Source organism: Vanessa atalanta, chromosome 27, assembly GCF_905147765.1.
Source record: "Vanessa atalanta chromosome 27, ilVanAtal1.2, whole genome shotgun sequence".
In the NCBI taxonomy this organism is placed as follows: domain Eukaryota; kingdom Metazoa; phylum Arthropoda; class Insecta; order Lepidoptera; family Nymphalidae; genus Vanessa; species Vanessa atalanta.
This window is the reverse complement of record NC_061897.1, coordinates 4,192,033-4,253,794: the sequence shown is the minus strand read 5'-3', so window position 1 is coordinate 4,253,794 and position 61,762 is coordinate 4,192,033. Positions and strand designations below refer to the sequence as shown.

The 61,762-nt window shown below is 33.3% G+C and overlaps 3 protein-coding genes across 4 annotated transcripts; 2 read left to right on the top strand and 1 right to left on the bottom strand.

Annotated features, from left to right (window-relative positions):
- The first annotated feature begins 12,001 nt into the window (after positions 1–12,001).
- Positions 12,002–17,103, top strand: LOC125074127 (serine proteinase stubble). Its single transcript, XM_047685355.1, has 8 exons — positions 12,002–12,218; positions 13,382–13,574; positions 13,985–14,108; positions 14,371–14,500; positions 14,636–14,756; positions 15,111–15,358; positions 16,182–16,289; positions 16,883–17,103. The coding sequence occupies exons 1-8, from the start codon at positions 12,002–12,004 to the stop codon at positions 17,059–17,061; spliced, it is 1,320 nt and encodes a 439-aa protein (XP_047541311.1). The 3' UTR covers positions 17,062–17,103.
- Positions 17,104–21,334: 4,231 nt separating this feature from the next.
- LOC125074394 (probable chitinase 2) lies at positions 21,335–38,194 on the top strand. The gene is made up of 9 exons (XM_047685714.1): positions 21,335–21,502; positions 28,314–28,478; positions 30,409–30,604; positions 33,095–33,191; positions 33,624–33,839; positions 34,094–34,288; positions 34,672–34,805; positions 35,534–35,709; positions 36,136–38,194. The coding sequence occupies exons 1-9, from the start codon at positions 21,427–21,429 to the stop codon at positions 36,420–36,422; spliced, it is 1,542 nt and encodes a 513-aa protein (XP_047541670.1). The 5' UTR covers positions 21,335–21,426; the 3' UTR covers positions 36,423–38,194.
- On the bottom strand, positions 26,508–60,875 carry LOC125074397 (probable chitinase 2). Of its 2 annotated transcripts, none has more exons than XR_007120102.1 (10): positions 60,721–60,875; positions 49,487–49,651; positions 48,288–48,483; positions 46,712–46,808; positions 43,155–43,370; positions 42,283–42,477; positions 41,530–41,663; positions 40,495–40,664; positions 39,780–40,113; positions 26,508–26,553 (listed from the first exon to the last, which is right to left on the bottom strand). XR_007120102.1 is itself a non-coding variant. In XM_047685720.1 (10 exons), the coding sequence occupies exons 1-9, from the start codon at positions 60,794–60,796 to the stop codon at positions 39,872–39,874; spliced, it is 1,491 nt and encodes a 496-aa protein (XP_047541676.1). In that variant the 5' UTR covers positions 60,797–60,875; the 3' UTR covers positions 39,034–39,125; positions 39,851–39,871. The 2 variants fall into 2 exon arrangements, 1 of the variants encoding a protein (XP_047541676.1); XM_047685720.1 differs by lacking the exon at positions 26,508–26,553 and adding an exon at positions 39,034–39,125 and having other exon boundaries at positions 39,851–40,113.
- Between the last annotated feature and the right edge of the window lie 887 nt (positions 60,876–61,762).

The window sequence follows — 61,762 nt, the reverse complement described above, 5'->3', positions numbered from 1 at the left end:
TTAATTTATGTTCGAAACAATTTCCTCGTTGCGCTTCAGGGCTTTCCGAAAACGTAGAATGTGCTGATATTTTACTAAAATATCACACAATGCTAAATTATGCAAACATTATGAATTAAGATATTATTTAGAGTTATGTCAAATCGCGGTTACTTCAAAGAAAAAAATGTTCTGGTATTTTAAAACTTTATTCACGCAATGTAGAATAAAAATACTTATGTAAAACGAGTTTTACGTCCGCGCTTTGCCGCGGTTTTGTAGATTTAATTTAAAATTTGAAGTACTTGCATATATTATGTCCCCAAGTTTACCCCAAATTAAGTAAAGGCAATAAAAGCCCATGAATTGAATGAAATAGGATTTAAACTTGCTTCATAGAAAATTTCATCAAAAAAGATCGTATTCTTTATTCGCAAAAGCGTTTATAAATGTATGTTATGAATTTAAAATTTTAGAATGAGCGCCTCGGTGTTCCCTCAGTGCTATATATATGTTCTTCTTTAAACGAGGCTTTGAAGAGTATTTTCTGCAAAGCAAAGGTTTGGTTATCTCTGGCATTGGTGACGCTCATGGGCGACGATGACCACTTACTGTCATGTGTCCCGTTTGCTCGTCTGCCCTGATAGGCAATAAAATGGTCCTTGCTTCGTGCAAAATATGTTAAATAGGAAATTTTATTGCAACCTCTTTATTTCTCGCTTTAATCACGAACATAAATGAAAGTGGGGTGATTTAGTTTTCACGAATTTTAAAATTTCCATTTTTAAATTTGCCTCTGTAATATTCTTAACAGACGCCATCTATTATCGTTATCGTTAAAAGATCTTCATCAAAGCCTATCTAACTTCGCTTGGAAAGCTATTGGCAGTGATGTCTGGTATGTATAAGAGATGGCGCTGTATGCTACAAATTATTGTTAGTTGGAAAGATTTCAACGGGATCTCATCTCGTTATTATTTTCGAAATGAATGTCTTAATTTATTAAGTCTATTAATAGTCTGAACTCGACCGATTGAATATTTATAGGGATATTTATTTAAATTAAATGCAGAATGCATCTGTGAGTCTATATTATATTAAAGACCGAAATCGTTGTATTATTAATAAACGTCGAGATGTAGACCAATTAAAAATAAAAAAAATTGTTTACAACAATTTATTAGATATACTTTTATCAAAATAAATATTTATTAATTAATATTGTAATTAAGAAACTTTTAATTTATATAAATTATTGGAATGTTATACTAATTAGCGGTTTTTATATTGAAATAAGGTTTCGAATACGAATAAATAAATTGCATTATAATTGGTTGCTTAAAATATATTAGATGATATCTATGGTTAAAAGCATAAATGCGGAAATAACTCTATCTGTTCTCCTTCTCGCTTAACTCGCTGATTTGATTTAAATGAAATTTTGCATGGAGATAGTTTGAGTCATAGGGAAGAACATAGGCTATATTTTTTAATTCACCTCGCTGTAAAATGGGAGGGTGGTGACTTTGTGTGCTATACGTCAAGTGTAATAAATTTAGCGAGGGTAAAGTCGCAGGTTCAGTTAGTATACAATAATGATATAATGCCTGCGATATCGTTAGCATTTAATAAATTAATTTGGTTTTGCCCGGAATTGAACGCAGTATCTTTGATTAAGATACGATGAGATACGTACTGACTACCGGGCTATCTTGATTACGGATATACCTTCAAAAGTAATTTAATTTATTTATGAACAGCGTCATAATTACAAGTAACTTCCCACGAAAGCTTACAAATTAACAGAAACGAGCTTTTAAAAGTCGAACTTCTGGCGCCATGTTACACAACGCAATGGCGCCCGAAAGTGTGCCGTCAAAGTGAAAACAGAACTGTCAGACGAATTTGTCATATCCGTTAATTTTTGCAATTTGAATATGAAAACATGGGAGTTTTTTTACCATTTCTGATAAGAAACAAAAAAAAAACTTTAACTAATATTATAAATTTATAAGTGATTTTGTTTCATACGAACAATACAATGATTTTTAATTCTGGCATTTACATTGTCCGGGGCACTGAAATGGATCAATAGGATATTCACACGCAGATGAAACCACAGGTGAAAACTAGTGATGAAATAAGAGAAAATCTAGATTACCATCTACAATGAATTAAACATTAACAATTAATTCAATAGTGTTAGGCCTTTGTGCAATTATATTATTGTTGGGTTTCAGTTTGAAGTGTGAGTGAGTCAGTGTAACTACAGGAACAGGGGACATAACATCTTAGCTCCCAAGGTTGGTGTCATACTGGCGATGTAAGGACATTGGTAACCGCTTGCTATTACAGGCCATATTATATATATTCTCAGTAAAATATGTTTTTCAAAGAGAGACGTGCTTTTCACTGACGTCGGAAATACATTTTTGGTGAATTCCTTAAGATTGATTATATTAAAATATATTCAAAGTAGATGCGACACCATTAAACTTAAGATATGCGTGATGCAGTTTACTGTCGTCTTTTAGATTTACGATTTTGATTAGAACGCATTAACCTTGAGTTTAATTAATTTATTAAAATTCATTCATCATTTTGTTGACCTTAAAATACCTCGTTTTATTATTTTAACAAATAAATAACTTGTTTTTACTTTATTAATGTTATTCGTAGTAACAGGCTAAGACAGAAAATGTAGATCATATATATAAATCAAAGGTTTTGTTTTGAGTGTTTATTTATCTCTTGAAAGTTTTTAACTTTTAATGTATGTTAGGTAGCTTAAAGTTGTTTTAATTTATTTTATTATCAATGGATTTAAAGAGAGAAAACTCAACTAGTATCCGTCAATGGAATAAAGTCTTCTGGCTGTACTGAAACTGGGCGTTCCACAAGGGTCAATGCTAAGTCCATTTTTATTTTTTATACTTATAAATGATAATTTTTATATTGAAGATATTTATGATATTAAATTGTTTGTTGACGATATTTTAAAATTTTATAGCAATACATTGTCAATCATAATAAAGTTGTCTTACAACGAATCATTTGGTTTTAAACGCTAAATTTATAACTGTATTTACTCTAGCTACCGTATATGTAAAACAACGGCATTTTAAGTTGAGATTCTTATTGTATACTCTAAAATATAATATTTTTATTGGAAAAATATCAATTTCATAATAAATTAATAAAAACGAAGAGCATTAAAAGAGTTTTCCTATTATTTCGACCAGCAACAAAAGTTTTTTTTTGCTATATATAGGCTGAATTAAATCGCTGTTGTTAAAACAGTAAGTATAAACATGCACATAAATACTTAACTCCAAGAAATTAATTAATAAAATACATGAAATTCCATTAGATTTTTGTGAGACTACTATTTAATTCGAAATTTTGCCGTAACTAATGAGCAAAGGAACAGTAAAATAATTTAATAATAAAATCAAAAATACAAATCAAAACCTGTAATTTATAATATTTGCTTGGTGATAGGGCTTTGTGCAAACCCGTCTGGGTAGGTACCACTCACTCATCAGATATTCTGCCACTAAGCAGCCATACTTGGTATCGTTGTGTTTCGGTTTGAAGGGTGAGTGAGCCAGAGTAACTACAGGCACAAGGGACATAACATATTAGTTCCGTTTAGTAAGGGATGGTTAAAATTTCTAACAGCGTTAATGTCTATAGGCGGTGGTGACCACTTAACATAAGGGCTACCATTTACCGGTCCGCCTACCTTTTTTTTCATTAGCAGCCTGTAAATTTTTCCCACTGCTGGGCTAAAGGGATCCTCTCCCTTTGAGGAGAAGGTTTGGAGCATATTCCACCACGCTGCTCCAATGCGGGTTGGCGGAATACACATGTGACAGAATTTCGTTGAAATTAGACACATGCAGGTTTCCTCACGATGTTTTCCTTCACAGCCGAGCACGAGATGAATTATAAACACAAATTAAGTACATGAAAATTCAGTGGTGCCTGCCTGGGTTTGAACCCGAAATCATCGGTTAAGATGCACGCGTTCTAACCACTGGGCCATCTCGGCTCTTCGGCCTGTCCGCCTACCTATTACATAAAAAAAATGAAAATTTGGAGGTTATTTTTTACGAATTGTCTGAAAAAAAGCAGTTATAAAGCATCCTTTACCCTTTTCTCTGCCTGATAATGAATATAATTTAATTACCAATGGTTGAGCTAGTTCACATATAACATTAGTTAGGATTTCGCTTAAAAGGTATGCTGCTTTAGTTCCTAAACCCTTTCTAAAGTTAAACTGGCTAGTTGAAATACCTTTGCTCTTGATAAACCACTTTTAGCGTTTGCTATTTGCACAAGTATCGGATTCGACGTCAAATGGAGTTTAGAGTACAAACAGCTGTGAATAATTGTAATAAGAGTAAATTTTAATTCTAGAACAATGAATAATTATAAATATCAATAAAAAAAAATAACCGCCAAAAAGAAAGTTACGTATCGAAATCTATTTACAAATGAAATCGCATCAGAACTTTAAAAGGCAATCAATAAAAGCTTATCATTAAATTTTTCCTCAAATACATACTTTCCGATACGCTAAGCCATGAAAACATTAAACCATTTTACCAGAGCTATAATAATCGTGACAGCGAATCGTGAAACCTGACTTACGACCAGTTTTGAGAAAACGAGCGACAGTCCACCTCAGAACACCACCGGGCACTGACGGTCTGACGCGAAAATTTATATTTATATATTAAAAATATTCCCGGCAAAATTGAAATTCGAACGTAAATTCGAACGCTAGGTTCTTTATAGTGCACATTTTATGCTTGGAGGTTTTTTATGATATACGTGTTTTTTTAATTTGATTATTTAAAATTTATTAATTGATGTGTTTTATTTAGTTTTGTTAAGTGAAAGTGTTTTTAGATCTAAAAGTGAAAGGCGCTTCGAGTGAGTACAGTCCTCAAAGCCAGTTCTTGCTTTTAATCGGGTTAGATGTTTGTGTGAAGATGACTTTACTGACCTAGTTATTAATTCTGCTGTCTTAAAATTATTTGCACAGTAGCGGAACTTTTATAAAAAAAACTGTTCGTTTTTCTACAAGTCATTTTATATGAAATTTTTTACGGATTATTTTGAACATTGATTTTTTAAAAGTAAACTAAATTTTTATTTCATTTTTTTTTACCCTTTTGGGTAAAAAAGTGATATTTTGTAAAATTTTGCATCATTTATAACTATGACATAAAATAAGCAATTAAAAACCTGAGATTATGTGGAATATTTCGGAAACCTTTACTTAAAAGGGAAACCTTGATTCGTAAACTATTTAAATCAATACATACTTTATTTAAATTTTTCAAGCACTTTTGAATTGTCATTTTACAATAAATTATTGAGTGGTAAAATTATGTATCAGTCGTAAGTAAGTGATTTATAAAATACTACTAACCCGCCTAACTTTCATCATCATCATCAGCCCATTCGTCCACTGCTGGACATAGGCCTCTCCAAATGCACGCCACTGTGGCCTTTCTTCGCCTGACTTTGCAAGAATGTTTTTTTTAACAAAGAATATAATATATATAATTAATACCCTATAGCACTCAGGAATAATGTTGCTTTCTACCAGAGATAAGAAATTAGAATTCAATCATTAGTTACGGAGATATTCCTCGACATAAAGACAAACAAATTTTACCTCTTTACAATTTTAATATAGATATATCATCTAGTGATTCAGTTAAACAATTGCGAGGAATATAATTATATGTACGTATATATACGGAATGCTAGCATAAATATACCATAACTCGAATGGTTGTTAGTTGATTTAAAAAGTAATAAAATTCATAATGTTTATGGTCTTTCTATCGTGAACGGAGTAATGGGTGTACTTTCTTATAGAGAATAAAAAACAGACTAGATAATGACTCACTTAAACCCCCGACTTTCAGATATTAATAAGGCTGGTGTATGCGAAAGTAACTATGTTTGTCTATTTGTTACATCTTTGTGTTTAAACTAAGTCAATGGTAATTAAATTTGACGTACAAGTGTCCTGGGACCTGGGGCCTTGACTGCCTTGGTCTAGTAGACCGTTGGTCTAGTTCCTTGATATAAGGCCACCGATCCCTGTTCTGGGTTCGAACATATATTGGAGCAAATGGGCCACCTGATCGTAAGTGGTTACAACCGCCCATAGACAATGGCGCTGTAAGAAATATTAACCATTCTTTACATCACCTATGCGCCATCAACCTTGGGAACTAAGATGGTATATCCCTTGTGCCTGTTATTACACTGGCTCACTCACCCTTCAAACCGGAACACAACAATACTGAGTACTGCAGTTTAGCATTAGAATATTTGATGAGTTTGTGGTACCTACTCAGACAGGCTTGCACCAAACCCTACCACCATACCACCAAGTAAATGTCAGCTACTCATTTCCAGATAAAGTTTCAACCTCCATATCGTGCTGAGCAGTCGTGGTGGTGGCCAATCTGTTGCCTCAAATTGCCCTGTAACGGTAAATTACAGTTTTAAAAATAATTACGTGCCTTATATTTGTTAAAAATGTATGTTCTTTTATGTTCTTCTTCTTACTTAATTTTTAATCTGTTTTTTATAGTTTATAGTGTAACGTTAAATAAGGCTTAATTTAATTTCATATGAGAGTGATTATGCATCGTTAGGATTTTATAATATACTAGCTAAACCTGCGGCTTTATCTGCGAAATTTCCTCAACTTTATCTATTGCACAAATTGTCTATCCCTAATTTAATAAAAATCGCCTATGTCCTTCTCCAGGACTTAATCTATCTCCTACCTTTAAAATCAATAGGTTTAACATAATAATAAATATGTTAGCAAAACTTTGCAACGTCGTTGACGTTTAAATCTATTCTACCAATATCAACTAGTGTGCGTGCGTGCACGTGCATCTATATGGGCGTGTGTGTAAATTTCTAAGTTTAGCGCGTTATTTTGACGTTTATATATAGTCCCCGTTTTGGATTAAGTAATTTTCGTTTGAGATGAAGGTTTAGCTTATTACACCATATTCCTCAGATCGTTTACTTGGTAGGGCTTTGTGCAAGCCCGTCTGGCTAGGTACCACCCACTCATCAGATATTCTACCGCCAAACAGAAGTACTCAGTATTATTGTGTTCCGGTGTGAGCCAGTGTAACTGGCACAAGGGACATAATATCTTAGTTCCCGAGGTTGGTGGCGCATCAGCGATGTACGGAATGTTAATGTTTGATTAATGTTGCTTACAGCGCCGTTGTCTATGGGCGGTAGTGACCACTTACCGTCAGGTGACCTACCAATTTGCTCGTCCGACTACAGATATCATTAAATAAAAACCGTCTTCTTTAAATCCTATCAAATGTGGATCCACATTTGATAGGATTTAATTGAAATTAATATTATTGTTAATATTTCTTACAGCGCCTTTGTGTATAGGCGGTGGTGACCACTTACCATCAGGTGGCCCATATGCTCGTCCGCCAACCAATGCCATAAAAAAAAATTGAAATTCACGATGTTTTCCTTCATAGTCTACCACAAGATGCAAATAAGACAGAGTAACTACTGAGTTTCTTGCCGGTTGTTTTCGTTAGAATCTACTTTCTGAATCGGCGATGAGTATCGGTAAAGATTTATTTATTTATTTATTTATTTATTTATCCTTTATTGCACCCAAACTTAAAACTAAAAATTACATTATTGCTACACAAAGTTGCATGAGGTGTTGATTAATAAAGCTTTTATTTTAATTATTTATTTATTGTAACAAGAAGACGCGTTCATACTCAATGAAATTTTTCATCGCTTTTGATTTAAATGTCCACCCTCTTTTTTGTTTTATATATGTAAAACTACTTTTAAAGCAACTAGAAAGCATAGGTTAATATAGGCTGGGCTAGTACAAAGGTTATTTCAAGTAAGTACGAGTTAGTTTTTAAAACAAAAGAAGAGAAATCATTTGTGCAACAATACAAAAAAAAAAACTTTCTACTCATTAGCGTTATAGGAACTTTTTTAACGAACCTCCTTTTATGTTCCATATTTAAATTCAATAGATACATTCCATTACTTACTTACAATGATATTTATTATCTGTGTTGTCGGAACGTACTTCATTCTCGCTCGCTACACTCCAGAAACAAGTTTTAATCGCTTAATAAGTATTATAATTAATAATTAAAATTATTTTTTTTATATTAATTAATTTTATCTAATATTGTAAATGGGAAAGTGAGTTTGTTTGTTACGATTTAACGTGTTAACAGTTAAACTGATGATCTTGAATTCATGAAATTTAACATACAAAAAAGATATACATATAACCTCACATCTGTCCTCCCCTCTACCCTTAAACGTGGACGAATCCTATGTTGGAAACTAGAAATTTATGATCGTAAATGTATATTTATAGCTTTATATCAGTGGAGGAGACGTTGACCGTTGCTAGCGGTGCCCAACGGACGAACCAAGTTGCTCACATAGACGCCACTGACGCGCACGTTACGTACCCTCAACGTCATAGCCCACATGGTGGATTTGATGTGCAGCCTGAGTGAACTCCCAACTATAGTCACTTGGACTATATCATATATAACGTAAAGATTTATTTTAATATCGAATTATGTATACAGTTTTGTATTATTTTATTTTATTTTATTTTGTTTGGTACAGTAACAGATAACAGATTAAAACATTTAGATACATGAGATAGTACTTAACATATTTAACAATAAATCTGCTTTCCAATTACAACTTTACACAGCACTTCAGTGTTTAAGAGATGTAAACACAACTAGACGCAATCAACAAAAGGGAAAAAAATAAATAAAAATGACTTAAATTACTACAAAAGGATAAAAAAAATAAAAAAATAAGATCTAACAACTTAATTCTAATTTATACAAAGACAATTTAAAAGAAATATATATATAATATTATATAAATAAATAAACTTAAAAAGTATGTATTAATAACTATTCTATTACTATAATTACCTTTATTTAATTATTTTCTAACGTTGTTAATGTAATTTAACGTAAATATTATTAAATGCATATAATTATTACCTGAAAATACTCGTCAAGAAACTCAATAAGTACTTTCTTTCTCAATTTAAATGTCAATGTAAGTTAGGCTTAATTTCTAACAGCGCCATTGTTTATGGGCCACCTGCCTATATCATAAAAAAAATAAACATTGACATTTAACTGTCGCGATATCATTGGTCTAAGGCCTCCTCTCCTTTTGAGGAAAGAATTTGGAACATATTCCAACACGCTGCTCCAATGCAGGTTGGCGGATACACATGAGGCAGAATTCCGTTGAAATTAGACACACGAGGAAACCCTCACGATGTTTTTCTTTACCGCCGCGCACGAGATGAATTACAGACTCAAATTAAGCACTTGAAAATTCAGTGGTGCTTGCTTGGGTTTGAACCCGCAATCATCGGTTAAGATGCACGCGTTCTAAGCACTGGACCATCACGGCTCTTAATTATTTAACCGTTCACAATTAAATTAAATGTATCTATGCGTAGTACGTGTCAAGGGCACAAAAAACGAAATAGAACTAACACCCAAACTCAACTCTCACACGCAAACGAAACCGCTGACGGAACTAGTATGTTATATGCTAAAAATAAATCTCTCTTAATCTCAATTCCTATATTTTTAACAATAATTTCCACAATTTTTTTTACAATTTTTTCTCGAAGACGTCACGCCCTAAAAGATCATCGATGCGTGATACGCTTTCGCTCGTATTAATTGTGCGAAGCCTTAAGTAGGCTTTATGTTAAGATCAGATTACATTTAACTTGTTCCTTACAACTTATATACAGCCTTCTTTGAGCACATGCAATTAAATATCTCTTTTTATACGTATAATAAAGCTAGCGTCCATGACAATTTCGTACCGTTAAAATTCATTTAAAGTTACTTCTCCCACTTCCCATGGGTAGGGGATAATTTCCATAACTAATGGCCCAATTCTAAATTAATTTTCATTGGTGGAAAGCTGCACTATTCCTGAGCACTATAGGGTATTATTTATTAATACTATATTAATAGTAACAGCCTGTAAATTTCCCACTGCTGGGCTATGGCCTCCTCTCCCTTTGAGGAGACGGTTACGATAGGAGGACCACGCTACTCCAATGCGGGTTGGTGGATTCACATGTGACAGAATTTCGTTGAATTTAGAAACATGCAGGTTTCCTCACGATGTTTTCCTTCAACGCCGAGCTCGAGATGACTTATAAACACTAATTAAACACATGAAAATTCACTGGTACTAGCCTGGGTTGGAACCCTCAATCATCGGTTAAGATCCACGCGTTATAACTACTGGGCCATCTCAGCTCCAATTATTGGTATCATTGATTTTATCAGTAATTAATGAATTGTAGCATTTGAGTTTAAATCCATATAATAATCTCAATCAAGCATCTATAGTCTATTCCAATCAAAGAAGGAATAAAGATAAACAAATCTTAGATATTAATGCCACACGATATTCTAATAGCTTAGCTATATTCGACACTACTAACAGTTCTTGACTAATCACTTTATTATAAACTATTAAAATACTTATATCACAGATTTTTCGATATCAGATTTTGTTTATTTGCTTTCTGTAATCTTGTGCTTGGATTAAACTATAGGAACATTATTGTATTTAAATTTTTATTCAATACTGATTGCATCGTTATGCGTATATATAAAACTAGCAGTTGCCCGCGGCTTTGCTCGCGTAGAATATGTATATATTTACAAAATAAATTAAAACATTACGTTGATGTAAGATGTCTTTATATACCACATTGGTGTGTATTTCTTCCCTTAGGGAAGAATATCCAGAAACGATTTAATACGTATCTACTCATTTTAATCAGTAGTCCAAAAATATAGTTTCATGCTTCTAACATCAAAAATTACGGTCTTCCAAACTATCCTATATACGAAATTTCTTCCCCCTTTTTCAACCCTTTACAACACTTTCTAATTAAAAAGCCTATGCCCTTTCTCAGGCTCTAGACTATTTGTGTACTAAATTTCATTTAAATCGGTCCATTAGTTTTAGTGTGAAAGCGAGACAGACAGACAAAGTTACTTTCGCGTCTATAATATTAGTATGGAAGTATGGATAATTATTATTCGTTGTTATACATCAATGAAACTTATTATTATGTAATTTAATTCATGAATATTAGTTACTTATGATTTGAATTAAGTAATTAACATTCCTAACCGTTGGAAATATTAAATATATTTTAATATATTTAATGAAAATTCAAAAGTGTTTGTAAATCCTAACTTATACAGAACATTTTGATTTGGTTTGAGTACAGAGAGACACGGTGACGTTGCCACTAAGATAGACATACTTTAGGTAGAAAAACAACAACAAAATACCTACTTAATTTATCTGCCAACAGTACCATAAGTGAGCAAAGTAATTATTAAAATAAAATATAAATTCACTGTGATTTTTAAGGAATTTCATTCTTATAAATTTACAAATCTCGAATATATAATGTTATTTAAACATTATTTATAAAAGTCAACGTGAAAACAAAAATATTTTTACCGTGTTTTCAAAACGTAGATCTCTATTGTTATAATGAATGCTTAAAGTAACTTATTATAGATAAATATAATTTTCTTTCCATTTTTTTGTTATTATAATAGTCTGGCAATTGGGCTACCTGATGGTAAGTGGTCACCACCGCTCATAGACGTTGCCATTGCAAATATTAACCATTGCTTTGCACCAATACCCGTGAGAACTAAGATGTCACTCGTACCTGTAGTTACACTGAGTTTCTTACCCATCAAACCGGAACGATATAATACTAAGTATTGTTGCTTTACGGTAGAATGTCTGATTAGTCCTAGCACCGATTAAGTAGTTTTTTTTTTCAGAAACCATTTCATTCCGACCGGCCAGTTACAATTCACGCTATGTCCGAACACCATAAAGAACCTTCAGTATGTCGACGGTGAACCACGATGAGACACAGATATATTTTCTAAACTATGGAAATGATAGAACTAGCAATAGAAACTCCCATACAGATAAAGTGTTAAAGAAAAGAAAAAATGTTTTTTATATCACAAAATGGCGGCCTAAAACAAGATGGCGGGTGACTGGAAGGATGTTAATATCGTTTATGATTTTGAACGTGATTGGGGTGACTCATGGAGAAAGTAAGATTATTGTTCTTAATATTATGTTCATGAGTATTCGGTTTATTTTTTTCAATTTCTTTTTTTTAATTGAACAATGTAAAGGATTAACTTTATACGGTTCGAAATATATAATACAAATTTGGGAGTTACAGCGACTCAGAAAAGCTCAAAAAAGCTGTGTTTAATGATTATAGTGTTTTGTTTTATCTGTGTTTAAAATTTATTATGTATTAAACGTTCTTTTTGTTAACTAATGTCTTCCTGGCCGATTTCGACAATTTTTGATGTAGAATAGCCAACTGAGCAGGAGATTCTCCGCTTTACCTGGAGAAGTTTTCCCGCCAGGTTTCACAACTAAATTTTCCACAGGAGATACCTTAGAGCTCAACTGTGTACGCTGACACAGTTATAATCCCTCTTTGCTTACTCTTGTAATAGCATATAAGCATAAGCAGCCCATAAATGTCCCACTGCTGGGATAAAGGCCTCCTCTCCCTTTGAGGAGAAGGTTTGGAGCATATTCCACCACGCTGCTCCAATGCGTATTGGCGGAATACACATGTGGCAGAATTTCGTTGAAATTAGACACATGCAGGTTTCCTCACGATGTTTTCCTTCACCGCCGAGCACGAGATGAATTATAAACACAAATTAAGCACATGAAATTTCAGTGGTGCCATGATTTCGTCAATCATCGCTTAAGATGCACGCGTTCTAGCCACTGGGCCATCTCGACTCATTTACGATTGTAATCTAACAAGAGAACTAATTGAGAAGATCGGAGAGAGTGTAGTCACGGAACTACCTATTGAAAGCAAAACATCGAGTTACTTCTGAATAATTATGGACAGTAAAACTCAATAACGTCGTATTAGTTCTCAATGAGTCTCTGTGATTTTTACAGACGCTAAATCGAAATCGGTTAGATTTTTTATAATTAGGTTTAGGAATGAGCTGATTCTAAGTGTCACAGTCTATAAGCTTTGGTACTGTAAATATTTACTATCCTTTACGACGCATAACCGCCATCAACCTTAAGAATATAAATGTTATGTATCTTGTACCTGTAATTACACCGGCGTCACCCTTCAAACCGGAGCAAAAGAGGTTTACCTTCTAAAACTTGGTCAAAATATTTATTTTTACAAAAAAAAAAAAATAGTTTGTGATGTATTTTCCAGGTCTTACGAGTCGCGTTTTGGCTACCTTCCTTGGTTACCCCAGCTCGTGCAACATCGGCACGGAAGTAAGACCTTGCACCTTGTCACTCACTTGCTGGCTTCGAGGTGGAATCAGGGCGAAGGGGTGTGGTAGCGGCTGGCTGTTCTCTTGCTGTGTAGCAGCGGAACCTTTGAGGAATGACTTTGATAATACGTATGTATGCTTTGACAAGTACTTATAATTAGGTTTACCTTTAAGTAGAATTATATCTTACTAACAGGAAGTATACGCAGTTATATAAGAACTCATATCGTTGGTGCATAAAAATAATTGCGAATATTAAACTATCAATGTATGTACGTGTGTTTGTAGCTTAATATACAACTATTTGCGACTGGCAACATCTACAAAAAATCTCAGATTATTCAAAGTGTTTAAGTTTAAAAGTTAGTTAGGAAAAAAAAAAATAATATAAAATAATTCAAAGAGAAAAATCCTTTTCTCTTTTACGATATTTCTATCAATATTAAGCAATGAAGTAAGACACGTTACTGTTTAAATTCCTCTTTTCTTCTTTCTTCCAATTTAATTAGGCTATAATCCAATTTCTCTACCAATTTCAGGATACCATCCGCAGATTGGAGGTATGAATATAAAGTTGTCCCGCCAAAGTTGCGTCAGGTACCACAACGGAATGTGGTGCCCACCAATGTCTTCCGGCGAAGAGTTGATGATGATATCAGTCAGGTATTATAAAAAATAATATATTAGTTACAAATTACAAATAAGAATATTTGTGGATAACGTATGAAGTATATTGCACAAGGCTGTTCCAATGTAGATTGGTACATACATATAGATATATATGGTATGTTATGGTAGATTTTCATCCGTCACATCCAGAAAATTCAGTGTTGCCTAGGTTGAAGCTTTAATGAATGGCATTAATTGTCATGTGCAAATGAATGATGATGATGAATACCTTTACAAAACACGATAACTTTTTCAGGTGGACTGCGGACTTCCATCGACAAGAATATTACAGAAAAGAATTATAGGGGGCAGAGAAGCTAGGTTTGCGGAGTTTCCCTGGCAAGCTCATGTCAGGATATCAGAATTCCAGTGCGGTGGCGTATTGAGTAAGTGGTGACGTACACATTAATTAAATAAATTGCTGTTTAAATTATGAGTTGATAAATAGTTTTAACTTGAGACTTAGTTTTTATTTTAATGGCTCAAAATTAATGGACATTTTTCGTGATCATTTATTTCAGTATCCCGATGGTTTGTCGCGACAGCTGCTCATTGTGTCTCTCGTGCTCGTCCTTTTGATATCGCAGTGTGGCTCGGAGCTCTGGACACGACCGCTGGCGCTCACACTGCTAAAAAACTTGGGTATGTATTCATTGCATCTCTGAAATTTGACTCTTTCATTGGATTGGAATTATTATTCGTAAGATTCCTGTGAAGTCACTTACTCCTAAATGCTATTTTTCCATCTAATAACAATGAGGCTATAACGCTACATTACCCTGCCTTAGGAAGAATATTTGACAGAGGTAATGTTAAAAAATTAACCAATACTGACTTCACCAATGTTCCACTAGATTGGGGAACTAAGATGTTATGGTCCTTGTGACTGTAGTTATGCTCGCTCAAATAACAATTATTTTCGTAGGATTGCTTTTAGATTCCGACAATTCATCCAGAATTAAGTGTGAGAGATTAAAAGACAGTTTTATTCTGCAGGGTTGCTCAGAAGATTTTGCACCCACTATTCCAATTCCGCATGACTCAACCAGATAGATATGATATTGCCCTCCTCAAGCTATCAAGACCCATCACCTACACGAGCCATATCTTGCCAATATGTTTGCCAGACATGGATCTAGATTTACGAGGGAAGTCAGGAGTTATAGCTGGATGGGGGAAAACTGATGCTAGTAATGGTCATACTGGCACCAACTTATTGAGATCTGCAACCGTTCCTATTTTGAGTAAGTATTATATCTTTATTTATTTAAATACTTTATTGACCACTGCAAAGTAAATGGAACAAAAGGCGAACTTAATGCCAGGAGGCATTCTCTGACTGTTAACCTTTAGGTCAGACAGTAAACCATGAAGGCGGGAGTGAATAATTAAGTTATACTACTAAAATATATAAAATTAACGCTTGGAACGTCGCTTGTCTAAATTGAAAGCAGGCGAAACTGCGAAGTACAGCTACTTATATTGTACACTAAAACTGTAATAGTTTTATCAATAGTGCCTTAGTGTTTTTTTTAGTCAAGAAGGAATAAAAATTTTCTTATTTATTAATATAGATTTATGACGTTCATTGCAACTTTGGATACGAATAAAGGTTTTCTTGAAAAAAATCTGGAGAAAATAGTAAATTGTAATATACCTATCAAAGACCTATTTAAGATAAAAAATATGTCTTTTGTACTTATGTCTGTGAGCCCGAGATGGCCTAATCACTAGCAAATATGATCCTCAAATGATGATTGCGGGTTCGAGCCCCTGAAAGCTCCACTGAATTTTCACGTGCTGAATATTTGTTTTTATAATTTTGCCCGTGTTCTGCGTTGAAGGAAAACATGGAGAGAACACCAACATATGGCGGACGAAGATTTTCCACATTTGTATGAATTAAACCAAATTGAAACAGTTGAACACAAACCGAGTCTCATTTTACTTTGCTAAATATTAAGAAGCAGTTCCTTGTCCGATCTAAGTTGTGGTTGACGCGAATTAAAATTGGAATAAGCCATGATTACCAAGTTATTCGAGTATTTTAAAACTTTATTATTCCAGGTACTGAACAATGTATAAATTGGCACCAAAGCAAGCAAATCTTAGTCGAAATCCACTCTGAGATGATTTGCGCTGGACACTCCGATGGACACCAGGATGCTTGTTTGGGTAAACATTTACCACTATTTCATATTCATCGTGGTCGAGTAGTGAGTACACCGGTTTTCATGGGTACGCTACTCCGAGGTCCCGGGTTCGATTTCCGGCCGAGTCGATGTAGAAAAAAGTTTATTAGTTTTCTATATTGTCTTGGATCTGGGTGTTTGTGGTACCGTCGTTACTTCTGATTTTCCATAACACAAGTGCTTTAGCTACTTACATAGGGATCAGAGTAATGTATGTGATGTTATCCAATATTTATTGATTTTATTTAAAGATAAGGAATGGGTCACCTGCTGGTGAGTGGCTACCACCAACCATAGACATTGGCGATGTAAGAAATATGAACCATCTCTTACATCGTCAATTTGCTACCTACTTTGAGAACTAAAATCTTTTGTGCATGTTACATTGGCGTACTCAAACATAACGATATTTATTATTGTTGTCTGGCGGTAGAATATATATTATGATGAGTGACTGGTACCTACCCAGACGGACGTGCACATAGCACTGTCACCAAGGACAGCTCTCCAACATATAAAACAACAGCGTTTGGATTACTCACAACTCTAACTCTAATAAGTTTTATAATTCACCAGGCGACTCTGGAGGTCCTCTCATAGTCATGGACAGCGGGAGGTATTACTTAGTGGGAATAACTTCAGCTGGTTTCGGCTGCGGTGTTGACCACCAGCCCGGTATATACCATAATGTGAAGATCACTGCAAGTTGGATTAAGGAAGTCATCAGTCCAACTACAAATTTTATAGACTTTTGATATTTAGAACAAGTAATTTTGCCAACGAATTTGACAGTTGACGTTCCGTACCGTTCAATGATTGTTTGTCTGTCTATTGTAATTAAATATTAGCATTTATATGGTTTTAAAATAAATCAAGTCCTTTATATTATTGGAAGATAAAGATGTAACGATGAACAACAACAAAAAACAAACATTTTAGACTTTTTTTGTATGTGCGTAATCTTGCCTAAATTCTTAGTGTACGGAACCAATGGCAACACAAGAGTGCTAGATTTGTAAAAATATTATTTTGTGATATGTTGAAGTATGTTGATATGAATGTTAAGAATTATCGATACGATAAATATAAGAAATGAAATAATACCGACAAACGACCATAATAGGAAATACAATATGGCGATCATTACATGTGACGTCATATACTATGATTCACACATACTTATATAAAGATAATTAATTGTGTATTTGAATGGAATACATATTTATTTTTAATTTAAATATTTTATCGTAAATGAAATTGAAATAAAATTTAAATGTACAAAAGTCACGTGACTATTATAAAACACGTTACAACTACTTATGACGTCATAATGTCAACTTGTTTACGATGAAGGAAATATACATATAAATACATTATATTAGTAATAACGAACAATAAAAACTGAATATTAAAATGCATTTCTAATGGAGTCATTAAATATAAATTAATATTAACAACTCATTAAGGGTCTATTCACATATCTGTCACTTGAATGTAAAGGTTAGTGTGTTAGGTGGAGTCTATCTGTCTGTACCCCAAAACCAATTGAAGTTATATTGACACATGTTTGTTCTATCGAGACGATGGATGATGTTGTACCAAAATTTCGATAAAATATAATTAAGCAAGCAACAAGAAAACTGGGCTTAAAAAGTGGTGCTGTGGCTTAATTTGATATTTGTTTTTCATTGCAAAGACACAGTGTTGTAAAATGGTTAATAAACTAGTAGTCACTTTGAAGAGACTATTCTAAAAGGGTCTTCTCGCGTCATGTTATTAGTGATTAAAGTTAGCTACTTTAAGTGGATATTACAGTCCTTTCTGGAAGAAACCGAGGGAGTGCAAGACGCAAAATTACCATTACGTAAAAGTATAAATATTTTTTTACTAGTGACTTGAACTGTGAGTGACTAATGTGTACGGACAGACCATAATGCTTTCACTAATTAGATATCTCAAGAAAATTCATGTCTTATTTTATTTGCCATTATTTTGTTTTATTGGCTGATTTGATCTCTGTTTATTTATGTTGTTTTTTGTTTTATTAGAAAAATAAATTATTTAAAACGTTTTATTTGTTTTAATCAATAATATAGTCTTACTAAAGAGGTCCACTCGTGTTAAGAAGAGTTGGAGTTTATTCCAACATGCTTCTTCAGAGGGTTGGTGGGTTTGCAGATAAATGGGTCACTTACCAATAAGTGATTATCATCAAATATAATCATTGCTTGACACTAATGTAATCTATCCCTTACATCTTGAATGTGGCGGCTATCCTGGAAAGTAATATGGCCTTTTTAATATAAGGGTTAATGACCCTTTAAACCGAAACACAACAATACTAAATATTGCTGTTTGATGTAAGAATATATGTGGATAGTACTCACCCATGAAGGGCCTGCACAGAACCCTATCACCTAAGTGCATTACATCATTTATCTAGGCTAAATAAAAGTTTCTGGATTTTTCTTCGGAAAAATACTCAGTATAACAGCAAGATGGACGTTTGTAATCTCCCAAGTCTTGGAAAGCATGTAAAGCCATTGGTCCTTAAACTTTTTCCGGTCACGTGGGATTTGCCGTCCTATTGCATTACAAGAGTACATCTATGCTGTTGCGCACATACTTATCTACTACAGTTCTGTAAAATTTGTTGGTCTCTCATGAGATTGCCTGTAGTTGCCAAAATCTTTCGGAATGATATCCCCAGCCTATACTCTATTCCAATGATAAAAGGAGAAAAAGCCAAATAAACGAAATTTGACAGCAAATTGACGCGATATCATTGGTCGAGAGTTTGATTAATCTAAGATATTCACATGGATTTGCGACTTGCATTTTGATAGGCGACGAAACTGTTATCTAAATTTTGGAAGTAAAATGAAAGTGGAGATAAGTAGTTAAGTGTAAAAGTGTGGTATTATAAATAAATATAAATTAATCATAAACTCTTAGTAGTGCAAATCGCATGAAATACGTAAATCTAAGGTTTTTTTTTACATTTTTTCTAACTTCCATTGGAATAGGCTATATATTACTATGGCTATGTATATATTTGTCATGAAGCTATCTGTCATAAACTAGAGTAATATGGAAGATTATTGGTAGTTTTTACTGTAAACAAAACAAACAGACAAACTTTACTTATTGTTATATAATTTTGTTTGCTTTAATTATGCAAGAACGTTCATAGATAAGTATTTATAAACGTATATATAAATATGAATTTATAAATTAATTACAACTTACAATTAATTTATATAAGTGAGTAAAAAGATAATTATCTTGTATTAAACGTTAATTAATTCTGATGGTATCTTTAAATTTGTAGACAATAAAAAACCAGCCTGTATAAAAAAAAAATTATTGAAGATTACTATGCTAATAATAACATTCATGTTTTTAAACATTTACTTTGACTCATTTTTTATTTATAAAACTATCTCTTTTCACAATTGTTATACGCTATTTCGAAACTAAAAAAGACTTAGATTAAAAAAAGAAGTCTTATAATCCTGACATTTTAGTTTAGATTTGAAATTATTGTTCGTAAAACAGATTTAGTAAATTAAGGTTTGATAGTTTTATTTAATGAATAATGTAGTACAAATCACGGACATATTTAAAGTCAATGTGACTTTGTAACATGTAGGTCACTTATAAATATCAAAAATAAAAAAGGACTTAAAATTGATCCATGTGGAACGCTCGTTCACAGAACAATAATTTGAACTTTATAACACAGAGTTCGTTTTAAATTTTTTGAAAGTAATTAATATGCTACAATACCTTTGATTAAACAGCACATAATTATATTTTAAATTATAAATACAGGAACGATACTTGTATAATTTGTATCGTGCTAACGCTACTGACAATCGCTATGAATGTTACAATTTTATAGCATCAGAAACAGTGCGTTGACATGCCGGATTAGAAATCTAGATAATCAACAACATAGTATGATAACTTCGTAATACACTTGGTAATATTGTCGGCTACAGCCACAGAGCAGAAACAATCTGCTCTGTGGCAACAATAATCTAAATATAGAGGTAAAATTTGTTGGTTTGTATATAGGGGGTAATCTCCGGTAGTAAAGTAAAGTTACAGCTTTTGTCCTCATTTAACCTTGAGGAAAGTTTTTTGGAGTCTATTACAACACGCTGCTCCGACGCTGTTGTTGGATACACATGTGGCAAAATTTCATTAAAATTAGATACGATGTTTTACTTAACAGCCCGAGCACGAGATGAATTATAAACACAAATAAAGCATACGAACATTCAGTGGTGCTTGTAAATTTGAATCTGCAATCATCGGTTAAGTTGCACGCACTCTAACCATCGGGCCATCTCGGCTCTATTGTTGAAACTCATCGCTAGATGTCGCTACAGAACATCGACCTCTATAAACTTCAACCGTCATTAAAAAGCCTCGATCGTCGTTAAAATTGATTAAATAAAAAAGACGTATATTCAGGCGATTCAATGTCAAGTGGGTTCTCCTAGGGTAACATTAGTAAAATAAAACGTTAAATCGAGGTTAAAATATATTTTATGTTATATAATATAGTATTATGGTACAGTTTAAAATATATATAGTATATTTAACAACGGATAAACCTTGAAATTTTACCAAAACATAATTATTAGTATCATATTTACAAATCGCGTCTCTTTGAGGAACTTATAAAATCACTTTCAACAGCGCTTATATCATGAAACCCAATCCTATAACCTTCACTTGTAAATGTGCTCTATTTCTATAAGAATAAAGTTCTAAATAGTATAACCGTAATGCTTGGTTGGTTAACCGGTTAATGTAAATTAAGTCAATGAAAAATCGACTTTAATGTCTGCTACATTAAGTTCATTCTGGATCGAGCTTCGAATATGCAGTTAACATGTTTATGTAGGAAATGAATACGACTTTAATGCAAACCGATAAGGTTTATTTTTCAATGTCGTGAAATAGAATGTTAAGGTAAAATCGTGCTGTTAATGTCAAACAGCACAGTCTGTAAGAATGTCGCGGCGCGACGACGTATTCTAAATTCAAATTTGAATATTTTTTTAATTATAACGAGGCAGGTGTAACATTAAATTCGTTGTTATAAAATGGTGGGAAAAGTGAGTTTGATTTTTTTAATCGTCGCCTTAATGGCGTCGGTTATGGATGGACAGACCTTGGGAGGTAAGTGAAAGGAGTTTTTGAACAAAAAGTTTTTATATGCGTGTAAAGTGGGATACCTTAGTCATATTATAGTTGGAATTACGCAATTGATGTTAGGTAAAGATAGTATGTTTGCAGAGTTGCGAACCAATTTGCGTTACGGAATTTTGGTGTGTTAAGGTTTTAAACTTTCCTGTAATAAAGTTGAAATTCGCTTGCTTTTTTATCTCAAGCAGTATGCCTATGACCTTTAAAATTCTGTCATTATATTGTGGTCAGACTTATAAGAAATAATTTTGTGCTATTTTTAAATAACATATAATTAAAAAATGTGACAGTAAACTACAGACTGCTGGACTAAGACCTCCTCTCCTTTTTTCCAAACTTACTTCAGGCTTGGAGAATATTCCGCCACGCTGCTCCGATGCGGGTTGGTGGATTCATATGTGGCTGAATTTTATTTAAATTAGTCACGCTGGCTTACAATTTTTTTCCTTACAAGATTCACGCCTTCCAGGTACTCGACCACCTCGGCTAATTTTACACTTGAAGTAATCTATTAAGTATTAATAAATAAAAACAATAACACTAATTAATAAATAGATGGTAAATATAAGAATTTATTTTTAAAACCAATCAATATAGTATTATATATTTTTAATCATCTATATATCTTATGGCTTCGACCTCCAGACCGTCTCTCGATATGACTCACTACGTAACCTCAATAACTAGATTACAATAAATTTTACAATCTTTAGTTTCGGAACTCTAGCAAAAAAACATTTGTCTCAAAACGGTAATAATAATATGCTTCTATATGCATTACTTACTTGGTGGTAAGCTTTGTGCTAACCCGTCTGGGTACCACCCACTCATCAGATATTCTACCGCCAAAGAGTAGTACTCAGTATTGTGGTATTCCGATTTGAAGGGTCATAACATCTTATTTCCCAAGGTCTATGGGTGGTGGTGACCACTTACCATCAGGTGGCCCATTGTCCGTCCGCCTATATCAAGTGAATAGTGCAATAACTTAAAACACTTTGGATATATCTTGATCACAAACACTTCATCCTAGAAAAATGTATCGTTACACTAATAGTAGGTTATATGTAGTAAAGATAAACATTAAACGTACTTAACCCCCCCCCCCCCCCACCTAAACACGTTCATAACTATATCATAAATAATTGAGCAGTGTAATAACATAATATCTCTGGATCATCATCCTCCTGTCCTTATCCCAATTTTATTTGGGGTCGGCGCAGTATGTCTTCCTTCCATACTTCTCTGTCGGGCGTCATCTCACAAGTAACATTCTTTCGAGCCATATCGTCTTTCACACAATCCATCCATCGTTTCTTTAGTCGTCCCCTACCTCTGTCCATCCACATCCATACTCCAGACCTTCCTCACAATAAATAGTACGCTCTGGAATACGTAGACAATAGAAACACTTAATACTAGAAAATGCTTTTACAAGCACTTTTGATTTGTCATTTAACAAACTATTTTAAGTAAAGCTACCACCGGTTCGGAATGTAGATTCTACCGAGAAGAACCGGCAAGGAACTCAGTAGTAACTCTTAGTTAAGTGTTCTGCTTGGAAGTCAACAAGCATTAACTCCACGCTTTTTTATCATCTATATAATCTTGTTATCGAATAATATGCCTTCTTTACCAATGCATTTTATACAAATGACTTGAATTTATGAAACGGCAAAGTTAAAAATGTCTGCGGAATTTTATTATAGAAACGGATACCATGCCCCAAAAATGATTTATCGACTTTGGAGAGTCGGTAGTCTTGGCGTTCTAAGCTTATCCTTACTTCTTGTGCACATACAATGATTATCACTGACTTTATCAAGTGATCAATGCTACTGAAAATAATATAAAAAAAACAAATATATCGAAGAAAAAAAATAGTTGGCATTGTTTCGTCTATCGTTTGTATTAGTTTAAACATTCATAATGTGCATCGAGCGGAATTATTGTCTATAGATATAAATGGGAATTGTATATCGATCATCTTAAAATTGAAAACGTCTATTTAAGGAAAATGTCGAAAGACTGCTTTGTTAAATATATGCTTGATTTATGCAATGATTTGTCAAAACTACAAGCTATTAAAAAGCAAATTAATTCTCGATCGTTCCTGGCATATTACGTACTAAAATTTGGCAAATACAAATCAAATTGGCATTAAATGATATAGAGTGTCTTTTTTGTTTTCGTTTCCAAACTGCCAAAAGCAATAAACGACGAATATTACAAACAACGATAATATTACAAACGAGGCCTGAAGAGGCATTGGGGGTCGGCATGGCGAGGGCGACTAGTGCAATTCATTCTCCCTGACTGTTCTGGCTGTCTTCGCGTTTGGGTTTACTAACTCTTCATAACAATGGCTCACCTGATATAGAGCGAAGTCACGTTTAAATCACATATGCACAAATTCGTAGCCTTAAAAACATTTTAAAAAAGCAGTTAGATGTTTGCTTGTAAACATTCCGTTCAATAATGGTACGACCCGTTGTAAATGGTACGATCCTGGTTATTTCCTTATTTTATACTAGCTGTGCCCGCAACTTCGTGTGCGTGTTTGAATTTAATAAGCGTGACATTATTATTATTTTACATATAATTCTAAAATTAAAGTAGCCTATGTTACTCTTTATTACATGAGCTATCTGCCAGTAAAAGTCCTGTCAAAGTCGGTCGAGCCGTTCCAGAGATTAGCCGGAAAAAACAGACAGACAGACAAGAATTGTAAAAAAAAATATTTAGGTATATGTGCCGTGTATACATACATATGCATTAAATGAAACGCGGTTATTTTGTTATTAATAACAGACACTCAATTTTATTATATGTATAGATTAGAAGAACAATAAAAAATCCCACCACTTTCGGTGGTCATGTCTCAGAACCGGTTCGAAAGATTCAGGATATCCTCGTAGGTGGTATTACTTAATACTGCAATGAGTAAGTGTAATGCTTCAATCTATATTCATCGTATGTATGGTTAATGAGGTTGTTTAAAAGGGCTATATCCAGGAATTACTAATCCCATACAAAAAAATATGTTCAGTCGATTGATAGCCCGTATATTGAAAAATATATAGTTTACAAATATAATAGGTCATTAGAGTGTATATAGAACTTTAGTTCGAAGAACAAGCAAACAAGAAAAAAAATACGTGTGCGCCTCGGGACGCCCGACAAAAGCGATAACTTAAACTAATCCAAGTTGAACTATTAATATTGAAATTGTTTAACTTAATAAAAGCTTCAGTTATTAATTAAATTTTATATACATTAATATGTATATAAAGTATGTAAGGAAAGGATATTTATTCATATAATTTATTCTTAGTTACAATTCTTGAATATGTACATTGGAATTTTGTTTATGTACATTATTAATATCATTATTGCCTGCCTACCGCTGCCGTGTGCGTAAGGGAAAGGAAAGCCAGACAGACTGGCGCCGTAACGCGTTACGTAACGAAACGGTTTATCCTCTCATAAGAACTTACCACTACAAAAGTTCTGATTTTTTACCGGCTAGGAATGTTGAAATTGTATTTCTCTAGAATAATATCCATATTATAATCCATATAAACCAAATCGCTCTGATAAGTGATGATAACCGCATTTAAATCCGTTGCGTTGTTTAAAAGATATAAGCAAACAGACGGCGGAAAGCGACTTTGTTTTATACTATGTGGAGACAACGTCACGCTCGACTTATAAGAGCGAAGCAGTAACACCGTCGTAATCGTCAGAGGAAAGGCAGAAACGTAAAAACAACCAAAGGGGTAACTTTGAAAGATGAGATTTGGAGTAAAAGACTTTAAACCTAATTTTCCAAATGTAACTTTTGCGTTTTAAGCCTTTCTTCCCTGTTACTGACGAAATTATCATATGACGTTGGTAGTTGGTATTATTATTCAACGTTGCGTGCTATTGTGAGTTGATATTGTAGCTTGTCACGTGTGAATGCACTAGACACGACAGTTCAACGATATGCCGTCTAGTGATGTGAAAGTTACAGGTTTGATCTAAACCTCTAACGCTGATGGCTTTTCCGAGAACTAAACTCAATATTTAACTGATAATACACACACTTATATATATATATATATATATACTTTATAATATATATATAAAGTATATTGTTATAATGATAATTAATTTTCAATTCGACGACCTCCGTGTGTACACCGGTTTTCATGCGTTCACCACTACGAGGTTCAGGGTTCGATTCGCGGCTGAGTCTTATATATATATATATATATATATATATATATCCGAGTATAATATTTTTATTCCATGAAAACTAATTGCAAAATACGACAAAAAATCCCGCCGAATTTCTCCCGGTTTTCTTCACAGGTCCGAGGTGCTTATTTCGAACAGGTGGTAGATTTTTGTCAGTAAATAAAAAAGTATAACGCCTCTATATTGAATAAACATTTTTAAACTTGATCTACAATGGATGTGTGAATATGATAATTTTTTTAATGATATAACTAGGCGGACGAACACAGCTTCCAGTTGGTGGTAAGTGGTGACCACTGCCCATAGACAATAGCGCTGTAAGAAATATTCACCATTCCTTACATTACCAATGCGTGAACCTTGAGAACTAAGATTCAAACCGGAGCTCAACAATACTGAGTACTGCTGTTTGGCGTTAGAATTCTGATGAATGAGTGGCACCTACCCAGACGGGCTTGCGCAAAGCACTACCACCAATAAACCTTATGAGTGACGACATCTTCAATATTAAAACTTTATTTTTTTTTGTTAAAATATTTTTACCTGTAAAATAAACTAATGAGTTCCTTGAATAATGTATATGTTACTGTAAAAGCTTGAAGTACGGTAGATTTTATAGTAAAACCTACGATTTACCGATTATGAATGGTAAATGTCTATAAAACATTGAGATTCGAACTTTTACCATCATTCACTTGGTAAATCTTAGGATTTACATGTTAGGTTAGGAAAATCTTAAGATTTACCTTAGTTCGAGCTTTTACAGTAACATATATATATAAGTAATTGTTGTATGTGAGAGTGTACAGTGGACATTATTTGAGTCATTTAGTTGTTAGGTCCGTATAACTGTGGTTATAATTTTACGGTCGGGGACGTTTTCTACGCGGGTGCGTTTCAAAAATTGTTTTATAATACTTACTCTGACCTAATTATGGGCTCGTTTCAACTTTCTCGAAGTTTTTAACGATTTTTGATTGCTAAGTTTAAATTTCACTAAATAATTTAAGTAGTATCGTTTACGTATAATTTGTCGGTTTAATAAATGTCTGAATAGATTGAAATAAAACTAGTTTTTAACGGATTTAATCGCGTATATTAATATATAGTCTGCCCGTGACCACGAACACTGCAAAGTGCTCGAAACGGCGGGATGTTAAAATAATTAATATACGCGATTAAATCCGTTAAAAACTAGTTTTATTTCAATGTGTAATAATCGCGAAAATCTAAGACAACATAATGTCTGAATAGATTGTCGTTTTGGTTTTTTACTATACGTTAACGACATTAAAAGAAAGGTAAATTTAGCGCAATGTTGCAGGATTGATTAAAAATTAATATTATTATTTTGCTATGTCAATGCTTGAGTTCTTGGAATTAGAGATAATTTAAATATTTATCGGAATATTTAAAAAATATTAAAGATGACATAATTTGTACAGTATATAATACATAGGTATATATGCTATTAATACAAGGAATAAAAATAAACTTGTCCCCCCCCCCCTGCTCTCCGCTTGTATGCAGTGTAGAGATCTTTTTTGGGCAATGATATACGCACCATTACATAGTATAAAACAAAGTCGCTTACCGCTGTCTGTCCCTGTGTACGCTTAGATCTTTAAAATTACACAACGGATTTTGATGTAGTTTTTTTTAATAGATAAGTTGATTTAAATAGAATGAGTCAAGAGGTAGGTTTATATGTATAATAAATGCACAATATAGTAGAGAAACACTGATAATTTTTAGAGGTTTCTAAAGTGACGTCGTAAATAAACACATTTTTTGCGCTTACATTGCAAACTCTGTCTGAAGTCTCAACCCACGTGATAGATCAAAATAATGTACTACAGTGTTGTACATATTAAAAAGGTTATGGTTTAAAACGCAGGGACATGCGGTTTGTATTCTCTAACGATTGAAAAACTGTGAACGTTGTAAATCATTCTGTAGTATATTTAGTATCAGCATTGCACCCGTGCGAAGCTGGGGCGGGTCGCTAGTATATAATAAGATAACTGAAAATATAATTAATTTCCCATTTAACAATTTTAAAAATATTATAATAAAACTAAATTTATCAATAAATCCTATTATTCATTAAAATAATACTAATTTTTGTTTCAGTATTTAAACAAAAAATCTAGATTTGTATTGTACAGTGAGAGTAAGAAAACCTTCGTCACTTTTCAAATACATACCTTTATCAAGTCATAAACTCTTAGTACATTTTGAAACTAAAGCATTAAACAGAAAACTGCACATAAAATTAAACTTACACAGTATGATAACAAGGTTCAAAATAGTGTACATTGCGACGTAATATGTCATACTCAATCGGTAAAGCAGATTATCGCTCATACTGTGCACACGAAAATAGACCTTAAGGTGACGAACCTTTTCTTACCCCGATTTTACACTGTACACATACATATAATATAGATTTTATATATATCTGCGGGCCACAGTGAACTTTGAACGTATTAATTGTAAATTCAATATTCTTGTAATTAATATTTGATTAATTTATTTCCAGGTCCCATGCACGGGAAGGTAGTCGTCTGTTACGTCGCGACGTGGGCAGTCTACCGACCAGGTGAAGGGAAGTACGGGTTAGCCGATCTGGAACCATCTCTTTGCACGCATCTCATTTATTCCTTTGCTGGGTTAGACGAATCCACCATGAGCATCAAGAGTCTCGGTAAGTAATCAATCTATATAGTACAAAACAAAGTCGCTCGCCCGTCTTTGCGCTTAGATTTAAACAACGCAACGGATTTTTGAATATAGTTTTCATAAATAAGTAGAGGATTCAAGGGGAAGGCTTTATATGTATAATACATAATTTTTTTTTTACATTAAAAGCCTGTAAATTTCCCACTCCATTTGAGGAGAAGGTTTGGAGCATATCCCACCACGCTGCTCCAATGCGGGTTGGTTGAATTCACATCGGCAGAATTTAATTGAAATTATACACATGCAGGTTTCCTCACAATGTTTTCCTACAGCGCCGAGCACGAGATGAATTGTAAACACAAATTAAGCACATGGCAATTCAGTGGTGCTTGTCTGGGTTTGATATGAAATCATCGGTTAAGATGCACGCGTTCTGACCACTGGGCTATCTCGTCTGAAATACATGCATATTATATTATAATAGAGAAAAGCTAGGAATTTCAGTTTTACTACTTAGAAAATAAAGTGTTTGTTCTTCAATCTAGAAGTTGCATATAGACGCTTATTATACACGTGTGAGGTATCGGGAGCCGGGTGCCAGGCTACTTTATTATACAAACGAAATGTTTTTATGGTAATGTATTCTGATAATAAAACGTTTATAGCTTGGACATAGTATTCATTGATTTCTATACAGGATAAATAAGTAAATTAATTATATTTAATAACTTACCTAAGACAATTAATTATAAATTAATTATATAGGTAATTCCAATCGAATAGAGTCGAGATGGCCCAGTGGTTAGAACGCGTGCATCTTAAGCGATGATTTCGGGTTCGAACCCAGGCAGGCACCACTGAAATTTCATGTGCTTAATTTGTGTTTATAATTCATCTCGTGCTCGGCGATGAAGGAAAACATCGTGAGGAAACCTGCATGTGTCTAATTTCAACGAAATTTTGCCACATGTGTATTCCGCCAACCCGCATTGGAGCAGCGTGGTGGAATATGCTCCAAACCTTCTTCTCAAAGGAGAGGAGGCCTTTATCCCAGTAGTGGGACATTTACGGGCTGCTAATGCTAATGCAATCGAATAGTGTAGCTATTTATATATATATATATTATTTTACTTTATAAGGGAAACAAACAGTACAAGTCCTTCTTAAAGCTATGACGTAAAAAATTGCACATATACCAGTAAAGTTTCCAATTATAATTAAAAACATAAGAAGAGCATATTAGGTTAATTTAATATTGTATAACGACAAAGTAAAAAAGCTCGTAAGAGCCTACTTGAATGTATATAATGAAGTATATTTTGCTAAATCAGTATAATATATGTCCGTTATTATGAGTGAGTGAGTTGTCTTAGTGTGCGCAGATGCAAATTCATTTACGCACACTAAGACAACCCAAGTTTATGTTCGTTATGAAGTATATTGAATTCAAAAGTATTAAATTAACGTGAAGGGATGATGCATTCGTGAATGGATGAATCTAATGTCTATGGGCGCCATATTATTTATACGCTTGTCTTTGCTAAAAATCAATATACCTACTGATATTATAAATGCGAAAGTAACCTCTGTTACCTCTCCACGTTTAAGCCGCTGAACTGATTTAGATGAAATTTCTTATGGAGATAGTTTGAGTTCCTGGAATAATAGACTTTTTGAATTCACCCCACGAAGCGGTAAAATTGGAGGTGTCGGTTTGTGTGCTATAGATAGAGTTTTATAAATACGCGGGTAAAGCCGCAGGTTTAGCTTGTATGAAGATAAAATATTTTTTATGTCACATGAATTTCTAAGTGCTTAACAATTATTTCTGCTCGCTGCAACTTGTTTGAAGATGAAAACATTTAGGTCATTAAGAAACAAGTCGCTTAGATTCGATTAGAACCTTCATAATAGCGCTTGGAATGTTCAAGTCGATTTCTATCTAATTCTTCCAGATCCCTGGCAAGATCTAGAAAAGGACTACGGAAAGGCAGGTTACAAAAACCTCGTAAGTCTTAAAGCAAGATATCCGCATCTCAAAGTGACAGTTGCTATCGGAGGCTGGAACGAGGGCTCGTCTAAATATTCCGTCATGGCGTCCAAACCAGAGACAAGGGCGAAGTTTGTGCAGAGTGTCATGTTCTTTTTAAAGTGAGTGTCTTTAATATTACCACATTAATAAATGATCTAGAAAACGTCCTTTCCGAAAACCTTATTTATGCCTCTTTCTGAAGTAAGTCTAAAGTGTTTTAATACCCTTTTTCATATAAAATCGGTTGTCACCATCGCACTATCACTGTTGGAAATATATACCTGGGTATTGAGTCTTATCTCCCTTGTGCCTTTCTTTACATTGGCTCATTCTACCTTCAAACCGGAACACAACAACAGTAAGTATTAGTGTTTGGCGATTGACCGGTTGATTCAGTTCTGTCCAAACATCTCAGCTTCCAATGTTGGTGGCGCATTGGCGATGTAAGAGACTGTTAATATTTCTTCCAGTGTCAAATTTTGTCGATAGTTGTGACTACTTTAATCTTCAATTAGTCAGTCTGCCTACCTATTTTCAATAAAAAAAACACTCGAACGTACGAGGAGGTAGTCGATATGGACACTTCTAATGCCGTCAACATCTACTCGCAAACTTCAGTCTCGTGAACAAGACATTGGTATGTAATGTCGAAATATCGAGCTTCACCAAATAAAAATAAAAAAAAACATGGTAAATATCTCGTTTTAAATACTGATAGTGAAAATCACTCGGTTTGTCGTTACTACTAGTGCGAATTTTATAATGGTTAGGTAACCTTAAATAATTCACAATCCCAATTTTGGACAGCAAGCCTACTTCTACGGCTCCGTAATTTATATTCAGAGCTCATCATATTAAGTAACATTTTGTCATGAGTTTGTTTAAACGACATTGAAGGTCATGCGAATCGGCCTATTACTGGTTGGACCGGTTTTGATTGAATAGACCAAGCAGACTCGTATAACACCATTGGGTTAATTAAAATTCATAATTGGAACATCTTCGAATTTGTAACGTTTGTTTTTAATTGCAGTTTTAAATAAGATCTGTGCTTTTTTTTTATTCACATTTTTACTTTTAACTTAACAACAATACGTTGTATACAGCCATTGTTATTATGGCGTTTTTGGGTACATTCATATTCAAATTAAAATTAAAAAATAGTTTGATAATTACTACTAGTTTTAAAAAGATTAAATATGTAATCACAGATTACTTTTTAATCGATTAACACTTTTGTGAATTACGATCATAGCCGCGTTTTGTCAAAGAAAAAATGAAAACATTAATTTAAAAAAAAATGACTTATGAATTATTGATCTTGTCGTTAGTTACAGTGTTTTTAGGTTGAGTACATAATTGGTCTTAATTACATTATATTTAGAACTGTATTCAAATTATTTATTTAATTAATTATATAATATAAAATACAGAAAATCTTAGGGCTAAAAAAACTATCTTGATTCCGTAAACTAAAAACAGTATGAAAATAAAAATATTTACCAAAGCGAGGCGATCGTAAATGCCTCTGATGAATCCCATCAAGAGTCGTGTGATACTCATTTATAAATTAACTTCAATACTTCATCATTGCTTTTAGTTTTATGATATAGGTAGGTGGACGAGAAAATGGACCACCTGATGGTAAGCGGTTACCACCATAGACAATAGTGCTGTTAAAAAATAATAACCATTTCTTACATCGCCAATGTCAACCATGCAAACTATGATGTTATGTCCCTTGTGCCTGTAGCTACACTGGCTCACTCACTGATCACTCTTTAAACGGGAACACGATAATATGGGCTTGCGCAAATTAGTACTTTACTAGGAGACAGAGCTGTAAAATTCGTTCCTTTGTACGATTCTGTCATTGTTTGATTGTTTAATTTGTATGTACGTAAGATATGATTAATTATTGACGATTACAAAGCTCACGAAATGTTTTATTACTGGGACGCTTTTAAATTACAACGTCGTTAACAATAGTACCAACATTAAAAATTTAATTGTTTCTTGAAAAAACTTTGTATACCGTTGCGGCTTAAGAACATTTATCAAACATAGCTAAACAAATTTAGATCATCCGCGATACGAAATTAGTTCTTACAGAATATAACAGTTATATATACGCAAATACATATTTATATAGTTATATGAATTCAAGCGTTAAGTTCAAGTTAATTTTAAAATTAAAAACACTTGTAACACCTGTTTCCGTTTCCGTAAATTCAATTCATCCTTCCCTGAGCAATATTCGCTTCAAAAAGAAATTACTTTGCCAATAATTACACTTTAATTATATTTAAAAAAAAAAACTTTGATTAATAAGGCGTTTTATTCGATAATGGATTATAAAGGTGATAAAAAAGTGTGTATCATATATAGTTTCCTATATAGTGATCCTTCAATTTCTTGATTGTTGGAAAAGAGTACTTAGTAATGTACTCAGTTTCTTGCTGGTTTTTCTTGATAAAATGTACATTTCGAGGCAATTTAATTTAATCATATTAAATGACGATGCCAGCTTGCTTGAATAATTTTTGTTTTGATTTAATTTAATATTCTAGTATTTTCTAAATAATCAGGTCATGGTATATTGTTTTCAGTACGTATAAGTTCGATGGCTTGGATTTGGATTGGGAATACCCGACAAAGAGAGGAGGAAACCCAGAAGATAAAGCCAACTACGTAGCTATGGTCAAGGTAATTATGGCACTGAAAATAATTCCAAAAATTCTTACGATACAATTATTACACTTTTATTATTATTAAATCTGTAACTCCGCAGACATATTATCATTATATATTATCAAAATGGACATTATATCTTTATCGAAGATCACTGTTTAATTAAATTTTAACTTGCTTAAATTATGCTTATTTTTGAACTCGTGTTACGCGAGGAAAACAAACATCACGAGGAAACGTGTTTGTATGAGATTAAATTCTATGTCATATGGCATAGAATTTTCTACCAAAACTTGTCAAATTTTGTTACCAATAATATCATATAGAATAATAGTTGCCAAGCTATTCCAATGGAACCAATTGGAAAAGCTTGGTATCAGCAATAAGCAACTGGAAAGTAGGTTTAGCACAGCAGAGGAATCTTTACCTTATAATTATTAATTCCAGGAACTAAAAGACGCATTCGAGCCTTATGGCTACATCCTGACGGCTGCGCTGGGCGCTGGTAAAGATACAATGGAAAGTGCTTACGATCTTGCCAAATTGAGTCGCTATCTAGATTTCATACATATGATGTGTTACGATTACCACGGAACCTGGGACAACTTGGTTGGAGCAAACGCTCCTCTAGATGGAATTGGAGAAAATGATGTCCTAAGTGTGGTATGTATGATTTCTTCTGCCCAGTTGGTCTAGTAGCTAGTTATGTGACCGCGGATCCCAAGGTCCTAGGTTCAAGTCAGGCAGGCCATGTCGGAATAGAGATTAACAATTCAAAGTTGTATTTCAATGCAACATCCCATGTGTACTGTTTGCAAATCTAATATAAAAAAGTCACATGGATTAGGCACATCCCACGAATTTTTATGCAAAATTCAATGAATATTTATATGTCTTTAAATAACTTTTGTTTACAGAAATACACCATTGAATATATGCTTTCCCACGGCGTGAGTCCTTACAAGATGGTTCTCGGGTTACCAATGTACGGTCGTACTTTTATTTTGAGCGACCCGAATGTCAAAAACATTGAATTCGGCGTAACGCCAACCAAATCCGTCACATTCGCTGGACCTTGGACCAGGGAAGCTGGATTTATTGGATATAATGAGGTAAAATATACATATACATATAATGTTAATAGATTAGATAGCTGAACACAGCTTTACTTGAAGGTCAGGCTTTGTGCAAGCTCATTTGGGTACGTACCACCCACTCATCAGATATTCTACCGCCAAACAGCAGTAGTCAGTCAGCATTAGTCTCAAACGTTGTTTGTTTATTTTACTGTGTCTCTTATTTAATTCATAATATATAGCGAAAACATCCTTCAATCAACACCGGCATGGCATAAGGATGCCATCAAGGTTCCCCCACCTCACCATTTTTTTAAGAGTCACCGTAATAATAGTCAATTTGGTTTGGTTTTTTGACGCAGTGTTATCGTTACGTTCAGCTATGTAACAGTTCCTGACTTTTTTAAAACTTTTCTTAGGTCTGTGCAGAACTTACTAATAAGTCGTCTAAATGGACACAACATTGGGAAGAAAAAACAGCAACGCCCTATCTCCGAGACGGCGAAAGAGTTATCGTTTATGATAATCCAAGATCTATTGCTGTTAAAATAAAGTGAGTTTTTTTTTAAATAAATATGAGCCCTATTACCTCGCAATTAGATATCAGAGTTTTTTTGAGACGTGATAAAATCAGAGTTCTGGATTAAATGCTTTTCTAAATAAATTTTTGCTAATCTACGTATCCTTAGATTTTGTTTAATTATGAAATAGAAATTAAAAGTTGCGTTTTGTGCATGCCCGTTATGAATTTTTTTTTGCCAAATGGAAATAGTGTATTTTTGAGTTCCGGTTTAAAGGGTGTAAATACACGTATTAGTGACTTTACTTTATGAGGTTATGATGATGAGGAGATGAGGTTTGTAGCGCCTTAATGATGTATGAAATGATTAATATGTCTTACTAATGTCTTTGGGCAATGGTACATATTTAACATCAAGTGATACATTTTCCCGTTCGCCTACTGAACGAATAAACAATTATTCTCATGTTCGGCAATGAAGGAAAACAACGAGAAAAAATCAGCATGAGCCAAAAAAAATCTGTCATATGCTGCCAAACAGCATTGGAGCAACTTGGTGGCATAAGCTCTAAATTTTTGCCTCAAAAGTAAAGGCGATTGGTCCTACCGGTACTTTAATAATTACCAAATAATATCACTCAATATTATAATTGTCACTGACCAGCCGGGAATTTCTAATCTGGAATTTTCTTTCCTTTGATCTAGCCGATAGTGTCCTTGAAATAATTATTCTTTAAAATTAATGAATTTGTTGTTTGCAGAATGGCCATTGACTATGGTCTCGGAGGACTCATGGTGTGGAGTATAGATACTGATGACTTTAAAGGTGCCTGCGAACCAGAACCTGGTGCATATCAAGATTTTGTTGATCGATACAACGATATGGTGGACGATCCTCTTTTGCAAGAGGCGTTAAAGAATCTTAATTTACCAGATGGTGGGTAGCTATATTTACTGATTTTTTTTATAGGTCTGACATATTACTTCATCATCATCATGACTCTGCTAGAATTATGTCATATACTATTAACAATTTTTTGATTAAATGAATGCTTTAACTTCTTTACACGTAATTTTTTACAGCTAAGAGTTAAAACCGGCCATGTACCATTGAGGTTTTGTGTTTATACTCTTTCTCAATATTAAAGGAAACTCTGAATCTGGTGAAAAAAAATCTAACGCGTCTTGGAAAAACCTTTAAGTTTTCAGTTCAATAGGACTACAATACTCACTTTAATGATATCAAAATATTCAAAGCAATAATTACTTTGTACTACTTCATATTTAGAAGAATCTACGATGCGTTGAGTTTAGGAAACTATTATTTTATGATTTGACAACATAAATACTTTGAACATTTCAGGAAACCGCATAGAAAACTTAAGTAGACGTACTTCATACGTTATTTCAAACAACAAACTACATCTCCGATTACCAGAACCTGAATTCTCCAACTACCCCTTAATGAGAACAATAAATGATGCAACTACAATCGCGCTAGAAGAGAAGCGAATACTGGATGAAATGAAGGCAATAACGAGAAAGAATGAGATAGGAGATACCGATGACGATAAAGGTTCAGCGAAGGCAATAGCTGGTAGTGTTATATGTGTTCTGATATGCGTTGTGTTTGCTTTCAAGCTGTACTGACTTGATGTTCTGTGATTCGTTTATTTAGAAATTTTAGTAAGACTTTCAAAACATACCGTTTTTATATGATACGATACAACGGCCAATATTTGTCATTTACTAACCAGCGCTTATACATTTATTTAAGCATTTCTGTACCTTACAAATATTAAATGGTCCTAAGCGAGGGTCAATGAATGCACGTTTAGAGTGTTCCAATCAAAAATGTCAAGACAAATAAGTAACTTTGTCAATGATTTGACGCGAGATGATCGGTCTAGAATGGATTCATAATGGATTACGGAAAAAAGGCGTTTATCGGCGAAGTTGTCGGGACTTTGGAAGTAAAATTAGTATAAGTGGTTAAGTGGATTTGTGTTGTATTGTAAATAAGATCTTAATCAAGAATTTTTGTAGTGCACAATAGTGCAGATATATTATCAAGTCGCATGATATATCTAAACCCTAGATTTATTATATATCTTTGATTGATGTTAAGTGTACCTTTACAAATATGCCTTCATGATTTAAAATAGCAAATTCTTAGTTTTGCTGATGAAAGAAATATTTATTATCCAATTTAATTCAATAAATTAAGACTGACACTGTGATGCTGTGTCCCCTTCTTTCAAATGTGAAAACGATCATGACAGAAAGAGCGAAATGATTCAACAAAATACCCACAAAAGGAAGTTTATAAGTAAGGGATACTTTACTTACAAAATTTTTTTAAATTTTAAAATAAATAAATATCATAGGTTACATTTCATTTCTATAGATCTGTGTATAAAGGGTGTATAAACTAAGTTTAAAGACTTCATAATTCAATCCGTTATTTCTCTGAGGTTGTTATTGAAAATTTTAAACTGTTTAAAAAGTACTTTTGAATTTTCGTTTCTCAGAATCGTAGTTTAAAGCTACCAGTAATGTTCGTAAGCCTAAAACAATTTTACAATAGAAATGTTGTTTGTTTGCTGTAGGGTTAACTAAATGTCAACAATATAATTTTAAGACTACGCTGCACTTTAACTAGGTCAGGTATCTAAACTTTTTTTTTTTATATAGCGTCACTTATGACGTGAGAAAGGCATTATCCCAGCTATGTTAAGTAAGTGTTCAGGAAGCTTAAACTAAATAGCTTACTTAATTAGAGTACATTAAATCAACTACCAAATTTTAATAATCATGATAATCTCTCGTTTGAATAAAAGAGATAGCAATCTCCCAAAGCATGTTGTTAAAAAGAGATGCATATTCATTGATGTAGTTCCGAATGATTGATAATAACGTCACTGAATTGACGTTTCTAGAAAGAGGTGGAACGTCGCTCTGTTTAAAATTAATCTTTGTAAATAGATATTTTTTTTAGGAATCTCGGTGATACGGCTTTGTTTAATATTTGAAATAATTCATACATTTAAATGTATTTAATAGTTAAGGTATTATTGTAACTGTTAATATAGAATAAGAGAATATTATCAGTGAACATCTACACTGATAAATGTTTTTTTTTTTTTAATTCCAAATTTGAAAAATGACTGGTCTCATATAAATATGACTTATACCAGCGCGTCTCGGAGAAGTTTTTAGTATGTATGTAATATTATTTTATAATTAGCTGTGGTTCGCAGTGTCGCCCTTTAAGACTATTGACATGACAAGCATGAACGACGTGTTCTTCTGAATGATACTTGGTGATGTCATTAAATAAAACTCAAACTAAATTACAAAGGAAATACTCATTTTATAAAAAAAAAAAATAATGACTGATGAATTGATCGAATTGTAATGATTGTTTTAAAATACTCTTTTTGTGATAATTTTCAATAAAAATTCTCTTGTAATACTTTTGTTTGTTTGTTTTTTTTTTATTATTTTATATACATATAAACTATGTTTATATGTATATTCTTGGTGGTAGGGCTTTGTGCAAGCCCGTCTGGGTAGGTACCACCCACTCATCAGATATTCTACCGCCAAATAACAGGCGCATAGGTGATGTAAGGAATGGTTAATATTTCTTACAGCGGCTTTGTCTATGGGCGGTGGTGACCACTTACCATCAGGTGGCCCATATGCTCGTCCGCCAACCAATGCCATAAAAAAAAAAAAAAAATAATAATAATCAAATAAAATCTCTATCCTTTGGTTTAATTCAGGATATATTTAATTTGAATTATTTAAATAAAGAAATAAATGTTATCGATTTCCTAATGAGTTTAATTAAGGGCAATTTAAAATCATTTTAAATCTGCAGATATAATAAAAGTCTGCGGGAAAAGGAGAAAGGTTCTATTTTTAAAAAATCACAATTTTTTTGTATATATATTTATTATATTTGGAACTTACACATTTTACATATTATAAAATATTTACACTACGTAAGTGTAGAATATGGTACATACGTCCTATTACAACTATTATGGCAAACGCTAGTAAAGTTTTTTTTAATTTAAATAAACATAGTTTATTAAGTATTCGTTTTTATCTAATCATTTAATTATTTTTATCATTTAATTCATTAAGTAAAAAGTCATAATCGTATTGACTAGTTGAACTAAATAAAAATAAATAAATAATATTAAAAAAAAAAATCATCTAACCACAGATTAATAATATAATTCAAAAAGTATGTTGTAAATTGTCTTTATTTTGTATGTCTTTATCAATCAAATGGAACTTTTGACTTTGAACAAAATAGGTTCCTACCCATCTAGGGTAGGAATAACAATGTTATCATATACCGCCAAACAAAAAATACCTACTGTCCTATCCCGGTTAAATGGCGGGAAAGTCTGACTACAGATACAAGATGCATATCAGTTCTTAAGATAGATGGCGCGTTTTCGATGTAAGTAAAGGTATTTCTTACAACGGTAATGTCTATGGGCGGAGGTGACCTAGGTCTAAAAAGATATAACGTTGTACGTTTAAGTCCACTAATAAAAAAAAATGTTACAAATATAAAAAATGTTGGAAGTATATGTACGAATCTACGTTCTATGTTATCTATAGTAGTAGGTGTGTGGCACCTTCTTAATGATATTACCACATCGTCAAATAAAACAAAAGTTAGATGGTGCGCGCGGAACGATATAGTGAAGCAATAAAAGCGAAAATAATTAACAAAAAGACGCGTCGTTTGTACATAATATATATGTTACTGTAAAAGCTCGAACTAAGGTAAATCTTAAGATTTTCCAGTAAAACCTAAGATTTACCGACATGAGTTGCTAAATGTAAGTATTTATTATAAAGGGACGACTTTTTCGGTCTTTTACCATTCCAACCCAACCAAAACCTAAAGTTAAGTTCGAAACCCAAAGTTATACGGACATTTACAATGCATAATCGGTAAAAATATTAAGATATAACGTATATATGTATATAGGGAACTTTTATTCACTTTTGAATTTTCGTGCGCACCATCTGCTATTTGTTTTATAAAATACTATATTATTATGAAAGGCTTACAAGCCGTAAAAGCAGACCTCTGTGCAAGTCCTTATACAGGGTGAGCTGCCCTTCTCTAACTCATTCCTTCTATGTGTTTTAATTTTCTCCATTTCATCTAGGACTCTCTTCTCTTCTGTTGCTAGGAATATAGCTTCGTTGACAGTCCTCAGGAGTGGGTAATTTGCGAAACTCGGCTTCGGAAGACGTAAACGTACTTTTTTGTCGGATATCACGTAGAATTGATTTTCGTTTTCGTCTGAAAAACAAACCCATTAAAAATTACAAAAAATACACCGATAGTATTATTTTGGGACAAGATAGCCCAGTGGTTAGAAAGCGTAAATCCTAACCGACGATTGCAGGCTCAAACCCAGGCAAGCATTACTGAATTTCCATGTGCTTAATTTGTGTTTATAATTTATCTCGAGCTCGGCGGTGAAGGAAAACATCGTGAGGAAACCAGCACGTGTTCTAATTTCAACGAAATTCTGACACATGTGAATCCACCGACCCGAATTGGAGCAACGTGGTGGAATATGCTCCTAACGTTCTTCTCAAAGGGAGAAGATGCTTTAGCCCAGCAGTGGGATATTAACAGTTACTTTAATTTACATAAGAGAGTGATTTTTTCTATTACTTTCTGTCAAACTAATCAATGCATCTTTTAGAAGAGTTTGGTCTGAAATCTTATTGAATCTTTCGATGTAATCTTTGTACGTATCCGGTTCCTCGTCACAGGATCCCCTGAAGTCATCGGTTACTATACTCCAAGCTGAGAAGCCACCAAGACCGCGATCCATTGCAAACCTGAGGAAAATTGATCATTTAGAACCAAAGGAAATGCTACTACGACAAAAGCAAATAACATACAGAATCGATTACAGTTTTGAAGCGGGCTATTATTTTTTTTAATTTAATACACTTAGGAAAGGTGATCAGGTTACAGATTTGAAATAGGCTAGAGATTTTTTTATTTTAAAACAATTGGTAAAGGCCTTATCGTCCCAAAAAATGCAAAGGAGATCACTAAAATTTGAACGACATATTTGGATTATCACAAAATATTTAAATCAATTGAGAAATACTCCTTTTCGTCTGGAATGAACACAAAATTTATTTAATTTATTTATTAACTCCAACAAAAGATACACACTAAACACACACTCTTAATATTAAATAATATTAGATTTACAAGTTGAATGCTCCTTCAACGGTGACCACGGCATGTATTATTAAGCTAAAAAATTTAAATACAATTACGATACAAAGTGAAATATTTATACATAGCTGTAAAAATCATGCCTGGAGAATCAATTTATTTTATTTATGTTAATGATAATAAGCCGAGATGGCCCAGTGGTTAGAACGCGTACATCTTAACCGATGATTTCGAGTTCAAACCCAGGCAGGCACCACTGAATTTTCATGTGCTTAATTTGTGTTTATAATTCATCTCGTGCTCGGCGGTGAAGGAAAACATCGTGAGGAAACCTGCATGTTTCTAATTTCAACGAAATTCTGCCACATGTGTATTCCGCCAACCCGAATTGGCAGCGTGGTGGAATATGCTCCAAACCTTCTCCTCAAAGGGCGACGAGGCCTTTAGTCCATCAGTGGGAAAATTTACAGGCTGCTAAAATGCTAATGATAATAAATTAATTTATATTCTTACTTGACTTTATTGGCGATGGAGCGTGGATTATCATATGTAATGAAACGCTCTTCGTCTCGAATATATGGCGTACTCGTATGCTCCTCCCAATGTTGAGTCCATAGAGAGGATTTATTTGTCATTTCCAAACAGATCTGTTGATTATTTTCAATATTGAAATGAGATTTTTAACCACGTAAATGCAGTCTATGTGATAAATTTAGGAGGACGGGCATAAGGACCACCTCATGGTATGTGGTCACCACAGACAACGGCGGTGTAAAATATTAACCATTACTTACGTCGCCAAAGTGCCAACAATTTTGAGAAATAAGATATTTTTTATATGATAGGTGGCAAACGAGGAGGAGGCTGACCTGATGGAAAGTGACTACCACCGCCCATAAACGTCTGCAAGACCGGGGGGCTAGCAGATGCGTTGCCGGCCTTTGAGGAAAGAAATCTTATGTCCCTCGTGCAAGGTTACACCGGCTCACTGATCCTTCTAACCGAAATACAGTAATACTGAGTACTGCTGTTTGTCAATACTTCAGTTTCACTTTAATTAATTAACTACCGTAGTATGCTTGATATGCGTCAGGAAGACGGAATCTTATTTTCGTGCCTGTAATTAAACTGGTTCCCTCACCCTAAAAATCGAAACACAACAACAATAAAGTTGTAGAATAGCTTTTCAATGGGTGGTAGCTATGTGACTTGAACAACCTACCACTGGCTACCACCAACTGGTCTTCTAGTCTTATCTATTCTTACCTCATTATATCCCATGAAACCGTCTTCTTTACTGAATGGTCCTTGGAATCCTGTTGTTTTCGTAGTTGTTTCACCAAATACTATATCATTGACATTACGAGTATTAAACCAATAAGTTCGTCCATACATCGGTAAACCAAACACCATCTTACTTGGAGTCAGGCCATGGGACAAAAGGTAATTTATTGTGTATTCCTGGAAAGGTGACGTTATACCAATTAATAAGGTAGATAAGTTTGGATAACACAATTTATAAAAGGACTATTTTAAGCGGTTTGATCGAAGTGGACGTGGTGTTATATAGTCTATAAAATGCGTCTCAATAAATGGGCTATTTAATGCATTTAAGCTATAAGACTATAACAGAATATATCTAACCTACTTTCTTAGTGTTTACCGGTGCTACAACGTTGAGGCCAACCAAGCAAGTTGTATTATTAGTAATAAGACCGTCTTCATTAGTCGTATTAATAATTTTATTTTAATATGATGTTCAATGAATTGTATTTGAATTTGACAGTTGATGGAATATCTAGAAATTGTGTCTCAATGTTTAGACTTTAAGTGGACTTTTTTGGCCCAAATCAGTTACAACATTGACCTATTTGCGGTTAGTTTTTGGGATATAGTTTGATGCAAATATAGGTACCCTATATTTCTCACTTCTATTCTTCACTCTTACAATACAATGTTATGGTTATCCTAAACGATCAAGAAAACAGAGCTCAGGAACAGGAATCTGAAGCGCGAGAATTTAACGCGACTTTGACCTTGAGTCGCTACTGAGAATGGAAATTCTATTTCAAAATCTTGAGACTTGCAGACTAATAAACCAACTAGATCAAAGTGTATATGACATTGCTAATACTTACTATGCTGTATATGTCATCTTTGTATTGGCCTCGTATTGGCGCATTCGCTCCCACCACGCCATCCCAAGCTCCATGGTAGTCATACGTCATGATGTGCATGAAATCTAGGTAGTAATTGACATGTGTCAGATCGTACACCGTGTCCATATCGTCTTTGCCAGGTCTTAGTGCAGCTGTTAGAAGAAAGCCATATGGTTCGAATGCTTCTGACAATTCCTGGAAAGAGGATATATTTGAATTTTAAATAATTGATCAACTGTTAGCTAAGTAAAGTTTTTAAAATGTCAGCCTGTATGTGGCTCACTGTTGCACTGTTATACATTTGAAATAAAAACACGTAAAGGAGACCTATGAATAAAAAACAAAAACTAAAGAAAATCTTAATACCAATAATAATATATCAAACGGTGTAAAGAAAGTCTTGGAAGAGAAACGGAAATACCAACTGGACCAAGTACATTGATGATTGAAAGAAGACGCTGGAAAAATAGTTTCAGAGAGTGATGAGGGCAGGACTGATTGGAGTAGTGCTAATTAGGAAGGGGATTCTTATCAGAGCCTTTGAACATTTTATTTCACATCTAGTTGTCGCCCGCGGCTTCGACCGCGTTTTAGAGGTTGGTTGTCATGTGTTAGGCAAAAAAAGCCTATATCCTTCCTTAGAGTTCAAGTTTGCTTAATACCATATTTCGTCTAATTCGGTTCATTGGTTGGGCAGAGAAAGAGTGATAGACAGACGGACAAACAGAGTTATATAAATGGCACATTTATGATATTAGTAAAGATGACTTTAATTTATTATGTATGAGTATGCGTACATTGTTCCTTAATTATTATTTTTTTGCATATGGGCCACCTCATGGTAAGTCACCACCGCCCATAGACAATGGCATTTTAAGAAATATTAACCATTCCTTACCACCATTAATCACCAATGGGCCACCAACCTTGGGGACTAAGCTGATACGTTCCTTGTGCCTGTAGTTACACTGGCTTACTCACCCTTCAAATCGGAACACAACAATCCAGACAGGCTTGCACAAAGGCTTACCAGCAAGTATTATTAAATATCTATTCATTTCACCTACTCTACCTAAATATTCCTTCAAAGATCGCTTTGTCAGCTATAAGGTCATCTTTTATCTTACGTAGCAATTATATTTACGTTTCTATGTATAAGTACAATAAACTATATTTGTTTTGAAATAATGTTTACTAATCTGACGTCATTTATATTTTTTGTTTTGTTAGCAGTACGTATAAAAACGTACTGCCATGTTAAGTACTTTTTCCATTAAGGTTTTAATATATACAATCAACAATATAAAATAATAATTGTTCAAATCACGATCGTGTGGGATGCTGACATTATCTCGCTGTATTTGTTTTGTAAATATCATGTCATAAAATTGATTAATTTTAACTTCAAATAGGTTATCGAGAGTGTGGGCAGACAAAATAACAAACAGGCGATTTTTTTATATAATTGAAATTGACAAAAAACGGCGATGTTTGTACGAACTGAGACATACCAGTAGGTAGAACACGTGAATCTTAAACAGAGTTTTCTGAATTTTCATTTGTTTAGTTTTGTGTTTATAATTCGATTAATTTTGTGCTTGGTGCTGAAGGAAACCTTCATGTGTCAAATAGAATTCTTCCATACGTGGATTCATCCAGTTTTGGATACTCGAGAGAATTTCTATATGCAGCTGTGAGGTGTTTAGAGGCTGATAATTTTCTTTTGTATGTAACGATAATGATACATTAGTAAAAATATTTTTCGATTATCAAGTCAATCTCTTTGCGGTCATCGTTAGAATTCACATATTTCGTCTTGAAGACAATATAGCCGACTATGATCACCTCGGAAAGCAAATAAAGCTGTTGGTCCTACTTTTGGTTAGTCGTATCGGATTTGCCGTTACATTGGATTGAGAGTTAGGGAAAAGGGAGTGCACCTGCGATACGCACACAGTTATAGCACATGTGTGTGCATAAACTAAAAATAACTCTATATGACATCCTTTATGCGATAAACTTACACGACCGGAGAGAACTCAGTACTCACCAATAGTCGTTTACATGCTTTCGTGACTGAATTCTCCTCCGCCTCAAGCCCTTATTTACTTTGACGTTTTTTATGAATGAATTTATTTTGCAAAAAAGCCTAATAAATTTTACAAGTCCTAAAAAATAAGCCACTAGACTGACGAAGATAAGACATACGCAATAGATTTAAACAATATTCATAAACAAAACATATTCGCAGTACCGATAACGAAATTTGTGTTAACATTGTTTTTGTTTACGAATCGAAATTATTCCAAGATAATAAAAAGTATACGTAACATTTTATCAACCGTCAAGTCAAAGTCAAAGTCAGAAGTGTTTACACTTGCTTATTGATTGTCAAAAATCTACCACCTGTTCGGAATTTAGCACCTCGGACCTGAGAAGAACCGGCAAAAGAAACTCAGCGGGATATATATATATCTTTTTTTTTTTTTAACCATTTTTCATGTACAATGATGATTATATTTTAGTTATTTGAAACAGCCTAGAGGCGATCATTTCATTCCCAAGGTGTGCAGTCAACTTTAATACAAAAGCGAAATACCACTCAATGATAACTCACGAAATCTCAGGAACTACAACACCTATAAACTTGAACTTTGGCATATAGAATCCTTATAGGGTGTAGACATCCGCTAAGATTTGCGGAAGACTTCCGATCCGGATTTTATGAAAGTCTACTCCTAAGGAGTAAAACGAGGGTTGTAAGTTTATGTTTTATAAATTTATACGCGCAGGTAAAACCGCAGGTTTTACTAGTAATTGTATATTTTCATATCTAATCCAGTTTTTCATTTGTTCAACGGATATTTTGTCTTTTATATATAATGTTTATTTTTATTATGATATAGGTATTCGGATGGGCAAATGGGCTACCTGATGGTAAGAATCACCACCACCTACAGACATTGTCGCTGTAAGAAATCTTAACCCTTCCTCAAATTGCTGTTGCACTACCAACCTTGGTAACTAAGATGTTATGTCTGTCCTGTAGTTACACTTGCTCACTCACCCATCAAACTGGAACACAACATTTCTAAATATTGCTGTTTGACGGTAGAATATCTGATGAGTGTACTTACTGAGACGGGTTTGCAAAAAGCCCTTTACAATGAAATCAATTGAATACCCAATACAACATTAAGTTTGTTGTTGTGGTTTGAGAGTGTAGTTTTGTTTTGCAAGAGTAACCAGACCATAGATAACCGAGAGTGATTCATAAATGCCACAAAGAGGGATAAGGAAGGGTCTGGTTTTAATTCGCCGAGTAAAACCACGTTCACGAACGTCCGTGATCAGTGAGTTATCCAATGAGATAATGTAAATTTATGTTAAGATTCGAGAGTTCTATCCTCACGACTTGGCAATAATAATAATCTTTTATCAACGCATTAAGAACAGTCAATTAAAAAAAAATAATCTATTGGTTGTTAATGATAAAATAGCAGTTAGATCAGAATAGCAATTAAATACAATTTTACCCTAATCAAATGTACGTAGTTTTTCCTATCTTCCGGCTTGCCTCCTCTTTGTGTCGGGTAATCCCAGTTCAAATCGAGACCATCGAATTTATATGTTCTGTAAGGAAAATAAGACATTTTAAATTGTGCAAAATAAATACAGGGTTAGTTATTTAGGCATTTTGCGGTTCGTTCCAAGAAGGTGAATCATTATTTAACAAAGGCCCTCGTGAAGTGTCTTTACTGTTGAAGAAATTTCGTATCAAAACATGCATACTTTAAAGTTTTTAGGATCAGAGACGACTTCGTGGTAACGAGTTGCTCTCAACAGAATAATCCCCTATATGTGTATGATACAAAAATCTTTTAATTTAATGAAGGAGATAGAACGATATGCGTTAAAGGTTTGTGAGAAAGAGATGATTAATATTCGACGTAAGAATAGGTTTAAATTATAAAAAAAGTTCAAGAAGAAAAAAAAATGGTTGAAGGCATCGAGACGGTGATGAGTAAAATAGAAAAGAATTAAATCAGATAAATGAAAGAATAATAAGTCTAAATGTGTCTTTTTAGCGTTGTAGCAGGTAAATGTTCATCAAGCCTCTTTCTAAATCAAAGGAGAGGTGCAGTAGCTGAACACTTTAGAGTTGACACTATTACCATTCAAGTTTTTGTTGCATCACAATGCATAACATTAATAAATAAATTGACTAATATATTGATAATAAAGATGAAGATTAGAAAAACCCAGATTTTATTTCCTGACTTAAAAGCGCAATCTGTACTTAATCTATAAATAATACATACATACAAGTGTTGTCTCAGCTAGATGATCGAATCAATTAGTTTTTAATATGACAATCAATAATTGTAATTCTATAATATTTAATTAAGGATTTTGATTTGATAATAATAATATTGGACAACATCCCATACATTATTCTGATTCCAATGTAAGTAACTAAAGCACTTGTGTTATGGAAAATTAGAAGTAACGACGGTACAAACACCCAGACCCAAGACAACATAGAAAACTTATGAACTTTTTCTACATCGACTCGGCCAGGAATCGAACCTACCCAATCGTAGTGGCCTACCCATGAAAACCGGTGTACAGACTACTCGACCACGGAGGCCGGCCTTTGTATTGTTTTTCCAATTATCTTCAATTTATCAAGAACCTTATATTCAACCGCAAAGATTAATACTTTTTATTTGCTGCATTCCACCATAAGGGGTGAGTTAGTGGGGTAAGTTGGGTTAGAAGAAGTTAGTGTTTAGTGGTTTTTACTTCTGTAAGTGTTGTTTATGGGCGCAACTGACTTTCAGCTTACCAAATATTGATATATATTTTAAGAGACTTTTGTCAAATTATCAGCGATATTATTAGATTTAAAGATAATTGGAAGAAAACAACATATATACTGCAGCTGGTATTGGTGTATCTTAATTTTGTAACTGCATTAATTCAGGAGGTCTCATTCTATCTCTTTTTTATGAATCAGATAAAAAGGGACAGAGATATTTTAGGTCTCGTTAAATGTCTTATATAAGTGAAGATATATATAATTCGTGTGTGTGTAGTGATTTTACTTACTCTAAAAAGTTCATGACACTCCTTATAAATATATTCCTCAGTTTTGGATCAGCAGCCATCTTGGAATATTTAGCGGAACCCTCATTCCATCCTCCAATACCTATTGAGACTTTAAGGTGTTTGTGCTTCTCTTTCAAGGCCACGATCCGCTTAAACCCTCCTTTACCATCATTAATTTCCAAATCTTGGTATGCATCTGTAATATTATTTGATATAACGTCAATATCTAACGCAGTTTCTTGCCGGTTCTACTCAATAAAATCTGCATTCGAACCGGTTGTATCTCTACTTTTACCTTAATCACATTACACTAAAACTTAAATTAAAAGTGTAGTGTAAATCCTACTTAAATATTAAATCATATAATTCCAGTTTTGGAGTATCGTCGTTAACTCAGTTTGAAATATTGGAATTTAGTTTATTGACCTTTTATTTCTAGCTGTGTGATATATTCAAAATCTTTAAACTTTTAAAATTTATATATTAACATAACGAGTCTTTGGATCAAGACTACACTGTTTTCTATCACAGGTTATTAGTGATAATGCATAATCTTCCAAAAAATTCAATGCAATAATTCATATACACAAAAGATTTTAAACAAAAAATAAAAAGAAATCCGACTGAGCTAACCTTTTTATGACAAGTTGATATTTATAGTTGATAAACAGGTGAATAAATCGGCAATACGAACGTAAATCATCTTCTATTACACCATAAATGTAAGAAGGTTATTGAAATATAATAAAATAAGGTTATTAACGTGATGATCATTAGTGAAGCTGACTCACTGAATCTGGTAGTATAATAATTTATATGATATATAATTTGAATTAATAACGTCATGAATACGTGAAATATTTTGGGTGTGAACCAAAAAAAATGCTGGATGAAATTTCGAAACATGTATAACCAGAAAAGGCATTGTTGTAATTTTAGTGGGATAAGCTTCTAACCTTGTACATAAAGTGAAAAGTACTTTACCCAGAATAGGGATGAAGAGGAGTGTTTATGGGTTGTTATTTTGTTTTTTACAAGGGGTAAATCTTTCCTCAGAAGCTTCAGAGAAGATGCCATTGTTGGATTATACGTGTAAGAGAAATTCTTCCGGCATAAATGCAAGTTTTCTTATAATTTGCGATCTTTATTTTAAAACCAATTGTTCTCCCCAATGAACCAAATTAAAAATCAAATCATACCAATATTAGTGATCTTAAACGTGTTCTCGTCAAGGCCGACGAAGCAATAAATAAGATGTGTGCAGAGCGACGGCTCTATATCGAATATGTCGAAGCTACCAGCTCCAGGCCGGTACACTGACCATCGGGACACGTAGCACACTATAACCTTGTCATGTGACGATCCTGTAAAAAAAAAAAATTTTTAGAATATATATTATCCAGTATAAGCGTAAGTGGGCTTCGAATTATGAAATATCAAGGCAATTACAAGGGACATATATTAGTTTCTTCATGGTGACATTTAAGAAATTATCTAAATTTGGTCATCTATACAATTAAGAAATTCAAATGTGTTTAAAAATTAATAGTGTTTGTCCAATTGAAAAATTAAGGAAAACAATATGTTTCAGTATTTGCAAGATATGTTATATAGATTTCATTGTATTTGATTGACATAACCTTGTATTTCAAATGTTTGAAAAGACTGAGTTTCTTCCTGGTTCAGTTGAATCTACAGTCAAAACTGGTGGTAGATTTACATTTAATACAATTCTGTAAAATGGCAATTCCAAAGTGACTGTAATATTTTGTTACGTTTTATCGATTTTTTTTTTGTATTTTTATTTCCAAATTTTCTTGGTAACACTAAAGCTCGTCAAAGAAAACGCTATCAAACAAAGAACGTCGGCTTAATAAACAGAAGAGGGCAAAGAGAAAATGGTACTATGCTCTTTGACTATTTGTAAGTAGATTAGTTTTACCTTTCCCGGATTCATAAGGTAATAAGTATTTTTAGATTGAACGAACATAAAAAGAAAAATTATTGTTTATTTTTCGGCCAGGAAAAGAGTATTTATCTGGTTTCCTCTACTACACTATGCAGGCATTATACATATAAACCTTCTTGAATTGCTCTGTTTATTAACGAAAACTACATTAAAATCAGATGCGTAGTGTAAAAGATCTAAGCGCACGGATGTTGGAAAGCGACTTAGCTTTATACTACGTAAAGATTACCATTGTTAAAAAAAAAATTAATAAAAAAGAGATCCGCCATTATTTAAATTAGATTTAACCTTTTTGTTAAGGTTATTAAAAACAAAATAACAATCTAACATTTTATTCTTGTTTTAAAGTTCGACTTGTAAATATTATTCGAATTTCGTATCTGCTTATCAAATATATTAAAGGTCAACGTGATATTAATATATTCAAATCAAAATGAGTATTAAATTGTATATACGTTTGAGGAAAACAGATTTGCACGACTTATCCTTATTGAACTATTGTTGTGTGAGGCGTAGGCATCTGATTGACATGCCTAATGTCCACAACTACCGAATAACAACTGACAACGCTAATTAGTTAGATTACAGGTATATATTAATGACAACTCGTCGATACTTAGATGTTTATATAAACCGTTCTGAAGTTCAAAGTTCAAACACCAGGTCAGGCCGATAAGATATTGGGTTTTTCTATTGAACAATTCTCAGTAACAGCCCTGGAATGTGTGTCTCCCTTGCTTCGAAAGCCGTTTAGCCGATGGTCCTGTGCCTGAAGTTTTCGTGTCGGATTTGTCATGCCATCGGATTGTGAGAGTGAGTTAGTTCATCTGTGTTTAATGATACGTGCACTAATATGTCTTGCGTAGTTGGCTGGTCTCCCGTGAGTTTGGCCGTCGTGACAGAAATCGGTTTGGACCCAACTCCCAACGTCGACGGCATTATAAGCCGATTTCCTTAGTCGTTAGCTTAACAGGCACTCTTAGGGCGCGCATATTTTGAGCTCTTAAGTGGGCTCCCAACATCCGGCTGAGTAATTTGAGACTCGACCACCGTCCGGTGTAGTTGTTGGGCCAACACTTGGGCCAACACTGACACCAATAAAAAAATAATGTTTTACTGTTTATGTTTGCCGGTATACTTTTTTATAATATTGGTTGGCAGATGAGGAATTGGGTTACCTCACGGTAAGTGGTCACCACCGTCTATAAACATTGGCGCTATAAGAAATATTAAGTTATTTACTATTCCTCACATCACCAATGCGCCACCAACATTGGGAATTAAAATACAAAAACACATAAAAACAAATTGCTGTTTGGCGATAAAATATATAATAGTATCTATCCAGACGGGCATGCACAACCCTCCCAAGTGAACAATGTTACATATAAAATATATCAAATAATATAAAACCTTTTTAATCGGACATAATAATTATGCGCAGTTGAGAAAAAAAAAACAACAATCTTACTATTTATAAACTTCAAGCTCGATATAATGTTACTAACAATATTATTTACAATAAAGTAGATAACGAAATCGATTATAATTATATAAACACGACAAGGTAAATAACATTAACAACGAGTTTCCTATTCCACAAAATAAATACATCCGTCCTGGACAAGAAATACTTTACTTTATTTATGGAATAGGTTTCTAACAAGGAGGCTTATCTGTTGGAAAATGAATACCATCGTACATGGACATTTGCAACACCGGGGTGTGCAGGTACGTTACTGGCCTTTGAGGAATAACTAGGATACTTGCTTGAAGGTTGTCTTTGTTTCGGTGGAGACGGAAAATTGTTCTTCTAGCGTTTAACGCACAGACTTGTGTCGTTTTGGAGTTGAATTGTTTCTATACTAAAATTCCGCAGATATTTATGTCATTACATGTTAGGGAAATCTTATGTGAAGCAATGACTGGGTAGGACTTTGTGCAAGCCTATCTAAGTAGGTACCATCTACTCTTAAGAAATTCTATCGTGAACGTTTTAAGTTAGAACTACACCCCCCCCCCTACTATGGTATGAAAGTAGTACAAATAATATTCATGGTCGAATGTAATGTATGTTTAAGTAAGTATGTATGTATGTTTAAGAGATAACAGACACCTATTTCCCTCTTAACTTAAAAACACAAAAGATTTATGCATGTACTCGATAATAATGAACGTATTGAAGTTAAATGCCCACTTAGATGATGAATTGCACATTAAAAGCATTTAAATATAATATACACGTGCTAATGAGCAAAAGATTCATATACGACGGAGAGGATTTGAGTACGTATAGCATACACATTTTAAAATCAATTTTGTTTTCCATAAAAAAACTCTTTTGAAATCATATTTGTAGGCAAGATTAGTGCCCATATAAAGTAGTTTGTAGTGAGTTTTGCGTTTGTTCCGGCGTTCTTAATTTAAGTTATGAAATAAAACGATTTTATTAAACATCCGCGCAAATATTCAAATGTAATTCGAAAAAAGAATACAAAAACCGGTCTGAGTCAAACGGGTCAATTTGAATAAAAAAAAGAGAAAAGTATCATGGTAAACCTTTTTTTCGATTATTTTAATCGTACATAAATTTATCGAGGAAAATACGATTGTTTTTTTTTTTTTGTAGTCAATGTTGTATATTAAATCTGGTTGTCGTCAAAACACTGACACTAGGCTGCACTGTCGATTACCTTTGCCTAGACAATGGTGAAAAGCAAAAAAAGCTTTCCGGGAAAACCAATTAATTTAAAAACGATTACTTTTTAATTAAATAATAATCGAATCATTCAAATTCATTGAGTAAACGCACACTAGTAAATTAGTATGACGTTATCAGAGTGCCAAGTGTCTGTCACGCACATTAACATAACAAAGTTGATCGTTTTTTTAATTTTCATTAGTGTGACATTATGTAGACACATAAATAACCACGATTAAGGGTTTGTTTATTTTTAGATTTTTTTTTTATTTGCCTGCATTATTTTTTTAAGAAAGTAATTTATACTCGTTCGAACTGGCAACTCTGGCTTCGTCAATAATATACGATCAATTATAATACTTACAATGTAAGATGTACTTTTAAATGTATGGATGATACTATCATTCCATCTTTGTTTTCTTCGAAATATTTTATAATAAATTAAAAAAAAAAAACAAAACGAATCGCGTTTCAAAAGCAAATTTATAGTGATTTAGGTTTATGCCACGAGTTCGGCCGCCATTTTTAAATCTCTTTTTAATTGCCGCGGCTTATACCTGTGTGACTAGATTTGTGATATATTATGTACAAATCAATACATTTAGAAGTGAATATAATCGTACAATTTATTACAGTCAAAATCGTCATAAATGTTAATATTATGTTTTTGTAAATTTGTCCGTCTGTCTGTGTATTATCAGGAAAATATATACCTATATTTAATTAAAAAAAAAAAAAAAAACAAAATTAAAATATACTTTTTTGAGTAGGCTTGTACAAGCACCTATGAATCGTTATTTTGCAAACTATATTAAGTGAAGCTACCACCGGTTCGGAATGTAGATTCTACCAAGGAGAACCACCAAGAAACTCAGTAGTTACTCTTTTTCAACTTTTAAAATACCAAGTTTTGTTACAATTATATATATATAATATCCTGCCTGGAAGTCAACAAGTATTAGCTCCACGCTTTTGCATCATCTACTTTAATTTAAAAAACAACCTTAAAAACACATACATAAAATTAGTTCCATTATTATTGTATATATATATACTATGTCAACAAATATAGTATACGTTAAATTAATTTATAAGATAAAGTATATAGTTACCGAAATCGTGCGTCACGTGTACGATGATGATACTATGTCCGAAATATTCGTACACGTGCCATTACAACTGTACAAAGTTTAAACTTAATCGGATGGCCGACGCGTGAATAGAGTTTAATGTCATATATATATACATATTACTTCATCAAAGGATTTTTGCTTATAATAATATCTTGGTGTAATAGTATAAAAAAAATTCTAATGTATCACACCGCGTCACAATACACTTAGTTTCGAATTCGCTAACTTAAAACATCCTTTCTGGGGCACGGTGTTCGTATCTATACATATAATAAAATTGGAGTGTCTGTTTGTAATATTAAAATAACCGCGTTTTACTAAATGCATATGTATGTATACATGGTACTTAAACCTAAATAACATTTTTTACAATTTTTGTCTGTCTGTCTGTCTGTTTTAGATTGGACTTTCACTGGCAGATAGCTGATGTAAGAAGGAGTAACATAAGCTACTTTTATTTTAGAATTATAAAATATAAAAAAATACATCGATAAATAAGGCATGTTACTCAATACAAGCATAAGCATTAGCAGCCTGTGAATTTTCCCACTGCTGGGCTAAAGGCCTCCTCTCCCTTTGAGGAGAAGGTTTGGAGCATATTCCACCACGCTGCTCCAATTCGGGTTGGCGGAATACACATGTGGCAGAATTTCGTTGAAATTAGACACATGCAGGTTTCCTCACGATGTTTTCCTTCATCGCCGAGCACGAGATGAATTAGAAACACAAATTAAGCACATGAAAAATCAGTGGTGCCTGCCTGGGTTTGAACCCGAAATCATCGGTTAAGATGCACGCGTTCTAACCACTGGGCCATCTCGGCTCCATCAATACAAGATTAGATTAAAAATCGTAGACTTTAATTGCAGATTTATTGATTTCTAGACATATATAAAAAATGAATTGTACCTTACTGACATACTCTGCAATTAAAATGGTAGATCGTTCCGAACCGGTGGTAGCGATCAACACAGTAACATGGCGATTCAAAATTACGTTTATGAGCGTACTTGTATAAATAATATTCTGATAATGCCTCCACTGGCGAACGGCGACAGTTTAATTCCGAGAGAATATCGGAATTGCGATACAACGACGAAACGCCGCGTTCATTCTTGGAACTTTTCAACGCGGTCATGATTTGCACAAATACTATATTTAATTGAAGTCTATACAAGTATTTCTTAGGTAAGTAAATGTATAAATAACGCCATTGAGATATATAACGAAATCGGATAGACCATTTGCGAGTCAGCTTTCATAATCAAAATATACTTTATTCAAGTAGGCTTTTATAAGCACTTTTGAATCGTCATTTAACAAACTATTTAAAGTAAAACTACCACCGGTTCGGAATGTAGATTCTACCGAGAAGAACCGGCAACAAACTCAGTTGTTACTCTTTTTCAACATCTAAAAATACAGTCATGTTAGTTAAATTATATATGTATGTTATGTCTCCTGCCTGGAAGTCAACAAGCATTAACTCCACGCTTTTTTATCATCTATATAATCTTGTTTCGAATAATATGCCTTCTTTACCTATGTATATTTTACAAATGACATGAATCTATGAAACGGCAAAGTTAAAAATGTAAAAAAATCTACTGAAAATATTGGTAACTCGCAAAATAATTCGATGCGACCACGTTCTATATATTCATAATATCTAACAAAATACCAAGAAGGTTTCATTCTGTATATTTATTGACGGCAAAGTCGTAAATTACTGAATGGATTGTTTCGTTTTTTAAATCGGCAGAATTTGATCCGGTTTCCAACGTTTAGCTCACAACGTATAATAAAACTAAAGCAACTATATTGTTGTTAAGATTTAATTAAAAATTAACATATGTATAAAATTAATTTTCATCTTATTATATATGCAAAGCTTATATAATCAAATTTTGACAATGCAAGTAATTGCATCGTTGCTTTAGTGTATCGTTTAAATGGCTGCGCCTTTTGACGTATGATTTAAAATGGCGGATCAGTAGAGGTGTTAAAAGACACTCGAATTCGCCGCAGCAGTGCGATTCTATTAGAATTCACTTCGAATATCACTCGTGAAATGTTGACAATTGACGGTTTTGTCAACCGATTGTGATACGCCGTTTTGATATTTGTATTCGATACATTTTAAAATAGCAAAGCAGAGATTTTAGTTTCTTATTACAGAATACCTCTACTTAACGCGAGCGTAAAAGATCAGTATGTGATATATGATATTGACTATAATTATTATAAATTTTAAAGTACATAGGGCTCAAAATGGCGTATCAACGTAAGTCGGTTGTAAAAATATTATGAGTGAAAGTCAATTCAAACAGAATCACACAGCAGGTCACTAAACGATATATGATTTTCAGTAGCAGTTACGTACAGTTCCTATTTATACGGCTTAAAAACCTGCTAAAGTCCTACTGCTGAGCTGAGGCCCCCTCTTCCTTTGAGGAGAAGGTTTGTAGTAATTTTTCATTCAGCGCCGAGCTCGAGATGTATTATAAACACAAATTAAACACATGATAATTCAGTGGTGCTGCGTTTGAACCCACGGTTAAGATGTCCGCGTTCTAACCATTGGGCCATCACGACTCTCGGTTAAAGGTTAGGATCGTTTTGAATAATATTTTTTAGTAATATTTGATTATATAAGCCGCTTTTAAATATGTTATAATCGCTGTTTTATTCTTTATATCTATACTAATATTACAGAGCTGAAGAATTTGTTTGTTTGAACGCGCTTATCTCAGGAATAAGAAAGGTCCGATATGAAAAAACATTTCAGTGTTAGATAGCCCATTTATCGAAGAAGGCTATAGGCTATATACCATCACGCTACATACAAAAAGAGTGGAGTATCAATGAAAAATATTACAAAAATGGGGGAGAAAATGTATTGAGAGGTTTCGTTGTGTTACCCGAACAATGTCGAGATGAGCAGCTTGTCATATTATTGTTTACTAACAATTAAAAAGTAAAAACACGAAATCAGTCAATTTATCTGATGTCTGTTTATAAATAAAACTTTAAAAAAAGGTTACGTAACTGATAAACACACTGGCCATATTGCTAACAATAACAAAATGACTAGATAAAAAAACTCAAACACTCAATTGAAACTAAATCACCAACTCATAAACATCAGTGACGTCACAACTTCAAAGCATAGAGGTGAGAAGTATTTTGTATGAGAATTCAACCGAAAAAGAGTACCAATATGTATGACGTAAGCGCTAAAACTACTTAGTGGTAGATCTTTATGTAAGTCCGTCTGGGTAGGTACCACCTACTAGCAATACTTAGTACTGTTGTGTTCTGGTTTAAATGTGAGTTAGTCAGCGTAACTACAGACCCAAAGCGATGGAAGAAATTGTTAAAATGTTAGGCGCAAATGTCTACGGGCAGTAATGACCACTTACCACCTGGTGGCCAAATTATCCGGCCTCTTAACTATGTAATAAAAAAAAATACAATAATTGTAGTTGATGTTATCTTGACAAGTTTGTTAGTTATTACAAAGTATAAAACTAAGTCGCTTACCGCTGTCTGTCTCTATGTATGCTTAGATCTTTAAAATTACGCAACGGATTTTGATGCGGTTTTTTTTCAATAGATAGATTGATTCAAGAGAAAGGTTTATATGTATAAAACATGCACGATATAGTAGAGAAACACTGACAATTTTAGAGGTTTCTGAAGTGATGTCGTAAATAAACACATTTTTTGGGCTTATATTGCAAACGTTGGCTAAACCCTACGAGATAGATCAAAATAATGTACTACAGTATTATGCACCTTAAAAAGGTCTTCAAAAAAGTCCGCGATGGTATATGTCTATATGTTAGGGATAGCCCACAACAACCATTTTTTATACTTTACTTTTTACGATAAATAATGGCTTATTTTCGAAGCGATTTTAAGTAATACAGCATTAATCCTTATCCAATTAAGTACCTTAAATACATTATGTATTTAATATGGATCAATATGGCCCTTTACAGCATGTAATTTAAGGGAATATTTTCAAAGATATTACAGATTTAAAGCGCAGGGACATAGCGGTTTGTTGTCTAATGACTGAAAAACTTTGAACGTTGTAAGATATTCTGTAGTATATATCAGCAATGCACCATATTATATACTCATAATCGATATCTAACAGTAATTACTAAGAATTCTATCTCTAATGACATATTTTATACGAATTGTTATGTTACACACACACATACATATATATAATAGCGAGATTTTTTTTATATAATCTTACTCAAAGATTCTTAGATATTATGCCTCTAATATTGTAATTTCCATTTTAACAATGAATTTGAATTTTTAAGTGATGACGTCACGTATCAAATTTCGCATAAATATATTCATAACATAAGGCATATAATGAAGTGTTTAAATGTGTATATTGACTATGTCGATTCAGCGTACTTAGTTTATATCAAGTGCCCTTATACACTACACGCCTTTTCCCGTTCAAATCATACCTTTTGTCCGTTTATGTGGAAGGAACTATGACAAAAATCGCATTTTGGTAAAATCATGTGACAATCTATACACATAATAAAATTGGCGTGTCTGTTTGTAATATTAAAATAGCCACTTCTTACTAAATGAATATGATGTATATACGAGTTGCTTATCCCGAAAGAACATTTTATATATTTTTTGTCTGTCGATCAGTATGTTTGTTCCGGCTAATCTCTGAAACGACTGGACTGATTTTGACGGGACTTTCACTGATTGATGTAATAATGAGTAACTTCGGCTACAATTTTTTTTTTGTTAAATACAAACGCGCACGAAGTCGCTTGCACAGGCACAGCTAGTCCTATGTATTAATAGCGTAAGCCGATTTTTGCTTCAGTGATTATGGGACGATAGCTGCACATAAAAAATCGGTTACTGTCTCATTTTAAAGAGCTCCAGCCGTAGATATGCAGAAAATTAAAAATGATTCTTGATTGCAATTTATTGAATCGTTATGATTTAACAAAGAATTCATATTAGAGAAATCAAAGAAGTTACTGGCCGGTTAGAGCGGTACTGTGGCTGTATATATATAAAAAAAAAACAAATGTAAATCGTTCGAACAGACGTTGTCAACTTAGATTTAGATTAAATAACAAAAACCAAAGGTTTCGAAATTTGTAAAAGTCTGTTAAATAAACGAGCAGTTTCCTGAGCGACTCACGAGTTCTAATAAACAGTACAGAGATGTAGATTATCTTTAACGTAAATTTGTTTAATTTCTTAAGAGCCTTAAAAGGCTCTATTTGTCATTAGTATGCTTTGTTTTTTTTTTTTATTTCTGTTACACTTTTAAATACCTTTTTTGGAAAAAATAACCTAATAGTTTTTTACATCATAGTTCTTTCTAGACTTTGTGTTGTGTTATTTACCTGTGAAATCTCTATATATAAAAATGTCCGTGGGTGTGTAACTAAACTCCAAAGCGATAATACAGATTGTAATTTTTGTTTCTATTTGAGTGGGTCCCTAGATATAGATTGGATCCGGTAGAATCCATTTCATCCGGACGAAGAGAAATGCGAACTCGGAAAAGAAAACCAAGTAAGAAAAGCATGGTTATTCCTTGAAGAGATTCCAATTCACATGAGAAGTTAAATATAATTTGGACAGATTCAAAACCGGCCAAGTCCGAGTCGGCATCGCGTCAGAATGGTTTCATACTAATGTCTATGCAAAAAACACCTTCGTTTATAGGATTTGTTTATTTATTTTCAAAGTGAATATATAACTCAATATTCTGTGAATTTTCTAGCTGTCTGTCTCTTGCCGTTATCAATATTTTCTCGATATTGAGCACGAGCAAAAAATATCGTTTGATGTATGGGAGCCCCCTTAAATATTATTTTATTCTGGTTTATAGTTTTTTTTTTTGTAGTGGCAACAGAAAGGACAGACTGACAGACGGACAGCGGAGTCTTAATAATAAGGTCCCGTTTTGCCCTTTGGGAACGGAGCGTTACGTCTCTACTTATTAGTATAGTATTAGTAGTACTTATTAGGAGACATGTACATCGTAAGGACAATGTAGAGAGAAAATTACGTACTACTACATACATACGTACTATTTTGTTAAATTTCCAATGATTATGTTTAAGTTGTCCTTTAAGTAGAATGTTGTATAACATTATAACTTAAAATCCCGTTAAGTTCTTTCGTTGTATCTCCTCAGGTCAGTGGTATTTTTTACAAACCGGTGGTGAATTTTTGGCAATCAACGAGCAAGAATGATATTGCGCAGAATTAAGATTCTGAATTAGATGTAAAAATATTTAGATTTAAGTATTAAATAACGTCATCGCTTCAAAACAGAGGCCATTTTGTTAGTTAAATTATAACATATTTATGTAACCGTAAAATATCAAAAACAAAAAATAGGGCATAATTTTAAAAGCCTTTGCTTAGGAAAAATTGAACATAATGTATTAAAAAAAAAATAAACGTGAGTACAATGTCAAGATCGAGTATTAATTCATTGTAGAACGAGTTATAATTTACATTGCATTTACATGACATGCATGTAAGATAACCTTAAATTTTCTAATTAAACATTTTCCTTTTCAATAATAATAAATAAAACCTCCTTCGTACCTGCCAATCCCCGGCCGTCGGCTAAGTCATGTAACAGTGTCACAAATAAAAAAAATAAACTTATAAATGCCGCCATTTTGTTTTGGACGAAATATCACGCGACATGTAATTCTTAACGCGTACACGCGCGGACTGACCCGCGGAAATGTCTTTAGCGCTTTTATCTTGATTAGTGGTTTTCAATGAACTTGGGAAAACATCTTTTATTGTTTATAACAAGACTTCTCAAGCGTAAGCGTTTAGATTTAATTTTGGGATTTCTGTGAATCGCGATTCCTTTGATTAATTTGATTTTTACAAAATAACTATTATTTAGGATCGGTTTTTTCAATTGGTGTTATGCGTACTTACAAATGTAGTCGCGTTAATATGATGAGGTATGGAGTCATATCTTGATTTAGATATTCTAATATTTAAAAAACAACAACAAAATCAACAGCATGATTTTCTCGCGGGTTTTCCCGAAACATCTTTATCGAGACAACCGTATTATAAGCAACTCAGTCTGGTCGTCCACGAGTTTAGTATTTACCGACAAACAGTATTGAATTGATATGGATTTACAAAATTTCTGCCATTTTGAATTCTTTATTAAAATGGTAACTCGGAAAAAATCATTCAGAATGACTCGTTTAAAACAATAGGCAATAAGGAATTGTTATTACGAAAATCTATACTTGAACATATTATTTTGATAATATTTGCCTAGTATGTTTTATTACGTAAATAATTTCAATACAATAATTTTTTATTTTTTTATTCATGTAGTATATATAAATGAATAATACCTAATTAGATATATGTTAAGTAGTAACTATGATTCGTTGAGGATCCTTTCGATTTAATTTTCAATAAGAGCCGTCGGCAACATTTTTTTATTGAAAAATAACGATTCAAAGTTACTGTAGTAATTTAATTGTTGAATATTTTCTTTAATTATTCCGAACATCTTATAAACACTTAAACATATTATACAGAAGTCGAACATATACATATATAAAATGTAGTGAGAAAAACCGGCGACCGGGAGTTACCCTTTTCT

What these genes read in the sequence shown, in the direction of transcription:
- LOC125074127 (XM_047685355.1), top strand. Translation starts at nt 12,002, where the DNA reads ATGTCGACGGTGAACCACGATGAGACACAGATATATTTTCTAAACTAT. An exon ending in TGGGGTGACTCATGGAGAAA is followed by an intron (nt 12,219 to 13,381) that starts GTAAGATTATTG and finishes TGTATTTTCCAG; the next exon opens with GTCTTACGAGTCGCGTTTTG. An exon ending in ACACCAGGATGCTTGTTTGG is followed by an intron (nt 16,290 to 16,882) that starts GTAAACATTTAC and finishes ATAATTCACCAG; the next exon opens with GCGACTCTGGAGGTCCTCTC.
- LOC125074394 (XM_047685714.1), top strand. Translation starts at nt 21,427, where the DNA reads ATGGTGGGAAAAGTGAGTTTGATTTTTTTAATCGTCGCCTTAATGGCG. An exon ending in AGTGTCATGTTCTTTTTAAA is followed by an intron (nt 30,605 to 33,094) that starts GTGAGTGTCTTT and finishes TATTGTTTTCAG; the next exon opens with TACGTATAAGTTCGATGGCT. An exon ending in GATTTATTGGATATAATGAG is followed by an intron (nt 34,289 to 34,671) that starts GTAAAATATACA and finishes AACTTTTCTTAG; the next exon opens with GTCTGTGCAGAACTTACTAA.
- LOC125074397 (XM_047685720.1), bottom strand. Translation starts at nt 60,796, where the DNA reads ATGGCGGCATTTATAAGTTTATTTTTTTTATTTGTGACACTGTTACAT. An exon ending in AAGATGACATATACAGCATA is followed by an intron (nt 42,478 to 43,154) that starts GTAAGTATTAGC and finishes TCACCTTTCCAG; the next exon opens with GAATACACAATAAATTACCT. An exon ending in GTTTCATGGGATATAATGAG is followed by an intron (nt 41,664 to 42,282) that starts GTAAGAATAGAT and finishes AATAATCAACAG; the next exon opens with ATCTGTTTGGAAATGACAAA.